General features: G+C 42.0%; 2 protein-coding genes across 6 annotated transcripts in view; both read left to right on the plus strand.

The window, feature by feature from the left end:
* Positions 1-1,786: 1,786 nt before the first annotated feature.
* Positions 1,787-22,220, plus strand: BDNF (brain derived neurotrophic factor). Of its 3 annotated transcripts, none has more exons than XM_067295531.1 (2): positions 1,787-1,835; positions 20,382-22,220. In XM_067295531.1, the coding sequence occupies exon 2, from the start codon at positions 20,403-20,405 to the stop codon at positions 21,141-21,143; it is 741 nt and encodes a 246-aa protein (XP_067151632.1). In that variant the 5' UTR covers positions 1,787-1,835; positions 20,382-20,402; the 3' UTR covers positions 21,144-22,220. The 3 variants fall into 3 exon arrangements, with proteins under 3 accessions (XP_067151632.1, XP_067151631.1, XP_013814753.1); XM_067295530.1 differs by lacking the exon at positions 1,787-1,835 and adding an exon at positions 1,850-1,963; XM_013959299.1 differs by lacking the exon at positions 1,787-1,835 and adding an exon at positions 3,668-3,685.
* Positions 22,221-60,317: 38,097 nt separating this feature from the next.
* The window catches only part of LIN7C (lin-7 homolog C, crumbs cell polarity complex component), a 13,639-nt gene continuing 2,155 nt past the window's right edge, over positions 60,318-71,801 (plus strand). Inside the window, exons 1-7 of one of the 3 annotated variants that reach the window (XM_067296227.1) lie at positions 60,326-60,371; positions 64,687-64,770; positions 65,969-66,087; positions 67,228-67,299; positions 67,641-67,850; positions 70,260-70,419; positions 71,717-71,801. The exon at positions 71,717-71,801 is cut by the window's right edge and continues 2,155 nt beyond it. In XM_067296227.1, coding sequence (XP_067152328.1) covers positions 60,335-60,371; positions 64,687-64,770; positions 65,969-66,087; positions 67,228-67,299; positions 67,641-67,850; positions 70,260-70,415 — 678 coding nt within the window. In that variant the 5' untranslated portion in view covers positions 60,326-60,334 and the 3' untranslated portion in view covers positions 70,416-70,419; positions 71,717-71,801. Of the gene's footprint in view, positions 60,372-64,686; positions 64,771-65,968; positions 66,088-67,227; positions 67,300-67,640; positions 67,851-70,259 lie in introns of all 3 variants that reach the window. The other 2 variants (XM_067296226.1, XM_067296228.1) reach the window with 2 other exon arrangements.

A 71,801-nucleotide genomic window follows, 5' to 3' on the forward strand; every position in this document is an offset into this window, starting at 1 on the left:
TTAAAATGATGCTGTCTTGTTCTCATCGCTATGCCAAAAAAGCTGCTTAAAACATGGCTATCCCCAGCAAAATCAGGCGCCATAGTAAAACAGCTATGCCTGGAAAGCTGAATGGCATCACGGATGTAAGTCCAAAATTGCAAGATGAAATGCACAATTTAAGTCAGCCAGTTACAGTCCCCTTGTTCGAAATCCCATTCGCATGTCCACCTTGCGGTATCACTGAAAGATATAAGGTTATACAGCTATATTATGGACAAAAGAAGGCCGATACATCTCTAATGGCAGAATATGAATGTTACAGAAATTACTGAGCAGGGCTTGGCCTGAAGAGTTGCCATTATCAGTGACTATGTGTCAGAGACCAAGAGCTGAGTGTGATTTCTCCAGCCCAGGCCACTAGCAGAGACTTTGAAAAAACATCTCTTTTCTTGCAAATTGAGTTGATTTGGGCTGGGAGTCCCTGGGACAAAAAATGTGGAAGTGGCTCCACAGCTCAGTGGCACTTTTAGTTCAAACACGCTCGGCCGAGCCCCCAAGTCCAAGAAGGACGGCGACGTGCTACTTAAACGTGATTTTTAAAAAAGTTCTTAAAGCTGCAAAGGATATTAACCACCAGGACTGTTTCCGTTAATATATATTAAAAGCTGTTTTATATGGAAGGCCTCAGGTATACTCAAATTTCAAATGCCTGGGATATTTTATTACTTTACTGATCTAATAAACGCAGGTGTTTCACAGCAAGGGCGCACAGGCAGTCAGACTGTCTGAAGGCAGCAATGAGTTGAACACATTTCTCGCCTTACAAATAAGCGGGTGCGAGCCTCCATGTGCCGAGGCGGACGGGCCGTTCGTCAGCAATGGCAACCAGCTTGCGGCCGGGCTTGCAAGCGTGAGAAGGGCACTCGCTTAGAAAGAGAGGCCAGGTAGGTTCTCCTGAAAGACCACCCGGGTGCGGGGAAGCGGGGCAGGAGCGCGGCGGTGGCACGGGAGGGCTGGGACGAAGGCCAGCGGTGGTGTGGGATGTGGCGGGACACAGTGGGGCGGCCTTGCCACGCGGGTGTTACCGAGATCAAACGGGGCTACTCAATCAGGGGATGCCATTATTGCCTCCGCCGTGCAATTTCCACTATCAATAATTTACTCCCTTTGCTGCATGCGCAGAAGGGGAGAACAGCAGGACAGATTTTTGAAGGGGGAAGAAGGGAAACCCGACCAACCAACCCCCCGCCCCGAGGCGAGGGGCTCGGGGCGCCTGGCCAGCGGTGCCCCACGCGGCGTGCCGGGCTCGCAGCTCTCCCAGCGGGCGCCACAGCAGCGCCGCGCCGCGCCGCGCCGGGCGGGCGGGACGCGAGGCCCGCGGCTGCCCGCGTTGCGCGGCCGCGCCCGCTGCGCCCGCCGGCGGGGCGGCGGCGAAACGTTAGCCGGGGCGCTCATCAATAAACAATGCCCGTTATTATCTTGATTGCATTCTCGGGAGGCGCGCCGCGACCGGGTCAGCGCGGGAGCGATGTTTAAGTGGATCCGGTTTGTTTAATGCACTGACAAGTAAACTAATACCCCCGCCCACCCGGAGCCGGTGCCGGTGCCGGTGCCGGTACCGGCACCGGCGGCGGCGCGGTGCGGGGCCGGGCCGGTGCGGGCCGGGCGGGGCGGGGCGGCCGGCGGGCGGGGGCGGCGCGGCGGCGGCGGCGGCCCGACGGAGCCGCTGGCCGGAGGCGCGGCGGCGGCGGGCGCCCGAGCGAGGGGCGCAGCGCGGGGCGGCGGCGGCGGCGGCGGGGGGGACGCGGCGGGGCTCGGCGCGGCGCGGCGCTGCCCTCCCGCCCCTCATAAAGGTTTGATGAGACACTTGAGCCGTCTCCTGTGTTGCCGGGGCGGCAGGAGGCGGCGGCGGCGGGACTGGGCGCCCCGGTGAGGATGTGACTTCCCGGAGGGTCCGGCCAGGCTTTGTGTGGACGACGAGGTACGCGGCGCCCCGACGGCGAAGTTGAGAGCGGGGGGCGCGGGGGCCGCCCGGGCGAGTCGGGCCGGGGCGCGGAGCGGGGCGGCGGCTCCGGCCCGGTCCCGGCCCCGGCCCCTTTGTGCCCGGCCGGGGCGGCCCGCACCTGCCGGCCCGGTGGGCGCCCGGCGGCCCCGGGGGGCTTTTGTTCGGGCGGCGGCAGGAGCGCTCGGCGCGGGGAGCCGCGGGCGGGCGCGGGGCAGCAGGGGCGCGATGGCCGGCGAACGGGAAGCAGCGGGCGCCGCCGGCCGCGGGGCAGAGCCGCCGGGCCGCGCCGGGCTCCGCAGCCTGCCCGCGTGGCGGTGGCGGTGGCGGCGCGGGCGCGCGCCCTGCGCGGGGCTCGGCGGCCGTTGGGCGGCCGTTGGGCGGCGGGGGCCGCCCCCTGGCGGCGGGCGCGCGGCGGCGGGGCGGAGGGCGCGCGCGGCCTCGGCGGGCGTCCTGCGGGCGGCGGCGGCGGCGCCCGGCGGGGCAGCTCCGGCCGCGGGGAGCGCTGCGAAGCGGGGCTGTGAGTTCACGTGTCGCCGGCTGCTGGGCTTGAGCGGTCGCGCGGCCGCGCCGCTGGGCTGCCCCGCGGGCGGGTGATGTTTTGCTTTGCCTCGTTTCCTTCCCCGGCGCTTAATGGGACCGCGATGGCGCAGAGCCGCAGGCGAAGTTGGCGGCGCGGTGCGGGGCGGTGCGGGGTGGCCGGGGCGGGCGGAGCGGCGCGGCGCGGGCGCGGGGGGGCGGCGGAGGCACCGCGCTGCCGGGGAGGTGCGAGACGTGCATGGAAAGATACACTTGTTGAAACGTAACCTTTCCTGGAATCTAAAACATGCTGGTTACCATAACTGGAATTCCTGTGCCATAAAGTCTTTGTCCTCCGCATCTACTGTCTTCAGCTGAAGCCCGAAATGAGAGCGGGACACTTCCTAAAGAGGAAGTTTTTTTGTTTTTGAGCAAGTCAAAGTGATATATTTGCGTTCCCTAATGTACGAGGGAGAAGGAAAGAGAGAGGGAAAAGCTTAGGTGTTTGCGGTTTGTTTTACTTTTGTACTGATATGGAAAACATTTATCCTCCAGCCAAAAAGAAATTGGCATTAGACAGGGAATTTTGCTGGCTGGCCAAAGATTTAATTACTGTTTTGAAAGCCTTGCACTATCCCACTGACTTTTTTTCTTGTATTACTTTTATAAGATTAAAAGCATGAGGTGTTACGGTTGTGGGTCACACTCTTTTTCTTTATTTCTATAAGAGATGCTATTAGTGTCTTGATTTGTGCATTACAGTTAAAATATGTACTTTTCAGTTTATTATAGTTTGCTGTTCTGAGGTTATTACTATTTGTGAGATCAATAGTCATTACTTATTCATGTTTCTAGTAACACAGTTCTAATGAATGCAAAGAATCTATCCTGGTGATACATTTTCTTGAGCAAGTATTTATGTAATCTTTAATTCATGGTGTGATAAGTACATAAAATGAATTTCCTTGGTTGTCTTTATATATATTCAGATACAAGCAAAGGGCCGGACAACGAATCCCTTGCTCATAGACATAAGCAGCTTTCACCTAACTAAGTTAGCCTGAGTAGCTGTTGGCTAGCAGAAGCGGAGAGTTTGCTTTGTTTATGTATAATCCGCCATCTCAAACTGAAAGGTCATCGTATCGATTCAGCGCCCGCTTCTCTTCCCTGCATCTGTGTCAGGTAGTGCCTTACCCTTTGGCCAGTCTAACATAAATCAATGGCTGTACTTGTGGAGGAAGAGTACCGCCTGCGAGCGCTTGTATGAAAATCTGACTCCAGTGATGACTATAGGCCTGACTGTAGCCTGGGTGCGAAAGACTGTGAGGGTGCAGAAAGGGTGCTCTTGCCTTTATCCAGGCTGCATACGGCATGGTTTGGCATGCGAGAAGAGGTAGCAGCTGTCCCAGGTGTGACAGCAGTACGTGTGTGGGGTGGCAGGACGCTAGCTGGGTAAGCAAACCTGGTGTGCAGGAGAGGGGGAGGCAAACGGTGCCGTTCTTTGCCCTGCTCCCACAGCGCAGGACAGGGTACTGCCCCTTGCGTAGGTCTCGGGGCAAGCCACAGCTTCCCTTCAAGTAGAAAATAGCTTGAAGGAGCTGGTAGCTGTTTCAGTTATTTACGTAATGAAAATTGAAACAAGAGGAGCCTTTCTACAGGGCTCTGTAACTCAAAACAATTTTCTGCTGTAGTACTACCACTTAATGTTCAACTTTGCTGAACCACAGCTGGGAAAACCCATTTGTAAGTAGTGCGCCTTCTGTTCAAATAGCAAGTGTTCTTTGCTTTCTAGAACTGCAGAGTAGATCCTGGCATTTTATGGCTCTGAAGTCAGGGTAAAGCAGGTCAGAAGGATCAAGAATACTTTATCTGAATAATCCAGATATAATAAGGGAAATAGTGGAGTAAAACAGGCAATGATTTTTATCTTGGGAGAGGCTAAACTGAAAAAGTTCAATTTTAGCAATGTTCTTTTAAAAATTAAGGCATTATGTTGTAGTGCTACAGGAGTACTACAGTACGCAGGAATACTACAAAACATAGTGCAGAGATGCACAGGATTGTAAAGATTCATTAAAATGTGACAGAATGTAGAGGAAAACAAGGATCAGTGCATTTGCTTTAAAGCTATGCTTATGGTGACAGTGCCAAACTGAAAGTAGCTGCAATTAAAACTCCTTGCAATATCTATAGTACTTTCTTTAACTGTTACTCCATTGTTACAGTGAGAAAACATAAGGAGCTGCATGTTTAGCTCCGTTCGTGGCTTTCTTCCAGGGTACAAATATAAAAGCAGGTCACAAAAAGTTGTAAGCAGAAGACTCTAATCGCTTCTGTGTGGAAGCCTGAATGAAGATGAGAAACAATTTAGTCTGCTGGAACAAGTGTGGTGCTCCTATTAAAAATAAATAAATATTTCACATATTTGCCTTCCTGGTTTGTGTAAAAGACTGAAATGTTGTTCTAAGAATGTGTCTTCTGCCCACACGAGAAATCTCACGTTAGGCATTGTGTGAATTGGTGGAGGTGCCACAAGAAGAGGGTATGTGCTTTTAATAGGTTAATTACTAACTTGTCTTGACCTGCTTTCAAGCATATGTTGTGAGTGCTTGGTTCCTCCTAAATAGCTGAATTGCTACTTAATTAGGAAACTCTCAATCATTTCTGAGATCAGTTCATACACTGGCATTCTTGGTAATGCTTAGCTGTGAACAGTCTTTAAAAGGAAGCTTTTAAAGCACTGACACTGGGCTCTTTTTGCATATTGCTTAAATGAAGCAGTAGCTCAATAACCTGCTGTCTTCAGTCCCACCTGGGAAGGTGCTGCCAGTAATAATGCTTTTGTTCCCAGCAGTAGGGAGCAGTACAGATGTGCGCTAAGCAAGCTGCCCCGTGTGCAAGCTGGAATGGGGCTGGTCACTGGCAAGCTGTGCCCGCTGTCCATCAGCTCACAGATCTTATTTTTGCCCATATCCTTTATCCTCCTCTTGTCTTTTCTCTTATGGTTGTTTGTAAGCTGCTTGGGGTAGAGACTGTCTTGTCTGTTGTCTGCTAGTGCAGTCTTCGTCCCTAACAAGGACTCCTCAGCACTGTTGTAATGCAAATAATAAATAACAGGTCTTCCTGTACCAGCAAGTCCGGTCCAGTGCCTAAGCTTGTATCTTATCAGAATAAATCCTTATGCTACTTGATTTTGAAATATTAACATATACAATGATGGAAGAAAACACTTTAATTTTATAGTCATTATTTTATGGCTGGTGTGCTGTAGCATAACTTTAGGCTGTCCCTGTTGCTTACAAGTCTAAGCTCTGATCAGTCAAATGAGGAACACTGTTTGTATGAGTATTGCATCTATGATGACAGGGCAAATAGTCATATGCATAAAGTGTAGGTGATCTGTAGGGCCAGGATCATATTTGCCTTTTCTTTTTAGCCTTCAGGACCTAATTATCAGATGACTATAGACTGGTGGAGTTGAACTGCTGTACCCAAATGTAATAGCCAACATGTAGTTGAAAGTCGGAAATACGGAAGGTGTTAAGGATTTAACTGACTCACAGTTTCTACCCTTTATTAGTTGTAAACATAGGATTGGCTAGAATGATCCTGACTAGACATGATTGTCATCCTCTAGTAACACTTGCACTAATGGTGGCACAGCGTCCCGTTACGGCATAGTTTAGGCATCATCACTAATGGATACAGCTGTCTGAAGATGAGTACTGTGGACAACTAGAAAAAGCAAAAGGAGACTTCATACAGTAAATTTTCATGCCCTGGTGACAGCTGCCATAAAGCTGTAGCAGTTGTATACTTTCCACGTTAAGAACACTGCATCTTTCGGAGAAGTCATTTTTTCTGAAACCGGTTAATTGGGACAGTTATTTCTGGCCGTGGCATTTGTACAGAACAGAAGGCATGATTGTTCTTATATTTGTTTCTCCGAGTCCTTTGATCGACTTGAAGCTTTCAGTGCTCTACACTATAAATTACCTCAATGCTTTGGCAGTTCATTTCTTTTCTTGTGTACTTGATTAGGAAAATGGAGAAATCCTTGTGACTCAGCTTCAGACTACTATAAATTATGAAGAGATGGGGGAGGGGGGATCACATTTCAAATTAGGAAAGGAGGCTGGGAGGAAAGCTCGTTGCTAAATTTGAGATAAGCATCTCCTGCTATCTCAAAATCTGAGTGGCTACTGCCACCTAGAGATGCACGATACAAATATGCTGCTATGGCTGTCTTGCATGTGACTTGCCAATTAAAATGAGGGAGGCTGCTAATCCCAACTGTTTTTATTAGGCAGCAGCAAGTTTAGTGGGTGTGAGCAGGTGTGTGGTTGTGCTTTTTTTTTTTTCTTCTTCTTTTTGTAGCTCTGTGTAACTAAGGTGGTACCTGTGAATCCTATTCTGGTGATGCAGGTAACTAATCTTTGCACAATTTTCCTTGTGTGGCTTAAATAGGTAAACAAGAAGGATCATGTTCAGTAAGTCATGTGCTGACTGAACTTTAGGCTATATCTAAGGAAATACTTGCAAGTTAGATTTATCCTGGTTTGTTACAGGTGTTGGTGAGACTTGATAGTGTGTCCAAAGCTTGCACCAAATAAGTGCAATGTAAAACCAGTCCCTTAAGGATTTGATTTTTAACTCATTGAAATCTACTTGGTAGGGGGCATCCTTTCATAGATGCTTGGTGGATCAGAAGAAATTCTGATTTTCTTCATGTATTGACTCAAACAACAGCATTTAGTGTGGTTTCACTAGATCCAGGGTTTTCCCAATTTCAAAATTCAGTACTGAAGTTAAATTGCGTGTGTAGGTATTTTGTTGCTGCCCCAGATCTAACAACATGGAATACACTTTTTTTAATCTGCCTCTCACTTTTTAGGATATAATTTCCTGTTTTGTTTTGAACCTGCAACTTCTCATTTATACATTTTGTATATCATTTTTTGGCTATAGCAAAGGAAAACTTGCACTTGGGAGAGTAGAATAAGCAGTGTTCCCTAATTAATTTATCAGGAACAGCTTATAAAGAGTATCGATGTGCCGTCTTTAAGCACTGAATGCAAAATCTTATGTCCAATTATTTCTGTCTGACCTTTACAGAAACAGTACATTTTGGGGCTCTTAGAATAACTGGTAGTTTATGGCTTTCAAAATGCCCAATGAATAAGAAACACAATACAACTAAAACCCAGCAGAGGTTGCAAACTCATATCTCATCGAACCTTTAAAGTACCAAGTCACTAGTCTACTGCATGTACTGGTTATCTTTTTAGGTGATGATACTTGATAATTTCTTAAAGTATTTTAAATCTCTTAGTGCAAAGTATATCAGGATAAGTGCTTAATTTATAGCTTCTGAGGGACCTGAGTTTTCCTGTAGGAAATTGAGGAGCTGTGACACAGAGGCATTTACTATTCAAGTGAAGAGGCAACTGCAGGCTGTTTGTGCCATATTATGTTGACCAGGGAGAGCAGTTGTTGTACCAAAGCAGTGTTTGAAAAGCTACCCTTGGTTCACCTGGAGTTCCCCATCCATTCTCTGCCCCTCCGGCATACGCACTGGGCTGCAGGTAGGCTTGTAGTCCTTTATAGGCATGTAGCATAGCAAGAAGATTCTGGCAAAAGAACCAGTTAGGAGAAGTCTTTAGTAAAGTGTTGCTAGATGCTCTTTATTAACTCTGCATGCAAAAGACTGAGCACGTTGCTGCATCTAAAGATAAAATTTTAAGAACAGGACTAGAGTCCTTTTTCTTGCTGACTGCCGTAGTACATATATCTATAAAAGAGTGTTAAACATAATCTTCTCCCAACTCTAGCACATATTGTGCCTTATCTAACATGATCAAAACATTGCCTTCTTTAAACATAACAGCTCCTGGAGAAATGCAGTTTTGCCTAGATCAGGGAATTAAAGGTTATGATCTCTGGATCCTCTAGTCAGTTATGCCATTTACTTTCTGAACTTGGTACAACATTGAGTATCCATATGGTTTAGTTTGCCCTTCTTTACAGTGGACATGGCTATCTGACTGAGTGTTCAGTACTTGATATCTAGAGATGAAAAGAAACGAAATCTAAACTTTATTCAAGGGCTGGATTAGTAAGTAAACTAACCTCCCCTTAGTCATAGATGTCACCAAACTACAGAAGTGCCAGTATGGGCACTGTTGAGATGAGCGACAGGACTTGTTTCGTGGTATTTCTCGATAATTGTGCCTGCTGGCTGCCTGCGTTAAGACTTGGATCTTCACTTGCTATTTACATTCCTTTTTCAGTTGATAATCCAGTTTGGCCGAGCCATAAATGCCAAGAAATAAATGCTATTTGATAGAATTTGTACTGAAAACCAATATGAGCCCAAAGGAGAAGCAAAACCACTGACAAGTTCAAGCTGGCAAAGGAAACTTCACCAGAACTGGTGCCAGGAAACTGTGGTGCAGTAAGGGTTTGCTGCTGAACATCAAGACAGCCCTTCATCTTTATAATGGGTTGAACCAAAACTAGAAATAAACACATATGAACTTCTCCATTTTTGTTTTTCCGGGTATAACCATTATGGTTTATGTCACAATTATTTTTTTTGTTGGCAGCTGGTGTCCTGCAGACAGGTGAAGAAGGATTGTTTTTGTTTTATGGGAGGCAAAGAGGCATGTTTCACATGTCACTACAGCAGCAGGGTGCTGGTATGGTGTATGCAGGTTGCTGCCAATGAAATGGTGCGAGAAGATAAGCAGGTGCTTCTTAATGTCCTCTCAATAAACTTTGTGTAACACCTAGCATAAGTCTGAAAATCAGCTTTAGCCTTTAAAAATTATTGATTGGCATCTGAATTTAAAACAAAGAGAATGAAACAAAGCTGGCTTTCTTGGAACACTCATTTTAAGCCCTTTTCTCTCTTTTTATTTTGTATCAATGATTAATTCCTGCTGGCCCTGATGGCAACCTTACTTTTCTGCCGTTGCAACTGCAGAAATAACAGGAACACTAATGATGAGCAAGGATGTTGAACAAGAATCAGTGAGTCAATTCCATGTGCCTCCATTAAAACATACTGAAAATAAGATTAAAAAAGAGTTAGAGGTCCAAGTCTCCAAAGAGGTCTGCCTCTGAGTGTGACAAACCTAGATGGGGCATCATGAATTCTGTAACCGTAGAGCATGAAGTCAGATCACCTGGTTCTTCATTAGCTTGTTCAACACAGATATTTTTGTAGGTTTTTTTCTTATGAAAGTTACAAAATTCTGTGCTTGGAAATACCAGAAATCAGTTCCCCTGCCTCTAGTTAATGGAACAACAGCCAGGCAATGAGATCTAGAAAATGCAATAAATAACTTTGTCTACTCTAAATGAAATGTTTTGGAGCAAATCTTTAGTTGCAGAGTGCCACCAGGCCTGTTAGTATTCAAGCTGTACCTGCTAGAAAATGACTGAATTTCATAGCAAATTTGCTCTGGGAGAAAGCAGTCTGTGGATGAGACAGGAAGTTGTGTTGCATTTCCAGTGAAACCTCTTGGAGGTTTCGACAGTGAAGAATGTTCTTATTTTAACACTAGTTTTCCTTTTTGTGTTGTTCTTTGTTATATAATGGTTGAGCCCACAAATTAGAAGCATGAGGTTAAAAACTGAAGAATGAAGGAAGAAACAGAAAGCCATATGGCAATAGCAGGAGGTCCTGCCACCCCACCTTAGGCTTGTGACAACATGCCCTACATTTAACCTACAGTCAGGAACTAATTAACGACACAGATGGAAGTGAGCTAGCATGTGTATTCAAAATAATACCCCCAAGGTTTTAATCAGCTGCCCTGCCTCTTTCTGGGTTAGACATCTAAGTTACCATAGAGAGATTTACAAAATATGTGAATGATACATATGGTTAAGGCAGCTTTGTGTAGTGGCTAAAGCAAGGGCCTGGGAGGGGGTCTTTTCCTGGTTCAGCAGTGACTTGCTGTGCAATCTTAGGTAAGTTATTTAAACCTCTTAATGTGCTCCAGCCTACCCATCAGGAAAATGGAGTTTCTGATACAGTTCCTCCTTCACCTAAGTATGCTGAGTTTGAATGTTTGCAAAGCTCTTTGCAAAGCTTTGATGGTATATTCTGTAAGAAGTGTTCTACACGTGGAGAGACACAGCAATATAAGTACCAGGTCTGCGCTCTCTTGTGACTCTTTTTAAGTCCCCCACTCCCCCTAGAGCTACAGGACCTCATTACCACTGAAAAGACAGCTCTGCTTTTGATTTCTGATAGGACATTGACTTTAGATAATCTGTAATCCATCATACTGTGCAGAGGTTTGGGATAGGGAGAACGGTTAGTTATTTTCAATAGAGTAATGTTATGTTTTTTACTCAACTTTCTTCTCTTTTTTTTCCCCCCTTTTTTCCCCTCCCCTTCTCTCAGCTATTTGAAGAGAGGCTCTCCTTCCCTGCAGGGCAGTAGAATCTGCTTATGGGAAGGGACAGGTATTGAAGTTAAAGAAATGTTTATTTAATGACTGAAATTGCATATATGAACCTTCCATTTGGAGCTCAAGGGCTCTTGCAGTGAGAGCTGTACATTGGCAGCAAAGCCACTTTCTGCTGTTGGGGGTGTGCGTGTGTGTAGTTCTCTGAAACAAAACACCTTTAAGTTCAGAGCAGAGGAGAGTTAGATTGTTTGGGGCTGGATTTTGCATACTTCTGTTTATAGGCATGTCTGGGCTACTTGTGCTTATGTAGTTGGGGGAAGGGAGGGGCCAGTCTGCACACCTAGCAAACCTTTTTCTGTTTTGGGGTTGGTTTTTTTCCTTCCTCTCAAGAGTATAATTACTGCCAAATATGCATATATCCCAAAGGAGTCTCAAGTGTGAGGAAGCTGTTTCACTGAAACCTGCCACAGTTTGTTCTGATACAGCTATTAGCTTGACAGTTCATGCGTTGGCCCCATCTCATTTCACGACCACACAAATATTGGGCCACCTGCCCAGCTGGTATAAATGTGAATAGCATGCTATGGTTTTAAACCAGCCAGTGACTGTGTCCGCTTGAATGTGCTATGGCAACAAACCCCAGTGGTCCTGGTGGAAGCTGTGTCCTGTGATGCCACATGTGGTCGCTGCAGCTAGTGAAAAGGTTGAGATTTACCTGGCTCATGACTTTGCATTTTTAGTTTTTGGGGTGTGTGGAGGGGAAGCTAATGTGCTGTGTTCACAGAAATCACAGTGTAATGTTCCTCCGTAAAAGAAATCGTGCCGTTGCACATCTGGGGGAAGGCAGGAGTTTGATAAAGGACTTCTTCCTGCAGGGTTGCAGGCTCTTCTCTTTCTTTATGTTCTGTTAAAATGTTTGTCCCTTGGGTGGTGCAGCTAATGAAGCTTGTTTTCCTACACTTGCACCTTTGCCAGATACACCTCCTGGTTCTCTATGAAACTCCTAAAATTGGAGCAACGACACACCACGTGGTAAGTGGGTAAGCCCTGATGCTTACAGGCTTGGCAGCTGCTGCCAAAGGGCTGAGGTTTGCCTGCTGCACTGCATTGGGGGTGGGGTAAGGGGTGCTGATTTGGGGAGGTGTCTGCTGCCTGTGTGCCTGTTCTCACGCAACTGTGGAAATAGCGTTGTCTGAGAAACTTGTATCCCTCTGAGTCTGGTAGAAGTTGGCCCCCAAATTTTTAAAAGAGGTATGGGACAGAGAAGCAAGCAGAGCAATCACCAAAGCTTTGTTTCAGCATGAAACCATGTTGAAAAGATAGCTGAAAATGATACTGCTTTCAAATCTGTGGTCTGCTGTGTTGTTGTCATAGTAAAGTATCAGTGGTGAAAGGAGAGTGTTTCTTGCCAAAGTGTTTTCAATACAGTTATATTAATGTATTAACATAATTTTCCAACAACAATGTTATCTCCAGAGATATAAAGCAGCTGTTAGGGCAGGGCACACACAACAACCTTCTGCAGGCAGCAGTGACAGAGATGGGTTCGGTTCCTAATGAGTGTTTATATCCTTGTTTAATAGAAATTTTTCATTATTCCATTAATGTAGATTGTGGTGGCTTTGCAGACTTACCGATTTCTGTTTCTGATCTGGTTGTTCCCGCGTAGCTTTGGAGTTTAATACTCCCAGAAGCCGTTCCGGTACCTCAGTGTAAGCTTTTATCCCTTGCCCTTGTATGGAAAGTACTTCCACAGAGATGGCGTGCTGGCAACTGGACTGAGCACGTGTTGAGAGAAAGCCGCGCCTGAGGGCCGGCAACCAAAAGATTACTGATAACACCACTGGCAAATGCAAGCATATTGTTACTACCTGTCAGGGCTGTAACAACAGGCATTTCCAGTTTCTGGTTCACGCACATCATGGTGCACTGTTGATCTGGTTCCTTTCGAGGACTGACTGTGGCTAAAAGCAAGGTATTCCCTCACAGCATTACCACCCACAGTCAGGGTCTCAGCCAAGGTAAGTATCTGGCACCAAATGGGCTGCCCTCGCCCTTTACTCTAGGGAAAGCCCTGCCTGCCCGACCCACAGGTAAGAGATCCATGTGATACGTGCCTCTTTTAACCATTAGTTCTCCTTGGCTAAGCTTCACTTAGGTTCCTGTTGAGTGCATAATGTTCTATAGGTCCTAGGAAACTTGCCACTAGCAGAACTGATGGGCGCGTGGGTTGTTTTACATGCTGTTCAATAATTTATAGGCACTCTTCAGATCCAAGCTCAAGTGGTACAGCAGCTTCTGGGTTGTTACAGGGCTGCTGGACACATGTCACTCTGCTAAGGATCCAACTCGCGCTAGTTTGTGCGCAACACGCTCCGTTCTGTTCCTGCTCGTGATGCCAATTATCCCTGCCTTCAGTGGGAGCTTCATGTGTGTACTTGGCAGAACAGCTTAGTCCTGTGACGATGCAGCGCAGTATTTCGTACCGCAGAGCAGGAGCAAAATGGAAGACAAACCGCAGATGCCGCTCGGAGGTCTGAGATTCCGCACTAATGTTTGGTGCTCAGGCTGAATTAGCGTTATATAAGGCTGCAGTGGCTATTGAAGTGGATGATTTCAGAGAATTGTAATTATCTACTCTCATGGAGGACCCAGATAATATCTTGGCATGGAGTAACTATTTCATGGAATGATTTTGTGGTTGTTTTTTTTCAGATAACCTATTCTGTAGGTGAATTTCCTTTTCACAGAAGGGTCATAAAATATTACTTCTGAATGAACGTAGTAATGGCATGAATTTGTCATGAGGAATATTCTAAAATGGCTGCATGCAGTTTTCTAAACCTGAAAGCTATTCAGAAATTGGAATTTGCTAATGCTTAGGACTTGGTCTTGGAATTCACGTCTCCCCAGGACAGTGTTTCTGGCATGGCTTTAGGAGTATGGCATGTTACCCTACCCGTGATACTCCTGAGAAGCAAAATTAAACCTGCTGGTAGTTCTTTGATTTGAGAGGGACTTACACTATATAGCTTGATATTTCAACATGAAACTAGTTGTGGCAAAAAATGTTACAGTAAAGCATATTGTGTTTGATATGTGCAGTGACGTGTATATATATATGGGTGTGTGTGTGTGTGTGTGTACCTTTTTGAGCTGAGTTTCTTTTCCCTTTTTTACGGTAGTGATCACAGACCCCAGTGCAGTTTGAGTACCCCTTGTGCAGGACACTGCATAAACAGCTGGAAAAGCAGTATGTGTGTCACTGGCACAGTAATCAATTCCCATTATAAAAGTATAAAAATAGTGCACATCTGTTCTCTTCTATGGGTGTTGTCTCTCTGAAAGCTCTGATACCATCTGTGAGTCTGGCCTGCTATTCCCTCACTTGTACATACTGCCAAAACTGATCCTGCCTGTTTTCTCATATGGGCAGAATGGGTCTGAGATCCATCCGACAGAAATCTGACTGGGAACCCCTTGTAGTCTGGTACTTGGCAAATTCAAGTACAAATGTGCTTGTAATGAAGGGACTGTCTGGTCTGTACACATTAGAGCAGCTGAATTCTTTCCCAGAGCTTTGGAGCAGCAATGTGCCCTTTCTGTGGCTTTTTGAATCTCCAGAAAAGTATAAAGAAAGTTTCTAGGAGACTATCTGATCCATAATTCAGTGAAAGATCAGCATGGCCTTTTTATTTTGCTGTTATTTTCTTTGTTTCCCCCCGGCCAATGGGAGTGGTTGTGATTTTTGTACGCTTTTTTGGAGACTGTCCAGTGAAACCTAGGAACCCCCCAAAAACTGCTTGTAGTGCATAAACAGATGCATATTTCTTCAGAGTCAATAATAAGTATTGCTGGAGTTTCTTTGCTTTTCTCAGAGGCTGTACCACAGGCAACAGTCAACAGCATAAGATGAAAGAAAATTTCTCATGTTAAATGTTGTAGTTTACAAACTGCTTGTAAATTTGCTTGCAATTTATCTTAGTCTTTAAAATGGTTCTGACTTGGTCTCTGCCATCTCTGGCATTATGGCTAGATAGATTTTTATTACCTGAGGGAAAACCAACATGAGAGAATAAAAATAAAATGTGTTTCTTCTTCCTGATATGAAGCAGGAAATTATAAGAATACAAATTGGGTGTGGGTGTGCATGTGTATGTATGGGGGGGGGAGGTTGCTTTATTTTCAGTAATAAAAATTAATTATATACTTTGCTGCATAAATAGCCCTAAGGATAACCAGAGTGCGTCAGACATCCAGTTATGCATGTGTTAAAGGTTAATACTATTTGTTCTCAGTACATTTAGTCTTCGCAAATCATGTGCTGACATGCATCCCATTTTGTATCTGTTCACACGCTCCGGTAATGATGTGTAGAGCAGAAACTCATGCCTGTGCCATTCAGTAGTATTTAGTGAATTGAACTTTTGTATAAAGGTCTTAGAAAATGGCAAGGCAGAAAAGAATGTCTTCTTGCTTCTAATTTTATCTTCCACTGCACACTCCTTTCTGGAGATTAAAGCATTATGAACCTATTCACTACTGAAAGAAAGTTATTTCAACTTTCATAACCATATCACTTGAATATCAGGATGCAGAGCAGCAAGTTCATGTTCACAGCTATTCCTCAGGTCTCCCTGCTGGAAATACAACCTGTTAAGCTGTTATATTTCTGCTGAAAATAACTAAAAATAATGAACTAAAACAATTAACTAGTGAATTCTCATTAAATACAAATATTGAAGTAAATAGTACAGATAGGTAATTGACTGCATATGTAAACTAGCTGTGGATAATTGACATGACCTTCATTTAACAAGCCTTCTTCCTATTAATGGAGACTACTGCCACAATTATGTGGCCTTATTCTGGCTGTAATTCTATGGACTTCATTGAAGTACAAACTAGGTCATGTCTTCCTGAGATCTGGTCCATGATGGGTGACCTCTTTTTCATAGCTTCAGCTTTGCTGCGCTGCAATAGAGAAGGAAGGATGTTCTTGCTGCCATGAGAATGGACTGCATTCAGGACTCAAATGTTTTTTCTGCCGGACGCATCTTGTATGACCTGATGGAGTTGTGTGAGGCTAGCATGTATTTATTTTAAATAGCATATATCTATTTTAAAGAAGGCAGTCATTGTATGCAACTATCCATGGGACAGCGACAGAACCAGTATTCCCTTTCCTAGAGAAGTGTCTTACTAATTTTAGATCCTGTATGCACAGTGACATAGTTGAACAGAAGGACTGCAGAAGAACTACAGCCTTCAGTAGTCTTTGTGGAATGTGGGAATTAGAAATCTGAATCTCCTACAGCTGAGAAGTGAGTGGATACCTTACAGAATTACAGAGTAAGGCTATATCAATCAGTGACTTTTTTTTTTTTCTTTTTTCCTCTAGTCGTGCATCTGACTAAAAGTGGCTGTGGTTACTCCTTGCTGTCTGGCGTTCAGTTGTGTTGATGTGTTCAGAACAGGCTTTCTCGGGCAGGTCACTTTGGCTAAAGTTTGAGAGTTGTGGTGAGCCTCCATGGGAGATGGTTGCTCTGTGTACTGGGTTGGTGTCAGTTGTGGGTGTACACAGAAATGCTGAGGCATCTCTGTGCAAGGCCTCATCGTGGTGGGTATTTTCTGTATGAAAAGGGAAAGTAGCTCGTCCAGCAGCGTGCTGGGAAAATGGAGAAATACAGCTTTCTGCCATTCCATTTCCACTCTGGGTCCCAGTGACTGGCTCATAATCGGAAGGGTGTACACTGTCTGTTAGTGCCTGGGGTTTACAAGACATTTATTGTAACAGAGCAGGCAGTATTTCTAATCTTTACCATATAATGAAGGTTTGATAGTTGGGAAGGAGGAGGGAGAGGACTGGAAGCTGCTATCCAGTGTTTCCGTTGACCTTTTTGGCACTGCATTGGAATATTAGTCCTGCCTCATTAAGTGAGATACGAACCATGCATTCATGAGTCAATTCAAAATTAGCTGAAAGGTTGTGGGTTTTTAGCCATGAAGTGAGATTTAAGTCTTACTCCACTATAACATATTAAGACTAGCAGATTTTGAACAACTACTTCTACGATGAAGTTGTTGTGGCCTCTAAGATGAAGAGGCTTCCTAGATATTAAAATACTATTTCCTCGTATTAACTCACTTGATATCATTTTGCTGCCAATGACAAGAGCTGTGTATATTGCTGAAGTTATTGTCAACATACGGAGAAGAATCTTTTCACATCCTGCTTATACAGTTGTGCTTTATCTGGGACTCATTTACAGAGAAGTAGATGTTTTCTCTCCGTTCACTTGCTAGCAATCTGCACTGCTAAAACTTAATTTGACATACTCTTATGTTGATACAAATGGGAGGAAGAGGGGTGGCCTTTAGAGGAACACATTTTTGGGGGGTATTGTCAGCATGTTATTGCTGTCATAGTGTTGTTGGTTTTCATAGTCTCTGTTCTGTTTCTGGCTAACCCGGATAATAGTGGCGGTCAGATGTCATAGGATGGGATATAAATGGATCAGATTTAGGAAGGCACTTCCCCTTCTAAATGGAGGGTAAAGCTCATCAAGGAAGGGTTAACTTAACATGAGATATGAAATACTATGAGATATGGTGACCAGCCACAATTTGGCAGAGGATACTTAGGGATTATTGGAGTCAAGTGGTGAGTTTCTTTGCACATCTCTGCTTCTCCTCAGTCTTTGTCAACACAAATTAAGTTGCAGAGCTGCTATTCTACTAACTTCAATTCCCTTCAAGTTCCTTGCTACCATGATAAATAAACAACCCAGTGATAAGGATGTGGCCTGTTCCAGTAACTGTTCTATCCTTTGTTAACCTGCCTAATTTGAGAAGCAAATGTTAAGTGTCCAAGTGGTGTGCTTAGCTGATGGGTGCAAGCTCCTCTTTCTCTTGTGCTTGTTCTGGTGCCTCTTGTGTTGCATCGTACCTTTTTTGGACTGGCCCTTTTGGGTACTATGTGCTCAGACAGAATCTGTCCCCTGGAGTCAAGATATTGGCTGGGACTGCTGGGCACGACTCTAATAAAAATAATGGGAACCTGATTAGGAGCCAGAAGATCTGTGTTTTGTTCATTGCTCACAGCAAGCATGTGGTTTATTTGAAGTTGTATGTAAAATAATTTTCAGAAGAGTGCATGAATATGAATATATATATATATATTTTTTTTTTGCATGCTCCACTGGCTCAGTCTTTGTATATCAGCTGAACAGCCCCTTCTCCCTCTTGTCTTGTCTCTCCTTGTTTGGTAAAGGAAGAGTGATATCTTTCTTCCTTGTTGTGGTGTTCAGCATCTCTAGTGTCTCTGTTTCTCCCCTCTGAGGAAGAAATCTGATATTATTCTCTGCAAAATGTTTCAAAAATCCTAGGATGAAAGAAATCTGCAAAATATTAATGTTCTGCATGGTTAGAGCAAACACTATGTTCCTGTGAGTCACAGATGTCAGGTTTGTTTAATCTTAATAAATCTATGCCACAATAAACTTTTAAACAGGAAGAAAGAGGGAGGCATGAAGGAATAGTTGTGCTAGTGGGGAGCGATTTCTTAGCCAAAATGTGGTTTAGCAAAAAAAAAAAGGGGAGGGAGGGGGCAAAACCTCAACCCTGCTCCCCCAAACAATCCCTTCTTCCATGAACCCTTCATTGAGTAAATTTTCAGACCTAAATTTTGGGTAGTGCCTTTTGAGTACATGCTGCTTTTTCTTTTTATGTTTTATGATAGATTGTCTTTTCAAGTTCAAATCTTAAGAGTACTAGTTTCCCATAGCATATTTGCAGGAGATGAAGTAAGGCTTTTTACATAGCACCCTGTTGGCAAACAGAAATAGCATTTACTCCAATGAGTTCTGCCAAGTATGAGGTACTTCCGAATGAACTTCAAAAGCTCAGAAACAAGCATTAGCTGCTGCTTCAAAAATGTGAACAATGCCATTGCTTTCTAGCAAGCAGAACTGGTGAGAGCCAGGATCGAAGGGGGGAAAAAATAACAACTGGACTTGCTGGATGTCATAGTAGCACACAGGGATCAGCCAGAAAGTATAGCTCTTGGTTACAGCAGGATTTGGGGGTTTCTTGTTACAGTAGTACCTAACGTATGTACTCTACGCTTCAGGAGGAAACAATTTCTGCCCTCAGGAACTTGCAATGCTTAAAGACCAAGCAAAGCACATGGGAGGAAACAGTCCTACAAGTTAAACTGATTTGAGTGCTGATAGGAGTGAGTTTTGCTAATTCCAAGGTTGGTGAGGGGTTTTCTTAATGCCATTTTTTTTCCACTCTTCCTGGTTGCTATCTCTCCATGTTCAATGGGGACAGAGCTGAAAATGTTATGAGCCTTGAAGCGTGGCTGGTAACATGCTCCAGACTTTGGGCAGGATGAGAGAAGCAAAGGCAAACCACTCCTGTATGAAATATGGCACAGGACTGCTGGCTGGTTTGGCTCCTGGCATTCATGCTGGGCCCTGTGCTTCAGGCAGGAACCTCTGTGGAGATCTAATTTGATTTAAACAGATGTTTTGTCTACATGAGAACAGGCAGTGTGTGGCCTTGGGAAAACATGGTACAGTGGTTCTGTCATTTCAGCCTTGCTGTTTATCACGGCTGTAATCTAGAAGTCCTTTCCCTGGCATTCATGTAGTGCAAGCTATCTTTTCAGCTTAAATTTAGTATGGTTAAAAGTGTACTGTCCTGCGACCTTTTCTTTCTTCATCTGTATTTATGTGTACATACCTTCTACTTTTAGACAAGAAATTGACCTGCTGGGACCTGAGAATTGTATGGCCTCTTCCTGTGTTTTCAAGGTTGCTTTCAAAAATACAAATGCAATTTATCCCAGCACTGCTCAGTTTCATGAGGATAGAACTATGAAATATTTCTGGCATAGAGATTTTCAAAATCAATTATTTGCATTTGCGCTGGAAAGGGAAGTCTCGCCTGATCGGTGGCAGATGAGGCCACGGGGAGCTGACCAGGAGAGCGGCTGCTGGCAGCCCTTCAGGAAAGGCAGTGCTCCTGGTCTTCATAGCACAACAGACGTGTGAAACTGCCTCTTATCACTGAAATGCTGCATTGCTAAATAGCAACATTTACTATTACTGCTTTTGCTATTACTTGAAATAGGTATAATCAGTCAATAAATGGGGAGTGTATAGAGTATTTAGTGTAATACTTACTGCGGAAGGATTTTGGCACATGAGAACTCTGAATCGCCATTATCAGTGTTGCTAATTTTTGGCATATGCTTTATCTGAAACTCGAAATCAAAAAACACCTTTGTACATGCAGGACTGTGCTTTATCACTGATAATGGGTTGTGGCTGCATGAAGCAGCTCTCTGCAGAAAATGCATTATGTTTCATGACAACTTAGGTGGATTTGCTGTTGCTTTGTCCCTTGTAAGTTAAATATTTTTTTTCTCTTGTTCTTCTCCCTAACAGTTCCACCAAGTGAGAAGAGTGATGACCATCCTTTTCCTTACTATGGTTATCTCATACTTCAGTTGCATGAAAGCTGCCCCAATGAAAGAAGCTGGTGTAAGAGGACAAGGCAGCTTGGCTTACCCAGGTCTGCGGACCCATGGGACTCTTGAGAGCCTAAACGGGCCCAATGCTGGTTCAAGAGGACTGACGTCGCTGGCAGACACTTTTGAACATGTCATAGAGGAGCTTCTAGATGAGGATCAGGACATGCAGCCCAGCGAGGAAAACAAGGATGCGGACTTGTACACGTCGCGAGTCATGCTGAGCAGTCAAGTGCCTTTGGAACCCCCCCTGCTCTTCCTGCTCGAGGAGTACAAAAACTACTTGGATGCTGCAAATATGTCCATGAGGGTCCGGCGCCACTCTGACCCAGCTCGCCGTGGGGAACTGAGTGTATGTGACAGTACGAGTGAGTGGGTAACGGCAGCAGAGAAAAAGACTGCAGTGGACATGTCCGGTGCAACTGTGACAGTCCTTGAAAAAGTCCCAGTATCCAAAGGCCAACTGAAGCAATACTTCTATGAGACCAAATGCAACCCCAAGGGGTACACAAAAGAGGGTTGCAGGGGCATAGACAAGAGGCACTGGAACTCCCAGTGCCGAACTACCCAGTCTTACGTGCGAGCTCTCACCATGGATAATAAAAAGAGAGTTGGCTGGCGGTTTATAAGAATAGACACTTCCTGTGTATGTACATTAACCATTAAAAGGGGAAGATAGTGGATTCATGTTGTATAGATTATATGGAGACAAAAATATCTATTTGTATATATACATAACAGGGTAAATTATTCAGTAAAAAATAATTTTATGGACTGCATGTATAACTGAAGTTTATACAGTACAGTGGTTCCACAATCTATTTATTGAAAACATACCCATGATCTGAAGGGGAACAAAAGTCATTTGCGCACAACTTAAAAAAACAAAAGTCTGCATTACATTCCTTGATAACATTGTGGTTTGTCGCCGTTGCCAAGAATTGAAAATATAAAAAATTAAAAAAAATAAATAAAATTGCATGCTGCTTCAATTGTGAATTGATGATAAACTGTCCTCTTTCAGAAAAAAAAATTGAACCAAAACATTCCGTTTACATTTTAGACAGTAAGTATCTTTATTCCTGTTAGTATTATATCTGTTTACTGCTTTTAACTTCTTCTGATAGCGTTGGAATTAAAACAATGTCAAGGTGCTGTTGTCATAGTTTTACTGTTCTCTTTTGCTTTTAAACTCCCATGAGATTGAAAAAAGGAAAAAAAAAAATCCTTACCTTATACATTCTGGATAAAAAATTTGTTTTTTGTATGTTGTGAAGGTGTTTGCAATAGCAATCCAACTACTGACAAAAATAATAATAATAATAAAAAAGAGGCAACTGAAAAAGAATGGTGATGTTCCACTTCACATTGTTGAACTTCAGGCTTAAAGACAGCACTTAGTTAACTGTCGTGCAACATGCTTTTTTTTTTGCTTTTTTTTTTTTTCCTTCCTGTTTTATTTTGCTGTCTTTGGAGACCTACATTTGCTTATACCATGTTTGTGTTTGGGGTTTCCCCCCTCCCTTTGGAAGGAAACTGATTGCAATTTATAAAATATTTCACTTCTTACCATACAATTGGACCTTGTCATATTGGAAATATCCTAAAGAATGTTGAAAGCAATGACTTTAATGTAATAAAAGACTGTCTGCTTTGATCAAATGTCTTGTTGAAGCACAACAGAAATCCCGCCAGAAAATGGTCTTCAGAGATTATTGTGGACCGGGGAAGTCATGAGAGTAGATAGCTTAGCCAGTTCAGGGGTAGGTAACAATGTTTTAGCTTGACTAGGGCTATCGGTGATAGTCAGCACTGAATTTGGTCCTGTGCAGCCTGTGAGAGAGTGGAGGCTTTTGCACACGTAGCACAGGAGTGTGCTCTACAGAGGAGTAGATTTAGCAGTCTCAGGCCTTGAAGTGCCTGAGCAAAGCATGGTACTCAAGAAACTGAGAAAGCGCCCTTGCTATGTGTAGCAGCTATGGAGTGAGGTGGAAAGAGGCTCTGTCTCTAGTTGAAAGTGATTAGCATACTTGCATTCATGTGGTTCTTCCTCTGCTATCAGCCTTATTTTATTTAAAAAAAAAAAATAGTGGCATGAAAAATACTCATGAAGAAGAAGCGTAAAAGCAAGTGCAGGAATAGCTGGCTTAACAGCTACTGAGGTTTTGATGCACATGTCCAGCCCCATGCTACCAGTGGAGCTAGCCTGACAGGAGTATTTCTACGGAGCAGAGTTGTAAGCCAAAGAGCTATGTGTAGCACTTCCACTGACTGCAGTGGGTGGAGAGGCTGCAATTGCTCATTAGTGAGTTCACTAAAGACAGATGCTACATTTGTAATGTCTGTAGATGAAGTAAAATAGCTGAACAGAGAGAAAATGCTGCAAAATGTAACTACTTCTGATTGCTGCAGAATTTGTGCATTAGTCTGCCTTTCTGTTGATTAAAAATTAGACTGGGCAAGGCTTGTTTTGAAATATGATTCCCACCCAATAATTCTGTTTGCAGGATATATTTAATATTGAATTTGTATCAATATTAGTGGAAACCCATCCTTTAAGCTAACATAGACACTTTTAAAATAAGTGATTTCTCATACTTAAGGTAGAAGGATTTTTGCTTCACTAGGAAAACTGTCAAAGTAGAGCTATCCCAACTGTAAAATGAAAACTTTCTGCATCAGCCACATGTTCACTGGACTATGAACAAGAAGTATTCCAGCAAATTTCTACTACCCTGCAGACTCATAATAAGAGGAAGTTATGTATACCTCTTGAAAAGGCATTCCTGACCAATTTGCAGGTATTCAGGCTCCTACATAGACATCAGAAATGAAAAAAATCCATAATGAAACATCTCGAAACTTCAACTGCAATCTCCTTTGTGCATACTGAAACTTGGTGTAGTGGAGGATTTCATTTCACCTCAACCACTAGTTTTAGATTTATTATAATCCTGCGCATTTAGTGACCCACACCTTGCACAGGAATTATTCTCAGTAGTATTGAGAATACTCAATACTCTCAACTGCTGCAGAGAGATGGAAATTTTGGAACCACTGAAGACAACTGTAGTTATATTTTGAACTTAATAAGATTAAGGCTTAACCGAATTGATCAACCAATTCCATTCCAGTTAAACTTTAGGTGTAATGATGGCTGTTTTCAAAATTAGAGTTGGTGGCCTAGGAAAGGGAAAGGATGATGCTAATGAGTGAACAACAAACAGATCAGTCATGTAGACTTTCAGAAGAAATGATAGCTGTAACATAACAGTAGTTAATTTAGAGGCAGGAATAAAATAATTCCCAGCTGACATAATGAATTTCTATAAGAGAAGTGTTGAAACATAATTTGTACTAGAAAGAAAGTTCCTGATTTCCAAAGTTAATTATGGATATATCCTTAACTCAGAATTCCTCACCTGGAATAAGTAAGGGTGGCACTGTTCCAGAATTAAAATGGTTGAATGGTAGGACCAAGTTGGGCTATTAACTTTCTAGATGAGTAATTAAAAAAAAAAAAAAGGCACTACTTATAGAATGCCTTTTACTTAAAGAAGCTGAAAAAGATGGCTTCCATTTCTTACCTTTTTTAATGAATACCTAAAAAAACCCAAAACCACAGATTATTTTTGGAACAGAAAATGTAAATTAAGTATATTAAAACCTAAACTAGTAGTTTTTATTTTGCCCTGGCTTTTGCAGCAAAGTTATCTGATGAGGTTTCTAGTCCCATCCCATTGCCAATAGTGTTGGGGAAGTTGCTACCCTTCTGAGCGCGGTCAGGACAGTGGTTTGTTGCACTGCTGCCTACCAGACTGTTGAAATAATTCCATTAGAAATACATCCGAAGAGGTGAAGTGCAACCCGTGTGTGTGTGGAGAACTAGGAGATAGAGTTACCGTATCCTGTAACTACATCTAGAGTGCGTTCCTCATAATACACCAGTTATAAACTGATGCTTTCAACCTATATAATACAACACTGGGAATTAAACTGCAGTCCCACAGCTCTTTTGCCTGCCCTAATGCATACATGATCACAGGCTTGGCAGTTTTAGTTAAACAGAGTTTGGGAGGGGTGGGGGTTTGGTTTTCTTTCATGTCACTTGAGTAAAATCTTGCTGTGGTCTGTTTGTGACAAAGGTATATCATGCATGTCAGCAGGCCTAGTGCTGTGTTAAAGTAAAGACTTGCAAATGTAAGTTTATGTCTGTGGCCTTGTTCTCTATTTTCACCTTGTGTAACATAAATATTTATTGTATATTTATATAATTTTATGTTTTGGGGGAAAAAATGAAATTGGCATTAAAATTTAAAAGCAACTGCGTCATATTGTAAATATAATTAAGCTATATTTAAGTGTACTAATTAATATATGTTTAACTATAGAGTTTTTTATGTTTTTAAATATATTTTCAAAAAATATATATAAATTTTGGGGTTTTTGGGGGGACCATGTGACTCTTTTCTCTAATTGTAAAACAAATGAGTTTTACTATAAAGATGTGTGTTCTTTGTTTTAAAACAATTTTTACTTTATTTTAGCAATAAAATCTCACTTGGAGGGCAGATAGCCACCTGTTTCATAGCTGGACAGTTAGCACTGGGAGGGGAGGGGGGCAAGAATTTGCTTTCCACAAAATTTGGGGATACTTAACAGAATGATGTATTTCCATTTAATTCTAGCCCATAAGTCCTCAGAAGACTAAAACCCCACAAATAACATATATATATATGGTTTTATTCAGCTATAAAATAATGAGAGAAATGGAAGCGTGTGTGTGGGGGGGGTTACTAATGTTAATAAATAATGGATAAATGAGACATAAATTCAATTGCTATAGTCTAGTCATGTACCTGATTTTTAAATGGTGTCAGGTATATTTATATCCACTACATTGAACTTATTTATGACCCCATAGAGTACTAAGAGTAGAATTCCTTGGATTTAACGTATTGTTAGCATTTCTAAAAGAATATGCTCTGCTATAACTGCCAAGTCTTTGTATATTTAATTATCCCATGGTCCTAGAACAATCAATATATCTTCATGATGAATAGAAAACTTTCAAATAACTTATGAATAAAAGCACAGACCCGAACTCTTTTTTAAAATTCCATTGCTGTGAATTTCCCAAGAGATCAGTGCCAGTAATGTCTCCACAGAACCTAGTAAATTGTACTTCTGCAGATTATCATTTATATTAAACACACATGCATGCACATTACTTCCTTTATTGTTGTCTTAAAATGAGCTAACGGAAGCAGTAACAAATACTAAAATTGTCAGTGTATGGAACAATAGGGCTATTTTATGCCTGAGCCTCGATGCTGCTCCTAGCGCAGCACTCCTCATGAGCTGAGCTTCGTTTGGAACTTGCTTCCTCTTCTGCATTTTCCAGGGCAAATACACATTAGCTTTTCAAAGGCTCCCCAATGCCCAACTCCTTTCTCTCAAGACAACTATTGAGAAAGATGGATTTGATTCTTTTAGCTTTATTTTATAGGTAAATATATGGCACAGGCACCTAGGGAACAAAATAGACACCCTCAAAATATGTATTTGAAATATAGAGGAAGATACAGAAGCTAACAGTCCATGCATAAGAACTCTGCTGAATTCTAGCTTTGTAACCATGAACCATTTTGGGGAAAAGAAATAAATATCTCCATAGCTTTTATCACTTGGAGCAGAAATAAAGGCATATAGCTAGAATTTAAAATTACTCAGCCAGAGAGTAACAGCAAACAGTAAAAGATTTTTGAACAGAATGTAACAGCAACATTAAAGTGCAATGAGAGGGCAAAGACATTTATTTCAATTTGTCCCAGGTGGATGCAATACCCTGCTTCCACAGGCTACTTCTCCTAATTAGGTTCTCATTGGGAAGATACCTTCTGGCAGGGCAATTAAAATGAAAAATGAATGAATGCTCTTGTTTGGATTAAATACGAAGAGCACCAAAGTCTCACTCACATCATGAGGCAATTTTAAAATTAGGAAAGTTCTGCAGTTGGGTATTTTAGAAGAGGAGAGGGTTTTTTGAAGCTTTTTGGGGGATGGGGAGGCATGCTGCATTTTTTTTTAAACATTCACTCATGCATTCACACACTCCACCTGCTACCACTTTGGGTAGCCAAAGATTGAGGTATTGACATAAATCAGTGGGGCTGAATTAATAGTTTTCTTAGATTCCTCTGAAAGAGGAAAGCCTGGAAATCTCATGAATTCATCCAACTCTGCTAGGCAGTAAAAGAAAGAGATTTGGATTCATCTGCAGATTTTGAGCTGCTTCTGGAAATCAAGCCTTCTAAATCTCATTCTGATGGATGGAGGCAGAAAACTTTCAAAGGTAAGCTTTTATTTGCAATATCAGCACTTGCTGTTGAGGGTAACAATAGATAGCTGCTGTGGTTTTTGCTTTACTATACAAATGCAGGGTGAGTCACTAAACCTGTCTGCAACCTGATCGGTTGTCTCAGGAGTCCATACCAAAGTCATAAATGTATATATATTTATCTGTATGTAACCTATCTGGTGGCACTGCTGGTTTTTCTCTGTGAAGCAGGCTTGTGTTGTACTGTTGACTCCGCGTGTGACTGCAGCAGGGCTGAGACGTGGTGCCCAGGGTGGAGAGCGGGCACAGAGGCAGTCCAACTGCTTAAAACCCTTCATGGATGGGTGCCAGCAATGTCTGAACGCAGCTTGTGTTACATGGCCTAGTTGGAAGCCTACTGGAGTTAAAGCAATATCTTCAATGGATTTTTTGGGAAGGGTGTGTAGTAGCAGGTATAAACCAGTCCATCTGTTGCTGCTGCTCCCTCTTTCCATGGGAATACCCTGCAGAGGGAAGTCGGAGACTGGCAATCCCTGGTAGTTCCCCAGCGCCTGGGAGGGCGGTGGCTCCTCCGCGATGGCAGCGAGGGCTTCCCTGCCGCCGCCAGCTGTCGTTGGCGCTTGCTCGCAGCAAACGCTGCCGATCTAATCGGTGCGGCTCATGCCAGTTTGCTCATGCAGGGATTTGGGAGATGAGGAGGAGAGCTGGCACAGAGCTGCAAGGCCGCTTGCCTCCAGCTCCGCTTGCTGCTCGGGCAGCCGCGCAAAGCCGCCAGGACGAGCGCCGCGGCGGTGGGATGCGGCAGCTGGCTGCAGGGCCAGCGCCGGCCCTCCTGGCCAGGAACCGTGCGGGCAGGTCGGCCTTCCCGTGCAATGTTTGAAAAAGAAAGTTACTTGTATGTAGTGATAGCAGCTAGGAGAAACCTGAGTTCTCTATGCAGGTGCTGTTCTAGTACATTAAGAGGAAATCATCTTGCACAAGTCGGACTAATTCTGTTTCTTATCTTTTGAAATTAAATCAACTCCCTCGATATCAAAGTTTTTTAAAAAAAAAAGAGCAGAAATTTCAGAAGCATTTGATTTATTTAATAGTAATAATCTCTCAGGTGATATGCAAAGTGATTAGCTACAAGGCTGGAGTTACTACAAGGAGGGAAAGTATCTTGTTAGAAGTGCAGAGTTTTGCAGTTTGGGGAATGGCATCTCATGTGTCTGGACTCAAAAAATTTTCTCCTTGCTAAAATAATCCTTTCCTTATACCAACCTCTCCCTGCCCACTTCTATTTAAAAAAAAAAAAAAAAGACCCTGAGCAAAAAATCTGGTCTAACTTAAGTCTATAAAGTACTGGAATTTCAAAGCTGTAGTTCATGTACACAAACTCAGCTATATTCTCCTACTGTGTTATATTTGTTATAATAGCCTTTTAAACTACACAGACTTTCAATAATAACTTGGGTACTTACTGCACTAAATATTCCTTCACCTGGCATCTACACTGAATATTTTAAATTACCCTAATAAGTTTTCCAATTATAATTTTTTTTGACCTTTAGTTAAAGACCACCTCTGCTGGGAAACTCATTTTTGCTCTAAGCCCAGCATGTTCTTTAATAGAAGTTTCGCTATATTTGGACTGCGATCTTGGGAATCTGTTATTTAAAGACAAATATAAAGTATGTGTGGCCATTTTTGTATTACAGAAAATAGTGCCACAAAGTTTGCCTTTTAAATTTACAAAATAGTCCAATGAAACTATTCTACTTTCCATTCTTATTGGGACACGCATAATACATGCACAAACTGGTACAGCTGTAAAACTGATGTAAGACCCTACGAGAAAGAGCTTTGAGAAACATGCAAAGAACAATTCTAGCGAGTGTTAGCAAAAGCACCGAGGATGTGAGGCAGAACAGTAATACTATATGTACTACTGCCCCTTTTCGTAGCAGGACGAACATCTGGGCCAGTCAATTCTCTTTTGGAGCAGAACTAAGCAACAAGAAAAGTGTCCTTAAAATACTGTTTAGTCACAAAAAGTACATGTATATTGTTTGAACAAACAGCACATGGACAACTCTTTTCTCACCAAAATTGCATAGCATTTCTTTTTGTGTATGTGTGTGTGCCAAGAATAAAGCAGGCAAGAGGGACAAGCAGTTGGGCAGGTGACCTGCGGCACAGCTTGCTGCGAGGGTGCAAGGCACCCTTGGCCTCTCTTTGCAGCGAGGTTCACCTTGACTGTTTTCGTGGCGCCGACTCCTGATTGCCAAATGTGAGACTTTCATCCTTGAGTCGAGGAGTTGAGGAATTTCCACCCCGTGTGACAGAGGCAAACACCAGTTGGGACCACGCGAGGGTTTTTCTCTTTCTGGGAGCAGCCCTGGCGACGGCTGAGCTGGTCCCCCCCTTTGCCCTCACCTGGGGAAGCTGCTGTGCTTCTCCCCTCCGCGTCAGCCGCGGTTTGGCCGGAGGCACCAGGCTTTGCACGGGAGCAGGCGAGCAGCTAGCTGCCTGCGAGGCTCACCTCCGCGCTGCAGTGGTATCGGTTCAGACACGCTCGTACCGTCGCTCTAGCAGCTGCTGCTCCCTAACAGGGAGCAGCGCGGGTCTTTGTCGAGGAGCTCTCGCTGGAGCGGAGAGGGTGCCCATGGGGTGCCCAAAACCACAGGCGACTCTGTTTCGGGAGGCGGGAGAGCGGCAGCTGGCAACAGCCTCCTCTTCCCTTGTTACATAATGGCCGAGTAGTATTTTTAAGTTAGAAGTTCTTGTTAGTTTACTGCAAAGTACAACACTATCGAGATGACCCTGTGGTTAAATTCTACTGAAAGCTTTCTCTATTAGCTGTGGGATGACAAAGCCGCATTTATATTTTTAGAAGCTTTGTTATGAACTACTTGTTCAATGAAATGGAAATTCATAACTGGAAGTGCTAAGCAAAATCTTACTTTGTTTTCCATGGGGAAACTAGGACAAATGCTCAGAAAAGACTCTTAGAAGAAAATACTGTTTTGTGTATTCTCTTAGTGTATTCATTAATGTTAACTTCCAAATGAGCTGAAAATCTTGGTGTGACTTTATGAAAAGAGGCTTTAAGAGCGAGGTATTTTATTCCAGTGAATTTAGTGAGCACAAAGACCATGGGATAGGCTCCACATTTACCAGCTGTTACGATTCAGCTTTCACAGCATGCAGTACCAGCGGAAAGGCAGATAAGCACACGAAATCCCTTCATAAATCTGTCAGGTAGGCATCTCTGGTTCGTAGTAGTGGTATTGTTCTTGTGTGTGCCTCTTCTAAGTTAAAACAGATTCCAGACATAACTCTGCATGTCCTTACGGCTTTATAATTATTGCCTGCATGGCAAATCTGAGAAATAATGAGGATAAAGTAGTGCAAACAATAGCCAAACAAGCTAATTACACCTGCCTGTCACTGGGAATAATACCAGGGATAGGCTGACAGTCTAAAGCCTTGCCTGATCTTTCAAGGCAGGAAGTTAGTATGAGGGCATATTAAAATAAAGAGTTCCTACAGCCCTAGATGGCTTTAGGGGTCTGCAGTCCATTAGTTAATCAATGGTCACATCATAAATTACCCTTTATTGCCATAATATTCTGTCAGTTATGTGCATCATAGTATAGTAGATATCTATGGTTTCTGACTTGGTGCAGCACCCCAAATAGAGTACGTCTCAGGTATTATGGCACTATTACAGAATAAGTTGCAGTTCATGGCAAGACTACCCAGGTGACCAGCTACACACTGATATGCTTGAGACTGGTTTAGAACAAAGTTGCAAGGCTGGAAACCTCTGAAAGTCTTCTTTCTTGGAGCATTCACTTTTCTCTCCTTTGAATAGGACAATTTTCCTTAATCATAGAGCCGAACTCTGTCCTGGAAAAGGACTCTGTCTACTGAATTTAGTGGGAGGACTGAAGAGCAACTCAATAAATCAATAGAGCATAAACCTGGCAGAAACTATTCATCACAATATCAATTTTAGCTCCAGAGGTCCCCAAGATGAAAGTTATTGGAGGCTGAAAGAGCGTTTGGGGAACGATCACTATGAAACTGCTCTGTTTCTGCACCCTTCCCAGGCTTTGGCTGTTGGCCGCTGCTGGATATTGAACGTGAGGGCAGATGGGCCTTTGGTCTGATCAGTTCCGTCTTTCTTAAGCTATGGTCTCATCCTTTGCCTTTTCTACACCAAGCCCTGAGCCACCCCGGGGCGTGCGCGTGCCCAATTTCTAGCCTAGTGACTACCAACACTGAAAAAGGACTGGGACTTTGCCCCGTTTTTAAGGCTACTCTAAGTGTACTGGGAGATGAGCCGTTTTTGTAGCTTTTAGCGGGGGCCTGAAGACAACCATATGTACAGCTTATGCCCGCTGGTTTGATCTTTACGTTCCTACATTGTGCAAGTTTGACTTTCTGGTAAATTAAAATCAAGCCAGCTATCTGTTTCAGATTTACGTATATGTTTGCAATAAAGCTAGTGTAGTGAGTTGAGCAAGGGGTGAGGAGCCAGCCGTGTCTTGCTTGTGCCACAGACCTGAGTGGCACTTGAGCTCTGCTTTCCCGTCAGCTTTTGTCTAGACGTTTTTGCTGAGTTTTGTTTATTTTGAGCAGGTTGCTAAAACGTGCAGCTTTGCACTAGAGTGCCAGGCAGATGTTGCACAGCTGTTAGGTTGGTTGGGAGTTTCCAGCTTGCTTTGAAGCAAATGAGTGTGCTCCATCCAGCAGTTTTAATTCCCCACCAAACAGAGCACAGATCCTCCGCTGTGATTTTGTAGCGGAGAAGTGGCTGTGAGTAACTGAAACTACTGCCGTCTATTACCGCCTCTGCATTTGTTGGAGACCCTATTTGGAGGTTTCGGATGTGTCTGGCCTTAAGCATTGCCCAGTGCCAGTAAGGCTGTACTTAAGGGTACGTCTTTGGGGTTCTGCAGTGTTTTGAAAGCATGTGTGATGTGTATGTGGTAGAGTGATTATTTGCTAGCTGATATACTGTTTGTTTTGCAGTAGGGGAGGTGGCGTTTTTTCAGTCTCGTGGGAGACCTAAAGCTTCAGGGAAATGCGTGCGGTTTCAGGGTAGGGGAGACCCAGCTTCTAGTCCCTTCGGTGACTGCAGCGGGACCCGCCTCGCAGGCGTGAGGCGCGGGGGCAGAGGGCAGGTTACCTGGGCGCGATAGCGCAGGGGCTGCCGCGACGCCGCTGGCAGTGCAGGGCTCAACCCGCCGGCCATCTGCCCCGGCAGAAACGCAACCGCCGCGGGGGCCGACCGGCCGCCTGAGGCAGGGGCACGTGACACTGGGTTCAGACCTGCCTTCACACAGAGGGTTTTCTAATATGGGGTTTTTTTTTGTTTTAATCCTGTATCATCAAATCTAGACAAACCCTACCGAGCCCATAAAACCCGCGTAGGCGTGTGGGATGTGTCTGCAGGGTTTGTGGATAGCGGGTTTCACAGGGAATCGCGCAGCTGCGTGACGGCGATGGGGCGGGAGGCAGCAGGCGGGACCCCGTGGGCTGCGACGCCGGAGCAGGTGTCCTGCAGAGCCTTGCTCGGCCCACCCGAAGCGCTGCGGCCGTCCCGTGGGCGATACCCGGCGAGCCGGGGCGCTGGGACGCGTCGGGCGCCAGCGAGGCGAGTGCCAGCGTACGGGTGAAGGGGGCGTTTCGGTACTTGTGAGCCAAATGAATGAGGAAGTTTGGCATGCAATCCAAACGATTAGACACTAATCATATTTCAAAGAACCAGGCGAAGAAATAGCGTCTTTCCGAGGCACTGAAAGAGTGGCTTAACAAGATTAAAACCACAAAATGATTAGTGTGCTGATTGAACTGGTGAATCTTGGTCATCAGGTAAGCTTAATTGTCCATCATTCTTAAATCCCAGGGGGGAAAAAATCAGAAGGATGTTTTAAGGAACTTTTTTTCTTCTAGTGGCTACCAAATGTTTCAAAGCAATTTGTGGCTTGGCTTCCCTACAAGGAATATACCCCGTAAGTTCAAATAACAGACATTCTGGTGTCTGCACAGATAGATTAAAATCAACTCTGTCTTACGTCTGTATTTTAAAAAAAAAAAAAAAAAAAGACTTTCTGGCAAAGCTGTGATTAGCTGTGAGTAGTGACTAGTGAATTACAAGAATTTATACTCAAAATATGATATTTTGAACTATAGAGATAAAATTCTGCCTCCCCTCCTCACATAGGCAGACACACTATAGTCTGTTTTCATGGGCCAGCTTTATCTACAGAGGTGCAAACTGAAACTTATTACTTAATGAATTTATTCTAGACATATCAAGAGTATCTGGGAGAAGAATTTGGCCCAGTACTCCATTTGGGTAAGGAAGTATGACAGGATTTGACTAAACATTAATATGGTTAGGAAAAGTGTTCCTCTTAACTGCTACCAACTACTGCCACTATTTGCATAGAGATGCTTCTGACCTTTTATAATACTTTAAATAGTAACAAAGCATACGCTCTTGTATTTGGATGTGGCATTACTTTTTCAGACCAAGGGTCCATTTAGACCAAGATGAAATGTGCAAATTCACACTATTTACTACTTATAATATTTTCTGCAGGAACTTCGGAAGAAGAGTGTGCAAAGAGTTCAGTAGTACTTTTTGCACTACAGTTTTGTCTTCTGAGAAGAGCCACAGAATGTCGCTTTAGTTTTTAAAAATATATTTACAAAGATTTCAGCATGTTACTGCATGCAAATTCCATCCTTTCTGAAAATATATATTACAAACTATTTGTTAATTGATATAAAAATCTACAATATAAATATTTTGTAACGTGTATATATAGCTACACATTAAATAACAGAAATATAGCAGACTGTGTGAGTCATCAGTGCTGATATATGCTGTATTGATTGTCAATCCAAAGGTCCCCTTTGTAGGCTGATTTTATTTATCAGAAAACACACACCAGACCTAAACTAGAAATACTCCTACCCATGGAGTATTTAAGGGATGTTCAAAATAAAATCCCCTTCTGCAAGGATAAAACTCTGTCAAAGATTGCAGACTGTTCAAGTATATCAGAGGGTTGAAATGAAGGAAAATATGGGCTCCAGATTTTTTTTGGCCTGGCAAACAACTGCTGCAACATCTCCCAGTGAGGTCCCTTGATCCAGTCCTCCTTCTGCGCAGAGCTGGGCATATACTGCAAAAAAGCTTTCCCATACTGAGTGTTTGGATGAATTCACCTCAGCACTGTTCCAGCACTTTCTGCATTCATTTCCTGCAGATATTCAGTTCTAATTCAAAGCCAGACATATAAATACCAGCAGGAAACAAATCTGAAATGTGCACTTAACAATGGTCTGAGTGTCTGACTGTCATGAGCGCGTGGTAATCAGGGACTGGAAATAACACCAGGGACTGGTATTATCTGTCAAAAACATCTGTGTGAATGATTAACTAGTGTTACTTTGTGATCTCCCTGCCTTTGGTCTCCTCCTCCCTGTCCCACTTCCTTCCTGTCATCTCTTAAGCTCCTGTGTTGGGTATCACCTGAGCTAGAGTCCCAGGTCCTGGGGCAAGCGCAGGCTTCCTTCAAGCCTGGAGCCATCGCGCAAAACTGTCTTTTGGAGACAGTGATAGAGCCACTTTCTGACCTGATTAAAGATTTCTGGCGCCTCCAGTTTCCATGAATGAAATGGCTGTGGGTCTGCTTGCAGGAGACTCGGGGAAAGGTGACTGCATAAGTCTCCTCTTCACCAAGGGAGTAAGACCTATGAATGGCTTCCCTGCAAGGGGAAAAATGGCCATTTCTGACCGACAGAATAGGATTCATCATAGAAAGGAGCAGCCCGAGGGATCTCGGCAGTCTGGGAAATGGATGGGAAATTGTATATTCTGCTTTTCAAGGCCTTCAGGAAAAAAAGGCTGAGACAGAGTGCTTGAAGGCAACTAGATGGAACAACTAGAAATAAAATTTTATGCAAAATTTGGTCCAGAATCTGCAGGAACACCAAACTGGTGCTATCAGTATGAGTTGCGTTCTGGAATATCCTGATAAAAGGTAGAGAAATTAAGCCTGAGGGAAAAGCACTGAAAGCTGGGTGTCAGACCTGGCTGCAGCTTCCCTGTGTGGGGCCAGCAGTAGAGGAGGGCAGAGAAGTTCCCAGGGGCCCTGAGGCTGAAGATGTGGGAAAGGGAGAAGACTGAGCTAGTCTGCATCTGGGATGAGCCTGGATGAAGACACAAGTAGTAGGAAAACCGAATGGGGGACTGAAATGTTTTCATCCTCTCTCTTAGACTCTTGTTAATTTATCATCCTTGGAAATTTGGTTCCCTAGCAGCTCACCTGTTCTAGCTGAGGGGAGCAAAGCACAGGTCACAGCGGCATGAGGAGGTCTGGGAGGGTGATGCTGATGTATCTTCCCGTGTGGTTGCCTGGTAGAAGTGACCGCACGGGGGTATTCGCTTCCTTCCTCCCTTTTTGACTGGATAAAGGAAACATGATGGTCTCTTCTCCGAGACTGTCAGACTACAGGATTTGCAGGTCCCTGCCTGCGGAGGACAAACTGTGGTCTTCTCAAAAGTGCATTGTTATGGACTGAAACCAGGAAGCCCCTGGTTCAGGAACCTGGAGGAAACCTGTGAACGAGATGTTGGGTCTTAAGCTGAAGGGCAGTGTTGAGGGAAGTGGGTTAGCGAGAGGCCAGACTCAACACCATCCGGATCTTGAGAAACTTGTGATGGGTCACACTGGGCCAGGGGTGCTCCAGACCCCCCCAGAGGGATGAACAGAGAGGCCACCAGCTTGGCAGGGGAATTTAGACATGAGCAGCCTCCATTCAGGGCTTGTTCTTGCTTGTACTGTCTTCCTCTGTCTCTCAAATGAAGCCGCTTCACTAATGAGCAGATGTTTTTTCCCTGTAGTTATTACAACATCCTTTAGGGTTCCTGCTAGATGTGTAACCAGTCTTTCCCCACCCACGCCCTTATTTTTAATGCGATCAGTAATACACAGTTGTGCAACGGTATTCACTTCATACTGCTCCTGAAAGTCTAAGATATCTATAGAAAATGGAGCTTAAAAAAAAAAAAAAAAAAAGCTTGCTACTGCTATAAAAGACTTGACACTTCTGGTTCTTTAGGTACTTAACAATCTGCGTTACTCAGTCAAAAATCCAAACCTGAAATTCCCAATTTGCTGACTACCTTAGCTATCTGTTTGCAGTTTCTTCTTACTTGGCTTTGGAGATGCTTAGTACGATGAGCCTCAGTTCATGCGCAGATGTAGTGTAGTATAAACGGGGCCGCAGCGCAGTGTCACCCCCCCCCCCTTCCTCCAGGCTGACCAGCTGTGCAGCATGAGAAGGCAGCTCAGCCATAGGGCCACTATGGGTGTAAAAACATTGGGGTAGCGTCGAGTGACAGCTAGGATGGTACTCACGCAAGCCGCAAGTGCTTCTTGCTTTCAGGAACGTTTTATTCAAATATCAAAAACTTTTTGGAGAAAACCCCCATGCATGCACCTAATCAATATAGCAATCAATTAAAACCAATGGCGGAGACATTGTACGAAGGACTTTATTTATGCTGCATCCAGCTGTAAAGGGAAAAACAACCCTGTGGGTTTTAGATAGTGCATACTATAATTGATAGCTTAATTATAGTGTACCAGAGGCATAAGCCTGATGTCTTCCATTTTGCTGGAAAAGTCTGCTTCAGTTTCTCATTTATCACCTTAGAATTAAAGTCTTGCGCAGACACCACAAAATGTGGCTAAAAACACTTCCATAAAAATGGAACAAATAATTGTAAAAACTTGTTTGTTTTTTCCTAATAGTATAAGCTTGTTTGATCCTCCTAATAGATTAGTTGGCTTTCTAAAAGAGCTTATTTCTCTTTACTAATCTTATCTTATTTAAATGTGCAGTTGTATGAGGATCACTACAACTGCTCATATTTTGCTTTGTGTGTTTGAGTAGTATTTCTAAACCCTTCTAATTGCTATCATTATTTGTGTCTGAACAGGAATTAGTGAGGAGTAAAACTCTATTCTGATTTAAGCAAATGTGTTTGCATATCACCTAGGTTACCATTTGCATGGAAGGGAAAAGATCACAACTGCTGCATCCCCTGTCTTTCCCGGCTGAATGATGGTCTGTGGAAAACACTAAATGCTGAAGAAACTATCAATAAATAATAATGCTCTTCCCTGTTTGAGCAGTTTATCCCTGAGAACCTTAAATTACAGTTATTCTCCGCATGCTGCTGCGAGGGTGGCAGGCGTGCTACGGTTGAGGAGGCTCAGCACTGAGTGTTTAAGTGATTTGCTCAGGATTTCACAGCAAAGTCACGGCAGAGCTTACCCTGTCCGCTTTCTTTTTCAAACGAGCCCACAATCTTTTGTTTAAAACAAAATGGGAAAACCCTTCCACCTCCCTGCCCGGCTTGAAGGCAGGGAGCGGCTGGGGGGCCGGGATGGCCCCACGCCGGGTTGCCTCCGTGTCCTCGTGCTCGCCGGGCGCCTGCAGGCGCAGCTCCCGTAATGGTTTGGAGGTTGCCATTTACGCCAGCGTGGGAGCAGGCAGACTTGTGCTGCTTGCTGTTTGCCCCCATGCCAGAAAAACCGGGGAGAGCGCGTGCGTGATAGCAGACGTCTGCGAGTGGCTCCCGTCCCCGCAGAGGAGCGCCCGTGGGTCACGGCCCGATTACCAGGGTGACGAATGGTGCCTAACCCGTGCATGCGCTGCTCGCTGCAACACTTTATTTGTATTACTCCTGGTGCAGAATTAAGGTTCCCACACAAAATGTTCGACTGAGCTTATCTTCTACGCAAAGTGACAATATCCTATGTGCAAAGCTTGCTTCTGCAGTGATTGCTTTTGACATTATCTTTCAAGCAGCTAAAGTTCAAATGAGCGGCAAACTGTCTTGGGAACCAGGTGGAGGAGGAGGAGGAGTGCAATTCAGCAAGAGAGCGATAAACAGCGTTGATTCGGGTGGGGAAGGGAGCCAACGTAACATAGCAAGGTTACAGCCTTGCCGCCGATGTTTGGATTAAAAAGCTATCAGATGCTCAAATAACACTGTTGCTGTTAAATTAATCCTAGCTTGACAGAGTTAAGTGTCTTCCACAGACTTCAGCATCGTTATTAAATGGTGGTATAGCCTGGATATATGATGATACCTAGAAATACGCATCAGCAGGTTTGGGCAGGGATCCCAGTGAGGCAGCTGCTCAGGTAAAGTGGGGAACTGGACCATCCATCCGCCCAGTGTACAACAGTGTGCTCTCCCACACAGCTGCACTGTCCATAACAGTCGTGGTTATGGATGCCCAAAGTGTTGAAGTTTGTTGTTGTTGTTGTTGTTTTTTTAATAGTAGATATTCAGGTACCTCTCATTTGCTTTAGGAGCCTTTGGAATTGACATTTTCTCTGTAGCCATCAGACCTGGAAACCTTTATTCCCCTAATACAAGCTGAGATTTTCACATAATAACATGATTCTGGTAACCAGAGCTTTAAGAAAAAGGTCAGATAATGTGACACTTGCAATAAAAGCTCAAGATTTGACAAAGCTGTATTTAGCGCAGTTCCCAGCTGAATGTGGAATTGCCATTATGTGTTCAGTTTAAAGTACACTTACATTTATTCCAGGAAAGCTCTAATGCAACCTTTTCGTATTAGCTAAATAAAAGATTAAGTTAATGCTGCCACTTATTTTAAAATTTACTGAAAGTATCAGGGAGAAAAAAAAAAGGCTAAGACAGCTGTAGGTGAGTTGCTATAGAAATGCACAATATTAGGAAAACTTTGCTGTTTAGCATTATTCATTAATATTCACAGTAGGTTTCACTAATTACAGTCTTAATCCACACTTCCTCATTTTCTTGTCCCCTTTTTACTAATCTGCAGAATTTCTATTGTTGTTTTACTGGCCAGCGTGCATGTGTGCGTCTCTTCTTGAAAGCAGCTCACTGGACGCACCGCGAGGGAATGAATTTTAACTTTTGGGTCTCGAGTGGCACGGGGCCTGAGGCCAGCGGGCACCTTGCAGGCAGCGCCGGGCACCTCCGCTGGTGCTGCCTGGGCAGGGACCGGCACCGTGGGAGGAGGCGGCGTTTTGGCTGTTGTCCCCCAGTGTCGTCCTGCAGCGCCTTTGCAAAATGTCCCAGTTAAGGGGGCGAGAGCTGTGACTGGGGAAGTCTGTGAGCAGATGTTGTTGCTTTTTATGCTACTGACCGTTTAATATCGGTGCAAAGCTCTAATGGAAATGAAGTGTTCTCTCTCTTTTCATCTGGAGCAGTGCTTCGGGCTTGCTCTTTGTGGGACACCTGGCCTCAGGTCTTTCTCCGATGAATATTTCTAGTACGAGCATGCAAAAAGCATGACCATGAATAACATGAATGCAGATTTTGGCAAGGAGCTTACCTTTTCTTTCCAGTGTGGTCAGACTTGCGTGAGGAGATTTTCCATACTTTTTAATGGATGACAGGCCTCTGTGTCCACAGCATATAGCATTCAAGGGACATACGGATTAAAATGGCTAAGAAATGATCTTTTTATACTTATACTATGTCCCTTGTCCCAAAGGATTTTGCAAGGATACCTACAAATCTTTTTTTGATGAAAAGGGTTCACAAAGATGACACACTACTTTCTGTGAAAAGCAGAGAAATATGTCAAACTCAGTTAAAAATAAGCTGTGCAGATAATATTAAATATTGCAAATGAGAACATGAAATCACATGTGGCCAAATTTGCACCACTTTTGTGTGGACTGTGTTTGTAAAGACTCTTCCAGAAAATAAGTTTCCTTCTGTTTACCAAAAAGTCTTTAATTTATTGAATCCACTCCTGTATTAGCTTTTCAACATGGGCTTCATTAGGCAGGAAGTATTGCAGGATCTGGTTCATACTCCTCCTCCTTCCTTTTGGCTTGTTAATTAATCAGTTTCATACCATTGATCAAATTTTGACTGTTAAAAACTATTTTCCTGTATTCTGAAAATACACAAAGAAAAATCGCTGTAAAGGTCCGGTGTTCAGGGAAGACGTGATTACTGGCTATGGTGAGCATCTAGAGTAGAGTAGCATCTACTGGAAATTAAATGAAATGACAGCTTAGAAATGAAAAATACAACAAAATCTTGGAAATACAAAGGAGATGTCTGCTTCTGCTCCTCAAATGTGAGTTTCTTCTGGTCCATAGGACAGTGTGATTAGGAGAAAACCAACCTGGATAAATTCGGGTGGCAGCCCTGTCTGGCATATTACTAAGTCATGTTTTAAAAATTGAGGCTTTCGAATGGAGAAGTCCTCTCACCGGCCAAGCCAGCACCTAGCCCCAAGGCCTGCGTTTCTCCCTCGCGCTTTCTGCAGCTTTGCAGAGGACGGTGTCCCGGGATGGGCTGTGTGCGACGGTGGCACTTGGTCATGTTATCCCTGGGGACCACAACCGTGGCCACTGCTGCCCTCCTGGCCCCACGCGTGGCCCTGAGTCAGGAGCCTCTGTGGGAAAGGAGGAGGGTTTTTTCCCAGGGTCAAAACCAAAACCCTTCTGGATTTTGGCCTGTATAGGGCTTGCACCCACAGAGGTAACATGCAGGAGTTTCTCCGTTAGGGCCCTTTCATCAAGGTAGCTTCACCCATACATCCTGAGCAAAAGAGGGAAGGTACTTTCACTAAGTGGGCTGCCATTGATTTTCATATGTTCATAGGTATTAGAAAGGAAAAAGACCTATTAAATCATCTGGTCAGTGTAATCGGTGCAGAACTATTCCCTGCTGGACATTTACTGGTGGTTTGTCAACTCTAGTTCAGGAAATTGAGTTGTAGTGTTCAATATAATGGATTTTAAATTTCCATTTAATATCAGTTTTCTTTGGTTTCTGCTTTTACATTAATGCATTGATGTGCTTTATATTGATTGACTTTTCTTAGTGTAATGAGAACAAAATGCCACTTATCATTTAAGTCATTTAACTCAAACTAGCAAGCTATCAAGCTAGCTCCTCCCAGGGGAAAATCATAATGGCTATAGCACAGAGCCATGTCAGTACAGAAGTGTTGGTAAGATAGATAATTCTACAAATGTTTTAATTTATTTTAAAACAATGGTACAGAATTATATAGCTGAATACAACATCAAAAACTACTCAAACAATGAATTAAATCCTCAATACTAATCTTGCCAGTCCTACTTGTTTCCCAACTTCCTAACAATTTCATACATCTTGTGCACTGTGCTGCCTTTTTAAAAACACAGAAATTCTTCAAAATCATGTGGAACAAAGAAAATGTAGAATTTACTTGTGAGCCAAATTCCTGCTCAGTTTTAATTGCTATAATATGGAGATCTGCTAGAAGACTGAATGAAAAAGAGTAGACCCATTGCCCTCCCTCCCTCTCCTCATTTAATAAAATCTGATACTGCTAGTAACAGATTATTCATGGATTTCAATGTAGCAGGATACGTAGCGTGAGAATAGGTGACAGAAATAGGGTTTAGCCCTTATAAATAGGTTGCTGAAAAGATGCTCTGATTTTGTGAATACAACATGACAGTAAATATATATTGTTACTAAATACGAAAAATATTGCATCCATCTAGTACCGGATGGTATATAAACGTGTTCTGAATTTTAACACCCCAAATGTTCCACAAATGCTGCCAAACTGTTACCCACTGGAAAAAACCTCTGTGCTTAAACATCTGTACAGTGCAGATGCAATGCAACATGAAATGTAATCTAAAACTGCCAAAAGGCAATTAAAATCTTACTGTTCTTAGTTACACAACACTGGAATTACTTATAATATTAATTTTGAATATTGGATAACAGCCTTCCCCCTCTGTTGAGTAAGACATGATCAAATTGAAAATACTATATTCCTGTGATATAACCTTTGCCCTAGATTATTATCAATTTTAATAACTTTCAGGTAAAGAAATAATGTGGATGATACACTATTTTCTCTCTTTGCAGAAAGATGCAGTCATTTTTAATTATGAATTCATGGGAAGATATGAAGAGGAAATAACATCCAGATCCTCTCTTCCTCTCTTTCTTGTGTTGTCTACCATCATTTATACTATATTGTAGCGGTCTGGATCTTGCCTGGAGCATGCAATTATTGGCAGAAGTTTAGTTTTACCCAGTATTTCTCTGAGGTGCTCAAACCCAGTTGAATGTCAACAGATCTGTTTTCATTCTGTGCCAAAAAAAGTTAATTATGGATAGACCATTTCAAGAGATTCTGAAGTGCACCAGGCAAAACAGACTGCTGTCATTGATTCCCCACAGAAGGTGAAAAATCAGAAAATTTCCCATGACTTCAGGCTATTTCCCTGGAAAGATGTCAAAGACTGAACTAAGGGGAAGGTGGCTGGGAGCACGGCTAAGTCGCAGTCCTCACTTCCAGAACTAATTGTACTATTCACATATGGCTGCTCTCCAAGGAAAACAAATCTATCCATGCTTTCTCCATCCATCTTCATTCAGAAGCTGGTTTTGAATCACTCCCAAAATTTTATTAACAAAATAGGAAGGGAACATAAGAAGAGCCAGACTGAAGGTTCCTCCAGCCCAATAGCCTGTGTCCAGCAATGGGCATGAGCAGACCCATTGGAGACACTATGCAGAAAAAAGAACAGAGCAAGTAAATATCATACTTCCCCTAACACTTTCCCCCAAAACAACTTTCTTCCGCTTAAGAGACAAAAGCTGAACAAGTCATACTGGGATAGTTCAAGATGAAATGGTCGCTAATCACTAAAGCCAAAGGTATCTCTATTAATCGAGATCCATGTGGCTCAAGCAATCGTCTTACTGGCGCTGTTGCCATATCTTCCTTCTGATCAAATAGAAACACAATAATCATGTTTAGTATGCAACATTTAAGTCACAACAAACACATATAAAAAGAGCTTGAACGAAACTAATCGACAGATTTGGATAAGTCCCTTAGCCCCTTCGTGTCACATGGGCGTAGAAGTCTTTCCCAAAACATCTGGTTCCACTTTGTGAGAGGGCGGTAAATCCATTAGCTATGGTTGTGGTAAGGATTTGATCTAAGTTACTTCACCTGTCATGATTATTACCACCAGTGGGTCACAACCTACCATGTGACGTTACTAGATGAGCTATGCAATGTCTTGTCGAAATAGCTCTCATAAATGCAATCACTTGGGCATGTTTTATATCCCTTGGAGAGGCTATCTTGGGGGAATGAGGATGTAAGTCTTGGAAAATTCAGAGGACATTTCCTTTCAAACATTGCAAAGAAATATTTCCCAGTTTTATTCCAGAGACCAGTCTCTCTCCTGTTTGGATATGGATTCTTCTGTTTCTCTTGTCCTATATCATAACCATGTACACAACGTCTTAGTATGTTTTTTACTCTTCCAACACTTCTTAATCCGTTCCAACACTCTTTTTAGTCAGACTGGTTTATCTAGTATAGTTCTGGATTTTGTTCTGCTGGCTGGTCAAATCTTTAGAAAGTGTCTGCAGGCAGGAAATCATTTCCAAGTCTGTGTACAATTTGCATAGTGTTATATCTTTGTTTCTGAAAAAAAGCATCTCTCCTCGTAGATGCGTCATGTGTCTTTTTCCATTGGCAGTAACAGGAGTTTCAGCTATAGCGATCTTCTCAAATGATACAACTTCTTACACCCGTGAGCAAAAGCCAAAGTTGCCTCTTCCAAGCATACTTGCATTCAATATTTTTTAGTATACAAAATCCTCTGGCCTGTAATTTAGGTAATAGTGCTGTTATTCCAATATTCATCTTGAACGTGTCCACGAAGAAAGCGAATTTCACCTCTAATCAGAGGCAGCCAGACAGCTTCAGGCCTAGGGCCCATTCAGTTAAAAACAACTCCCTTAAGATTTGCGTCGGGTGATGAAGGGACATCTCTTCCCCAGCGCCTCTGGTTCGCTACGTTTGCTGGTTTGCTGCTTTCTCGTCTCGTGGGGCTGGCCTTTCAGCGGGACAGTCTGCTCGGCCAGCTCCGTGTTTCCTCTCGGCGGTCGACTCCCTTTGGATTTTACCGCCTAGGTGTTTATCACCCCGCAGCGCTCCGAGCAGCTGCTGCCTTGGCGAGCGCCGCAGGGACATGGGGAGCCCCCGGCCGCGCGGCGCCCGCGCACCCGCTGTCGGCACCGCAGCCCGCCCAGGAGCGCCGGGGATGCTGCGGGCTTGTTGCAGTCCGCACCTGCGTCGTTCGGCCTACAGACCGCTTTTCATAGACCGTTTTCCCTTTGCCAGGGACTAGCAAAGAATATTCATTACTTAAAGGACTTTGTTGCTTCTGGAGGCTGTTTGGTTGAGCAATGTTTATCATACTGCACAAGACGTTCTCCATGAAGCAACCGTGAAGGTGTAAGTCTGAAATCTGTAAAATACAGGGGAAGCCTTTGACTGGTGGAACTTAACAGAAGAAATAAACAGATTATTTTTAAACTAAAAATCTTAACCACCTTAGAAAAAAATCCAGTAGGTGTTTATGGTCTCTCCTAAGCAATTTTCTCTGCTTATTTTAAATCCAGATGCAGCACGGACACGTCTGCCAGCACTATAAATCAGAGTGGCGTGTCTCTGCCAGGACGAGACGGATGCCTGCTTGGCATTAATGAGCATCTGAGTTGCAGTCAGGATCTGAAAAGCAGCGTTCAAGCGCAGGACTGTCGCACAGCAGCGCTGTGGGTGCAGCGTGCGTATCACCCGCTTGCCCCTGTCCCACCAGCGGCCACCCGGCTGTGGTGAGGCTCCCAGGCCGGCTCCGCAGCGGCTCTACTGCTCGTTTCATGCTTCTTGTCGAGCATCTGCTCGTTACTGTCCCAGTAACTATTCCTTAGTGCTTTCCCTCCAATTATCTCCCTTTCCTGGATCCTGTACGATTTCTCACATAAATGCTGGTGTTGTTACTTATGTAGCCTGGGCAATTTATGCAACTCCCCCGTGTAACCGCTGTGCCCCCACTCCGCAAGCGAGTGAAAAATTCGGGTAGCTCTTTAGAGCTGCCAAGCTGGTGCCCAGCTGCCAGAGGACAGGAAGAGCCCAGGCAAAAAGAGCACACGAGCAAAACCCTCTTTTCCCCCAACGGAGCATTTACTGAAACGTCAGGTACGTGCGCTAAGCTTTTCCTCGGGCGGTGAGAGCTCCCCGCGAAGCTCCTGCAAGATGCGCCGGGGGCACAGTTACACGGGGCAGGCCTATTCGTTACCTCGCGGAAGGCAATGAAATTAGTGAAGGTTTCACAATGTATCCAATAAGGCAGAAAACATGCTAGTGGGTGGCAGAGAACGGCGCTTAGTCACTGGCTATTAAGTAACGCAGGGCAAGATAAACAAAGATTACAAACCCGCTGGGGATGCCACGCTAAATAACCACTTTGAGGCATGTGCTGTCTTTGGCACGGGAGCCCTCTGCTGCAGGCCCACGCGTTTGCCACGGCATGATCCCACGGCCGAGCGCCGAGACGCAAGGACCGACCACTCCCGAAACCCCACGCGGCAGCTGGCCTCTGAGCAGCTCACCGGCAGCCACCAAAGACTGGGAAAGTTTGTCTTAAAAAAGAGATGGACATGCAGCTGGCTATTCCAACAGATCCTTTTTTTTAACTGTGCTTTCTTAAATAAAGACATATGTCTTTTATTAAGCAAATGTTAATGTGACCCTGATTCCCATGAATGTAGAGCTTGTATGTGTTTTTCAAGATTGATAATGGATGCTATATTGCTAAATTTCAACTCAGGTATTTAAATACAATCTTTAGTATACCTTCAGCTACAAATGCTATTTCTTTTATAATCCCTTCCAAAATATTAATATATTCAGGTATGGACATAGGAAGATGTCCCCATCAAAAAATACTAAATGCTAATAGTATGTGAAAATTAACTTGTGCGTAGCAAGCTTCCTATAAAGCTGTTGCATAAAACCAAAATTACAGGAGCCAGAATTACTACAGAGCTCATTTATTATATAAATATGCATCACCAGATCCAGATTTTCTACTCTAGTGGACAGAAAGAGTCTGAGTTTCACCCAGTATGGGTAAAACTTACCTGTGGTTTTGGAAAATCATAAGGTTAGAGCTGCTGGAAACAAACCAGAGTTGCTAGGTACCGCACAAGGCAGGTAGTAAAGGGGTTGGGTGAAAATAGTCCAAGAAATCAGCTTGCAACAGTGTCAGACTTGCTGTCAGTCTTATGTGGAGAAATGCACAGACAAGGCTTCTGAAAATACGTTTGAGGAAATTTTAGTACAAATTTCTTCAGCCTCACAGAGCTGAGTAAGAAATTGCACCTCACTGTGTTATCAGTGCTAAAAATGGTATGTGCAGAGCAAACAGCCATGTTTCCTTTACGTGAAAGATCCATTTGCATTTACTGAGGCATATGAGAGACTTCAACTGTTGCTCTAAGTGTAAATGCAACTGAATTATGAAAACCCTCTCTGAGAATAAAATATAGCCTATTGATGCTTAGGGCACAGCAGCATTTTCAGGCCGTAAAACATTATGAATTGAGTTAAAAAATACCATCACTGCAGCTCTAGCGTGGCAGCCGTGGATTTTTCTGCGATTTGTGTTCCACAGGAATCCACATTTGCGAGCACATCACAATTCATTTGAACTTGCAGGCAACTAAATTCCACACATACCACTCTCAGTTTTCAAAGATTTGCCAGAGCCTTCCATTTAAAGAAACATTAACGGTCAGCAGAAATACAAGGAATAGAGTTGTACGGTTGACCCATAAAAACAGTAATGCATAAATAACAACAAGAAATGATATTATAATAATAAATTCTCAGCAGTCTCAGAATATTACATCTTCCTCATCTGTAAGAAATCACTTTTTTAAGCCCACAGCAATGAACACCACATACTTTTAAAATGGCTTAGTCTTTTTGCCACAATTTAATCCATCAGCTTTTTGCCAGTACCACATACATAACTGAACTTCTTTCTCTACTTCTGCCAATCTGTTTTGATTTTGCATCTTCACACTGTGCTAGACTATTTTAACTCCTTTATAGGCTCACTGAATTAATTTTTCTTTTAAAAAAGAAATAGTTCTGAAAACATATTTAGTAGTCATGTTTCTGGGGTCTAGACAGAAATGGTGAATAAGTGGGTAAATTAATCTTTTTATATAAACGGGAAGAGAATAAAGGCCCTATTGACCAAATTTGGAGTGAGTTCCTTAGACATATTGCTGTTTACCACTGAATATGTTGCTGGGTTCAGGGTAGAATTTCTGGTCAAAACAAGAGGTTTGAGAAAGAAGGGAATTGAGAGAGCAACTGCAGAACTGGCAATATCCTGCTAATTATGTTATTCGCCTGGAAATAGGTAGCTTAAGACCCTAATTTGGAACTAAAACTAGTTGGGGGCCACAGATCATTTATATGATCTATATAACTGGTGATATATTTACCTCTTTCTTTGGATAGAGCTGTTTAATTTTGCTATTGAGCCAGAGACTGCAAATGATTCTATCCTGGTTAGCTGTATTCACCAAAAAAAAAGAAACCTGAGATTCTTGTACTTGGTTTCATTCTGCACTGAAACAAAAACAAGCATTTAAAGAGGAATGTTAAGGAAACACTGCAAAAAATAGCAGATGAAAGAAAAGCCTTAGTCACTATTGGCTAGGCGGTCAGTGCGTTTTGCTCAGATGTGGCATGCGCAGGTCCAGCTCCCTGCTTGGTACCACACGCAGCGGGGATGTGACCCTGTGTCTCCCGGGGGGTTTCCTAGTCACCAAACTCTTGGATATTCGGGAGTCTCTTTCTCTCAGTCTGGCTTTTCATTAAAAATTCTAAATGTCTTGGTTTGATGCAATTGAAACATAGAGCCAAGCCTCAATTTTTGCTTTAAATTAAATTCTGATTTTTTCTGACCAAGCCTGCTGCTTTGCATTGGCTTCCAAACATCTGAGGCTCTTGCTGGAGTGATAGAGACAGGTTCCGTTTTTTCTAGTTTTTCTTCTTAACCTAGAAATTCCTTTAAATGTGAAGTACCACAAAATCTTGTAATCCCTCTCTTGGCACATGAAACACCTTATGTAACCTTTAATAAAAGCATGGCTATAGAAATCTGCATGATAGTACTTCTAAGACTTATGGGTGGTAGCTTGGACTAGGACTTCTTGGGGTTCTCATCTACAGCAATACACATGTGGGTGCAAATTTTGTATGTGGCATGATGTTGGAGCTGACACCAACTTGGTGGAAGAAGAAATTTGTTTTGAAGGGGAAATTGTTAACACAGTAAACGTGGAAAGCTCAGGAGAAAAATCTAGAAATCATACAAAGAGGAAGTTAGTTTGCCAGAGGACAGAAAGGTGCATTCCTCAGCGTCTTTGACATTTTTACACACCATGGAGAAACTGAGGCTCAAGCAGCTGGTTGATGTGCCTGAACCAATGCACCACGCTCCAGCATGAGGAGGAGGACCTCAGACTCTGGTCTCTATTGCGGTGTCCTTCGCAGTTCCTGGAGCAGAAGGGATTTTCCCCTGGTTATTTTGGGAATAGAGGCACACACAAGATAACATATATCACTGATGCTTTTGGAGCTGAGCCAGGCTCCTGACTGCATGCCAGAAAGTTAGTATTTCCAGTCATTGGTGGACACTTACCCCACTCCGATTTATGCATCATCCATCTGAAAACAAGCTTGTGTTGTTAATGCACAAGAATACTTCTTCACCCTAAGGATACCATAGAATAACACACAGGAACCTGTTTGGGATGATGATTTTGAGGTCCATTTCACCTGCAGAGATGGGATGTTTTACTAGGTCTTAGAGCATTCTGTAAGTTTTAACACTAGGTAAGATTTAATGATAAAAGTATTCATTCACTTAAAAAAATATGGATTTTTCAGTATGAGAAGAAAGATAAAACAATAAATCTCATTATTATGTTTATGCTTAACGTTAACATTTCTTTCCTGCTTCAGCTAATTCAACTTCTCTTTCTTCTTGTTAAGCTAGCATCTCCCTAGCACCAGACATCTAATCCATAATCCAAAGCACAATGCCACTGAATATTTTTGAAAAATTTTTAATTAAACTCCTTTTTCTGAGGAGTTCTCTTCTTCTCAGAAGGAGACATGCTTTTGAAAGAGGTATCTTTGGGCAAGTGTCTATTTCTGCACTGCGTGCATGCAACCTGCAAAAAAGTAGGACTTCTCACATCCACTCCACTGGAGTTCCTGGGAGCTTTTGAAGCATTTTAAGATGAGTGTAACATAAATAGGAAGCAGGTTATTGCCTCTGTGAGATTCACACCTGGAAAAATTCAATGGATAAATAAAATGCGCCTGAATTCAAAGATCACTGCCAACTTGGCAAGAAGGTTCATTGGCCTACTCAACCTCAGTGACTAGGTTATATTATAAAATGAGACAAACTGAATGAGTCTAAATTGTCTCCAGCTGAACATATCATGTCAAAAATTGTTCTCTAAAATCCATGCTGTCCGTTCAAGACTGATAGCATGCATTATCTCTCGCAATGCAGTCCTTTTAGCTGTGGAGGAATAGTAGCAGCAATTGGACAAGCTTAGCTGGCCAAAATCTTCTCTATTTTTCCTGTGTGGCTCAATGCAAAATCCTTCTTTATTTCTTGCTAAAGAGAAATGCAGAAGAGGTGGTGTGGCTGTACTTCATTTGAACAACCATAAATTACAAGGAGCACAGGAAAGAGATGAAACCTATTTATAGCCCTCCCTGAATAGTTAGAGATACACTTCTGATGTTTCTTCTTTATTTTATTTTATTGAGATATCAGGGGCCACAGTTTGTCAACATAAAACTCACAGCACTTGAGTAAATGGGGAAAGGCCTGGATCTTGTCAGGGTGTCTAAACCTAAATTCATCCTGTGTGCTTGCAAAGACAATTTCAGGGATGTCTTTTAGTCCTGGATCCTTTCAGGGGCTCAAATCAGTTCATCTGCTAATTTTTTTTGCATTTTTTTCATTACATTTTAAATGAAACACTATACTATCATTTGCCTTCTAGCTTTTTACTCAGTATTTACTCAGTAGACAAAGACTTTCTAGATATTTTCATAAAGTTCGTAAACTTTCATAAAATTTAGTTTCCAAGCATGTGAGCCAAAACCAGACAACATAACAAGTTTGAAAGTTAAGTCCCCATAGGTTTTTCTGAAGAAGGAAAAAGCAGCATTAATTTCAATGTACTCTGATATTTCAAGATCACCTGAAAAAGGAAAGGGATGAAATACTACTTTAATGGGTGTTTATATTATATTGGTTTATATTAATGAGACTAAATGGAGAAATGAGAATTGTCAGATTATTGAAACAGTCATATAATTTGCCATAGAAAGTTATACTGTTCTCTGTAGAGTTTTACATCTAGGATTAGATAAAGGTAGAACAAGTACTGTGTGAATTACTTCCTGTTTGATGAAAGCATAAGATTAAGTAAACTGGTGTCCATTCCCTTGCAGATGTCTCTGCCTAATTACCAGCTGCCTTGATGGGTATACCCTTTCCTGCTCTGCTACATTTGTTTTAGTAGAGCTGAAGTTCTTGTGGATGAAGCTAATTCTTGGTTGTCGGAAAGCTTCTAGAGTAGCTTCTTGGAAGAGTGATGGAAACTTTCTTGATGGAACTTGAGTGCTGTCATGGCAGCATAAAAGGCTCTAAAATCATAAAAAGTAGAGTTAAAATGCAGACCCCAGTCCTGAGGATCTACCTGTTGGATGATTCTGTAGCTTAAAAAGCAGGTATATTCAATAGAAAGCAAAAAGTGCAAGGCAGAATATGGTCTTCTGAGGAGAACAACTGACAATTTTATTTACTGTCCTACAAGGAGAAAGGGAAACTAAGACTAAAAGTAAGACTGGTGTTTATGAACCTTGGAAGTGTTGGGTCTGATGCCTTCTGTCAGCAGGATAAGCTGCTCAGGGGTTAGCTGGCAACATGCTTTCTTTCGGAAGTACAAAGAGGCTGCAGAAAGTGCCTGCACAGAGCTGCAAGCACTCTGCTGCTTTACCTGGGAAGAGGTTTGTCCACCAAGTTACCTCTAGCACCTGAGGCGGGTGGGCACAAAATAATTCATCCTGCAGAAAACCGGCTAGCACACTCAGTCTAGCTTTATTTGCTAGAATTGAGCTTAACACCAAAGGAGGAAGGCAGGTGTGTTATTTACCATTATGGATGCTTTACGTCCTGCAGAGGGGCGGGGGAAGTGCTGGGCAGTGATTCGCCTGTCAGTGGCACTGGCTTTGGGACCGCTGCTTCTGAGAGCCCAGCTGTCACGCTGCATTACCCTCAACAGCTAAAAAGAGGCAAAAATGATACAGAACACAGCTTGCCTCAAAAGCACAGTGGTCCTGCACCTAGATTATAAAATCCAGCTTCTTGCTATTACCAAAACCATGTCATAACCCCTTTAATAAATGACCTTCCTTCTAAAGACACGTTTTGGGTTTCTAACCGGTTTCAACTGCAAGTCTTTTTCAGAACCAGATTTCATTAATGGGAAGAAGTTTGTTCTTAATGGGTGAATTTATATGTATTTGTTCTTAAGTTAAAGTTGTCCTTTTGAAGCTTATTAATGTCAGAATTCCTCAAATGGGTGTTCCTCAGAAAGCCAGTGATGGCTTTCAGAAATATTCTTACTAAATTACAAAGCTAAGACCTATGGGGCATGCATCACTGAAACTATAGAACAAATAGGACTCAGTGAAAGCAATCCCAGTCTGCAAACATTAATGCACCGCTCAAAGTATTTAAGTTCAGAAACTTATGTTAAAATGTTTCTGAAGTGCCTAAGTCACCAAATCTCACTGCCTTGCAGCTAGACTTAGATTTGTCCACCATTTTTGCTTTCGGTATTACCTGATATTTGCTTTTGGTATTACATGACGCATGAATTAAACAACTCTTGAATTTACAAGCTGTCATGGAAATTTACTTTGTCATAGGCAGAAAATAAGTAGCAGTTGAATGTACTCATAAAACCTTTTTATTGTTTTCCTACACAAATTTAATTTCAGTCCTTAGGCTGAAATGTAAAACACAAGGAAGCACACTTTAAATGAACTAAAAATCCTGTTCTTAAAATGTTCAAATGCAAACAAATGCATTTGAAATTTTATTTTGTACTTATCACTAAAATACAGCTTGACAAATCATATTACAAATTGGATTGCTGCTTCCATTTTTTAGCCCCCCCCAAAACTAAAATGTCAAATCTGTTGAAATCCTTTATTCTTTGAGCACAGAGAACACTTTTATGACCAAATTACCAAATATTTTCCCCTGTGCATCATGTGCCCCATATGTGTATCTACAAAACAGAAGCAAACAGGAAAAGATAAAATCAGATGAATAAGACATATTTCTCCTTTCAAGTTGTAATCCTAAATGCAGAATCTGGAATAATTAGCAGCCTTTTACACTCAGAAAAATTTTTAATATAAATTATATTGTAATTTGGGGCCCAAGCCTGCAAACATTAAAGAATATGAGGTTATTTTATGCATGTGAGTAATTTCCCTTGAGAATATTTGTAAGATTAGAAATCAGAGCAATGCGATAGAATAGTATGGCAGAAGATTGTATTACATCTGTACATCCTGTACCAATTAGATACTACTAATGCAGTCTGTCTAATATTAGTCAAACCACTCATTTCGTAAAGATTACAACATCAGATATTTTAACAAAATAAAGTCTATTTCCAGCACTATCAGGTTGGCACCTTTGCTGGGGAGAGGAAAGTCTAGCTAAAAACTATCCATTTTGGAAAATGATCATCATGTAACTTTTAATATATAGAAAGTAATCTCTGTAATTCCTTATTAATACGGAGAAAATAAAGTAATGGCATATACTACACTGCACACACAAACAGCTAGCATATCTACTTGTTATCTACTTGTTCAGACTGGTCCAGTCCTGCTACTACTGCAGTTAACGGCAAAACTCTTGGGAGCAGAGGGGCCAGTCCCTGCCTATCCTGCTATTGCAGCTGTAAGAAGTTCAGTGAGCCAGATACTTATCTCGTCTATGCTATCTAGAGCCATGCAGATATATAGCAGCAAATGATCTGACCCCAAATAATTCTACAAGAAGATAATTTTAATGTTTTATTACTCAAATATTTTATAGAGATAGTTTTACATATACACTTTAGATTTTAAAGTTTTAAAAACTCAGTGATGCATTAGAACACTTCTTGGAACTCATTAAACTTCTGTGCTATTACCAAAACCATAGTCAATGTCTTTGAAACTTCCATTCCTTTCTGTACAAAAGGACCTCATTATCTGCAGAGAGAGAATCTGCTGGGGACTCTAAATGGTAAGCATAAACAGTTTGAGAGTAATTTCATTTTAATGTTACATTAGCTGTTTGTATCCATTTTGTTACAATCAGACAATTGAGAAATAGTATTTACAAATCATTTTTTGGTCAAAAACTCTGGGGAAAAAAAATCTCTTCACAAAGCCAGAAATGTGTTACCTATCATAGAGCCAAGTCCATCTGCTCTTCAGTCCTGAATCCTAAATATATATCTTACTTGTATTCAGATTTTCTCACTTGCATCAGAGGAGAGCAAGAACTACCTTGTTGAACTTGACGGTTCTTCAGGGGTCTGGTCCAACTCCCACTTAGGTCAGTGGATATATTTAATGACTTAAGCAGAGCTGTAGTGAAAGCCTGTAGTACACAGGATGTAACAGTACAGTTTCAGATCTTAGGAGTCAAACCAGCGTTTTCTAGAGACTTTTCTGATCCCAGTGAGATTTCTTCTGACCTAGTTCATCTAAAGGTACATAAAAAAAATGGTGCATGGCAGAGTAGAAGCCAAAGATCACTGGAGTCAGTGAATGACTCAAATGCAGCTTGAGAGAGCAAAGAAAATTACCATGATGCAGGGAAAAAAGCCAAATCATGAAATTAAATTCCAGTCCAAACACTTACAAGGTCCTGAACTGCACAGAGACTTATTCTTTACTGTGACCTTGCTGATCATCATAACAGTTCATCTGCTCAGGACAGCTATTCTCAAAAGATGAGAAATAGCAAACTTTGTGTTGCCTAATAACACAATGTAAGATTTTATATAACTCTAATGAGCTTCAGTTTCCTCTCAGTTGTTTTATTCTGTAAAGAATAGCATCTTTCTACAGGAACCAAAATGTGGCTGACTAAGTCTACCCTGTGTTATAAAACACTGGAATTATTACATATTGCTGTTGGTTGACTAATATGTAATAAAAAATCGTATCATGATGATATTTTTATGAATTATTTATTTTTGTGATAATTGAGATCTGGAAAGTTTTTCTTAAGTCTCTTTCCTAAGGGTTTAGCCAATATTTTAATTATATTTTAGGGTCAACATTCTTTCCTTATCGATTACTCCCTTACAGTGAAGTCTAAATTCAGTAAAAGCTTATCCTTGGAAGTCACTGCTAATTCATGACTGTATCTGAGCAGGACTCGCACTGAATGTGCAAGTGTCCTCAAATCTGTTCTGATCTTTGGAGAAAATGGAAGAGGAAGATGGACAGGCAGAGGTGAGATAGTAACTTTCTGGGCTTTGTGGGCTTTTCTGCAGAGGATCCTGCTACCAGATCTCTAGCTTCCAGGGCTTCCTAAGGAGCTCAGCTTTCCCAGCCGTCCTGGCCCCCGCGACATCTGTCTTAATTACTCCAAGGACATGTAGTAAGAATGAAGAAAGAATGGAGAAGCAGTAAGCATAGAGAGAGAAAGTCTGCTCTAATTTGCACGCTTTCTGACCTTGTAGGAGATGCACAAAACCTCCTTCCTATTTGGAAAGCCCTGCCAAGTGAAGAGGGAGGAGCACATACTGCACAGGCTGAATTTCTTCTTCTGAGGAAAGCAGTGGGAGCCTCAGCATGTTTATATTCCTATATCAAAAAGCTCTTCTGCCAAATCTATTTTGGGAAACTTCAGTTCAAGGCTAGTTCTTTTTTAAAGTAAATGCAAATCTTTAAGGGTTCAAATAACTTTTGATGAAGTAAAACGAGATTTTCAATGCTGTCGTCTGATTTGCCCATCGCTTTGTCTCGTAAGCTACTTTAAAAGGACGCTAAGCAAAGCATTTGAAAGGCAGGCAAATGCTGCTAATGCAATCTTATCTCTGTGACTGCACACAAAGGCACAATTTCATAGCAGTCTTTCAGAAAGATACCTGCCCTGTTCAAGGTGAAATCAAACACCCCGTGCTGCTTCTGAAATTCACTGGTTAACAACATTTCATTCCCTGAACAATTTTCACTGTGTACTGAGGAAAATGTGCCTGTGAGTGAGAATTGCGCCAGCTTAAATATTATACCATCGCCATTCACATACGGGAAGTGGTCAATTCTGTCATATTGAAGTAGTGTTTGAAAAGAGGTTTGGGTTTTGTGTAGACTGCTAAAGAAAAGGGAAAACAAGAAAAAGACAGAGATTTGTTGTTGTTTCTCTGTCATGGAGGACTATTTTGTAGACAGAAGACTGTTGTCCTTAAAAATTGAATGATGAAGGGGTTCCTGTGAAGCTGTGCAACAGAGTGTATGCTTACTACATCATGCATTAAGGTGCATTTGCCTCATTTGTATGAGGCCTTTCATAGATATTTTATTAGATATTTATGATTTCTACATATTTTATAAGTTTCTAAAAAGGAACACGTATAAGTATTTTTCTCTCCAAAAAAGTAGTTTAATTATTTCTGAGAATTAATTGTAATTAAGATTTGGATGCTTTGTTGATGTTCTTGTCTGACTTTACTTCCCCTGTCAGCAGTATCATCAGTAAACAGCATTTTCATCTATGCAGGAGGGGGGAAAAAACAGATAATGACAAGATTTCCAAAAAGCAGAATAACAAGCAGGGGTTTCTGTATGTCTGCTACACGCTCCCACACTTGCCAGGAGTGACTGGAAAAATTCTTAAACAACTCAAATAGTCAAATTTTGTGTGGAAAAAATAATCGGCATGAAGATCAGGTGGCACATACCAAAATGTTGGACTCTTTCTACACGTTAATCAAGCAGTGTGTGAGATTAATCAGAAAGCATATTCCATGACATGTAACAAAGTAAAAATCTGTTCTGTCACATGAAGATAGAAAAATTGCAAGTATGTGCACAACAAAGCAGGAACCAAGTTCTCTGGTATGTATAAAACCCTGGACTCTGACAGGGACATCAGCAATCAATCACAGCATTGTGGCAGACCATGAAACTCACTCTGGGCTAGGCCAATGAATCAAGGTATTGCTGAAACTGAGAATGCTAATGCAACTGTCAAAGATTTAAAGTGATTAAATTCAGTGGTATTAAAGCAATAAAATTCTACCAACATGGTAGTCCTGAGGCAAAGAGATATCTTAATAACCTAAAAATTGAATTTGGACTCTCTTCACTGCCCTGAATCATAAATAAAAGTCCTATCACAGTTAATTTGGCCTTTCAGGTTTCCAAGGCAGACATTGTTCTTTGTAGACAGCAAAGATTCCCACTGCAATTTTTGTAAGTGTATACTGTGTCCCGATATCCATTTCTGGCCAAAATTTTTTTCTCCTCAGTGGTGTATTGTGTTATGCAATTGTCTTCTCCCCCTTACAGTAACAGGCCACAAACTTACTTTTGACAGCAATTAGTTATATAACTATTTAAGTATAATTCCTTTCAGTTTTGACTTAACATTTGCCTAATAACGTTGAAAGTGCTTTGAGACCATTCTTGGCCATGTGCATGTGAAAATAAATACATCTATACTGTACGTGTGATTTGCACTATCTGCACATTAAAACAATGCACCAATTAGCATGGTTACACTTATAAAGATATTATTGGGACTATAAAATTTTAGAATACCATGTTCCAATGTTTTCTATAGCATCTAAAGATTCTTACAGTCCCTCCTTGTGACTAATGCATATCATCAGGATGAGAAGGAAAATACTCTCTACCAGACCCCTACAGACTGGTCCTGTCAGCACAAGAACATAGGCCTATACACATGAAAAATAATTTTCCAGTATAACTAAGACAGACAGATAGAATTGTGCTGGGAAAAATTCATGTGCACTTTCTTATTCTTGTGTTGGTGGCCTTTTTGGTTTAGCACATATTCAGTAAAAAAGTATTTAAGCTAAACCAAACCAAGCTACTCTTGAATAAGAATATCCACGAGAGGCGTGTGTGAGAATATCTGGTTGCACTGCTGTAAATAGTGCCTCTTTCTCCTGAGAAGCTTGAGCCTGAACTTTGCACCCAAGATAAAGCCTGAATGAAAGTGAGAAAGTTCTTGAAGCACTCTTCCTTCTGCATTTTTCCTAGCTAATTCTGGAGCATGGCCTTTAATATTTGTAGTCCCTGTGTCAGTCTGACAGTCCCTGCCTGTGTCTAACACCTAGAATAAAACAGCCCCATGTTTGGTTGGCTGCTAGACACTGTCATAAAAATATTATTAAGAACTTATTAATTAAGTAATTTATAAAGAAAGCTCATCCTCTTACTCAGTTATTGATTAACCTCTTACTCATACACTAAAACCTCTCACCTAAAATAAACTGTGCTTTCATTCCAAACTAGCTCACACTAGAGACTGATTCCCATTTTTTCTTGGACTGGTAATGCAGCTGTTTTCCAATAAAGACATAGACTAAATCACTTGAGTATTGATACTCCTTCAACGACAATTCTAGAGTGTCACTGCATCCACAAAAGACCTGCAGGATGTGCTTGCTCCCAGAAGTCTTATGACATACTACAGAGCACAGCGCCAACGTTTCATATGGCTTTAAAGCTGCTAACACCCTGGTTCATTCAGCAATGAAGATATAAGTACAGTAACTCTGATAAAAGATTTCACAAGCTAGAATGACGCAGCCAATGGAGTCTAAAGTAGTAATTTCATTATACTTACAGTTAGGAAAATACATAAAGTGAAGTTTATAGCTAGCAAAATACATAAAGTGAAATTTAATGTTTACATCTTATGTGCTTCTCAGTCATTCCCATGCAAATACATTTTCTTAGTCATTCAGGAGGAGTACCCCCCACTCTTTGGGAATCACTTCTGAGACCTGTAGTTATCTCAGAATAAGAGTCTGACATGGAAATTTTCATTTGCTGTTCTGTATTGTTTGATTATACGCTTTTTTAAAAATTTTCTTCCAAATTCTTGCCAGAATAGGGATTTCAAGACTAGAATGGCACAAATATTTTGTCACATAAATTTTGAAGCTGTCAGTATCCACCTATGCTTTTTTTTTTTTTTTGAGCAAAACATAGCATGTTATAGACTCAGCAGTTAAACTCATTCCCTTCTTTTGGGACAGGATCAGACTTATGACTTATACAGTAGTTATTTCCTTGATGCACTAAAATAACTCTGCCATAGCAATGCCTAGGTTTTTAACTTGGATCCCATTGCAAAAATCTGGAAGTCAGGAACGAATGTGCTGAATGTTATCTCAGAAAGAAAACAGTAAATGGGTATGTATACTTTTTTCTTTTTCTATATAGTCTGTTCCTTTATTTTCCTTCCCTCCATTGTGGTCGTCCATTTCTTTTTCCATTGGAATAGCAAGTCTATCACTCTTTGGTTCACCTGTAGGACATGGAAAAGGTGTACAAGCCAACTTTTAGTCTTTTTATTAAAAGGGACAGCAATGTCAAATTTTATATCAAAGTTTTATTTGTCTTATATTGTTTTCAGTTGGTTGAGCTCCACAAGCGTTATGAAAAAGCAAACACTCAAAAGAATAAGCAGTTGCTTCCATTGCTTCTTTTCGATTATTTTGTAAGGTTGTAACTCTGTTAGTTTTCCTGCTATCCACAGAGCTTCTAGTGTAAAGAAGACCTAACCTTCTCAAGTAAAAGATATTCAGAGACATTAACTTCTCTTTGGGGAACAAAGAACAAACAAAAACAAGCAACTATTTAATTAACAACACTGTTCACAGGTCATAAACCAGAAACCCAAACCACTTTTTTTTCTTCCTCTAGCTCACCAGTGCGCAGCTATAACTCAGTGCAGATTCCTGGAGCAAAATGTTTGATGGTGCTGTTACATAGACAGTGGACTTTGCTTAGAAACAGAATTTGCTTTCAGATTTTATTATTCTCATAACTTTGTATTTTAGAGCAGAGAGGTCTGAATGACAGTCCGTTGTTCAATTCAGTGGGCCTGGAGGAAAGCAGGCCAGATGCTTCAACTTTTGAACTTTAGTCTTTACTGAAGTCAAAATAATGCTGCTCCAAAGACATGTATTCTCATCACGTGCCTTTTGGATAAACCTTAGATTACAGAAAATACTGCCTAAAACTCATTTTTCTCCATGGGCTCATCTGTCCAAAGTCAGAATAGGCTATTGAAAATTTCAGTCACTTGGAACAGAATGGTAGATCCTACACCACTGTGATACGAACATCTGGATTTCATTCCAGAAACACTCTATAGCTTTTACATTTCCAGCTGCTAAAACATTTTTTCTCGCTGGAAGCAGGTCTGTGAGGATTTAGTGTTGTTCACCTGTGGAATTCCATTTGCGTGACCTTTTCACTGAAATGCACACGCAGCATCCTTCATGCAGAGGGGAACTGGCATTCAAATCAATCACAGAAAGGGGAGAGTACATCACTGTCACATTAGCTGACACTTTAAGGCCTGTTGCCGACTGAACAGAACTGTTCCCTTTCAAAGCAGGAGATACAAAATGCTGCCCAACTTGAAGCCAAACGCGCAGAGTTCTGCCCTTAGGATGAATTTAGGACACACACACACCCGTCCTGATGTACTCGCTTCCGTAAAAGACAGCATTGCACAAGTGCTTCACACCTTGTCCCTACAGCAATTTAATACAGGACTCAAAAGTAATACGTTAGCCCCACACATGGGTAAACCGCTGCCGAACAATAAGTGTGAAGCACATGCCTCACGCTCCACGTAAACTGAACAGTATTTACGTATATTCCACCCCCGGAGCCACTCAAGGTGCACAGGAAGACACATGCTGCCTGTGCGGTGTTTTCACAGCATACCGAGCCCTCGGTAATGCTACAGGTTAAGAAATGCAGGGGGGGCAGAGGACACGTTTGAGGAATTTGCCGTTACTCTGGCTGGTATGTGCTAAGGCACTGCGAAGAGGAACCGTTTGCCATTACACGAGGCCACAGGCGCCGCGCAGCCCACCTCCGCGGGGACTGACGCCTGCTCGCGGCACCTCCCGTGGCGAGTCCCCCAGCACCATGCCACTCCACGCTCTAAGCAGCGTGCGGGGAGCGACGGTTACTCCGCCTTTCTGAGCAGCGAGCTGCGCTGCGGGCAAGCGCCCACTGCCCCAACATGCCGGCCGGCGGCGCCTCGCGCCTGCTGGTGGGTCACGCTCCGGGGCGGGGCGGGGCGGGGCGGGGCCAGGGCGCCCCCTGCGGGCTGGCGGGGGGCGGCGCCCCGCCCCTCTCTCGCACCTTCCCGCGGCTCTGCGTCACTTCCCGGGGGGCCGGCGCGAGAAGAAGATGGCGGCGCTGGGCGAGCCGGTGCGGCTGGAGCGAGGTGAGCGCGGCCCCGGCCCCGCGGCGCCGCTGCCTCCACGGGCGAGCCGGGCCGCGGCAACCCCCTCCGCTCTCGCCCCGCCGCTACCCAGGCCCGGCGCCGCCGCGGCGGAGCTGGAGGGGCCGGGCCCGGACCCCCAGGCCTCGGCGCGGTGCTGGGCCGGGCCGGGCCGGGCCGCCGCCGCGGGCCGAGAGTCGGCGCCGAGCGGGGCCGCCGCCCTCCGCGGGGTGGCGGTGGCGGAGCGGCTCTCCGCCGCCCTGGGGAGGGCGAGGGGCCGCCGGGCAGCGGATGCTCCGGAAAGTCTTTTCTCTCGCTCCCGATCCCGTGCCCGCGGTGTTTGGTCTCGCTTCTTTGGCTGCTCTTTCGGCAGCCCCCGCGGGTTTCCTCTTGCTGGGTTTCTGCTCGTGAGTGGGCGGCCGAGGGCGCGCTCCCCCCTAGCCAGACCGGCTGTAGGTGTCTGCGCGCTTCCCTCGCTGCTGTCAAAGCTTCTGCCTGCTCTTTACTCGACCTGCTGACTCCTTGTTTCTCTCCCTTCCATTGGAATATTTACTCTTGATCGGTGCTAAATTCATAAGTTCAATTTGTTGGACTGTGTTTTAGTAATGGTCATTGCTTTTTTTTTTCCTTTGGGTTTTTTTGTTTTGTTTTTTGTTTAAGTGGACAGCTTACTCATGCAGGGCTCCCTCTACGCTTCTTCCTGAATTTTGCTTAACTCTCTTATACTTTCACACTTCTGTTCTCGTCCTGATCTCATTTTCAGTCTTAAGTTGTACTGCTAATACTGTGCAGTATGTAAGTAGAATTATTATGGAATTGGATAAAATACAAAACCTAGTCGTCTGTTTCTTCTGTAGTGTGCCTCTGTGTCTCTTGTCCAGCAGTCGTATGAAACAGTAATAAATTCCCTTCAGTGTGGTTCTTCAGAGCTGTGCTAAATACACAGCAGTTCTGTGAGGACATCCGTATATAAACAGCATGTATCATTGGTATATTAGGATGTGTGTGTTTAGGAAAATAGTGAATGGAAAATGGAATTCGAATGTGAAAAGAATAATGAGAATCAAGAATCCTATTCTTGAAAAGCAAAATAATTATGTGAAATGTAGGTGATGTGGATGAATTGATTATTTTCCCATTGCCATTCCCTTTGGGTGCACCGTCTTGGCTCACATGCTAGATGCTTCCGTGTAGATGTGTAACTACATATTTTATGTGCCTGCTTTTTGTGTTTGATACCATTATATGTTATGTATCACAGAACTCAGTTCTGTTTGTCTCCCCTCCTTCCCATTCTGTGAGTTAAATCACTTGTAATGTGTGAGAGAAGGTCTGTAAATAGTGACTTATGTAAGAACTTTGCTTCCCACTCCACAGCTCATCTACCCTCCTTACTCCAAAGCTTGTTAATTAGAGCACTGCTTTGGCAGTGGATTAGTTGCTTTTGGTAGTTCTGCTGAGTTAAACCTCAGGCAGCATCCTTGTCCACCTCATTACCCTGCCACTATGATCTATCCATGAAAACAAACAAATCTGCGGAGTTACTTAGGGATCAGTGGAACAAAGGAGCTATTTAAAGTCTTCTGGCATATTGGTCTTTTTGAGAAAAGAAAAAGGGAGTACAGTATAATGTCTGTATAATGAAGCTACAGAAGCAAGTGCTTTATTTACAGAAATAAACAACCTCTGTTAATTGTATGGGGTTGACTGCAGATAACCTTATGAATCATTGCTGGCATGAAAATGAACATCACTAATGTTGGCATATAGCATAAGAAAAGAGGGAATACTGTAGAAAATAAGCTGATTTAAAGTAGGTTACCATATGCTTACCATCAGGGCAAAAGAAAATTCTCCCCTTCTGTTCTTTCCTCCAAGCTGTATCACAGCCACCACCACCAAGATTCACAGGAGTGCAGTGATGAAACAACATTTAACATTTTGAAGTTATTCTTTTAGTTTGGTGATATGTGATAAATCTACACACACCTTAGGAATCCAGACTATTTGAACAGAAGCAGCAGAAGTGGCTGTTTAGGAGTGTCTTTGAGGACACTGCATTTTTCCTCATTTCTATGTTTTGTTCACACATATGCATGCACAGAGTGGTGGCATTTTGCTGTTTTTCTGCCTTCTTTCTCAGTTTAAGTGTATTTTCCTTTCATAACTTCAATATGGTATTCTGTGGTCACTAAACTTGTGAAGAACAGACAATTTAAAAAAGACAAAAAGATTCAAAGAAAATCCATTTTTTCAGTGATATGTGAATTCAGTTTTACAATGAGTTTTATGTTTTTTATCACCTACGTCTGGAGTTATTTTTGCATCATTTCTTGTTGAAATCCATCAAACACAGAAATCTGTAGTGTTCATTTTGGTCTGTGGTTCTGAACAGTTGGCCAAACTATAGTGTTAATACAATGAGGAAGAAAGCTATCAGCTGATCGTATCCCAAGCAGTATTCAGGAAGGAAGCAGCCTAGATCAACAGAGCTCTCAGCATCCCTTTCTTTTCTTGCACAGCTGTAAGAAGAAGGTGTGTTTTACCACCTGTTCCCAGCCACTTTAGTTCTCTTCCAAAGCCATAGAGCTGGGTTAGAGTGAGCCTTCAGCTTTTGATTAACATTGCCTTGCTGCATTAGTTTGGTATGAGAAAGTTATGCTCATTTCACTTTCAGACTAGTATAACGGTCTTGTCAAGGTGGTAAAACAAAATAACTGTCAGGGGAAAAAAAGTGCTGCTAATGGGATCCCTTGCCTATATCTACCTCACCAAGAGGTGCAGTGTGATTAAAAGCCAATTTGTTGAGTGCTGAGGACCCAACTTTCACATTCTGTGTGTCTGCTTTGGGTTTTTACTTTTCAGCAGTGTTCTGGTCCTTTGATCTGAATGCACGTTAATGGTGAAAGTGCATCTTCTGGTTTAGTTTCATCCAAAAGGCATCCAATTCTTGCGCACTGTGTGTGTATCACAGTCACTTTTTGGCAAGCCAGGTTGTCTGCCATCTCTTAGTCTATACTTTATGAAAGACATAGCTGGTTCCCAAACTACCAAATTCTACCTCAGGGGGAAAAAAACACTATGTAATTAAATGTTGCAGCTCTTATTAGATCCAAGTAGAAATTATATCTAGTTTATTGATGGAACATTGAAGTCATGTAGCAAGTAGAGTTCTGGAGTCTTGATTTCTGGTATTTTGCTAGTCTTTGGATCAGTCACTGGCAACCTTTACAATTTCTTGCTGGTTACGTGTATCCTAATCAAACTCTTAGATAATGAGTTCACTCATCTTACTGCTTAATTTGGTTCATGGACCACACTTCTCAGACTTGAGAACCGCTGTGTAGAATGGTACTCTTTTCTCTGGGTGCATGAAGTAGTTGTTTGTCTGCAAGAATTTAAATTATGGTTATATTGTAATTAACATACTTCTAGGCTTTTTTCATGAATATATGAAGTGTTGCAGGAATTGGAAGTGCTAATGGTGCCAAGGGAGGTGAATAACTTCCTTCCATTTGTTGATCATTTTGCTTCAAGCAAATGTTTGGTGTGAGGCTTCATGAAGTTAAGAGAATTTATACTCCTATTGCTGAACATAGAGATTACTAAGAATTTTCATGAATTTGCATCATAAAAGATTGAAAGATTAATAAATGGTCATGACTAAAATCTGTTCAGTTTCATCAACTTTTGTGTATTAAAATACAAAATGCGTATTAGGAAATTAAAGCTTTAGTAGCATTTTTTTATCTTGTAATCTTTGTACATGCAGTAAATATGCATGCTTATGTGAAATGAGTTCTCAGAAGACTTGGGATTAGTACGAGCTGAAATCTTGTTTTTGATGTTTGTTAGCTTTAGATACCTGATGCTTTTAAAGCATGAATAATACTTGCCAAAAATGCTTAGTTCTCATGGCGTGTAGAAACCTTAACTCTCATCAAGTTTTCCAAAACAATGTGTCTCTCAGTGCTGTAGCAATACTGTTTTGGTATTCTTCCTTAATGACGATGAGGGATTTGTTCCCTGACTGATGCAGGCAGAGCTTTAACTGTGCTGGTGACCAACCAGTGTATGGAGTTAAGTCATACCTGATTCAAATGTGACCTGTACCTGACTGTGCCACCTGATCTCGGTGTAGTACTCTATAAGATGTTGCTGATTGATACCTTACAAAAGTGGACAGAACATAACTGTGTATTGTCTTCTGCCAGTGCTCTCCACCTTAATTTCAGAACATAACAACCAGTGTCTTTCCATCCTCTTATGTGAATTCTCAAACTTGTCTCCTCTTTCTTTAAGCTTTTTTGGCCCTTAGGAGTTCATGGCTGTTCCATGTCGTCTTTGCTGACAGAATGCCATCAAGTAGACATGCATTCACATGAAAAATGGTTGCCTAAAGGTTAGCTACTGAAAAAAGAAAGTAAAATGTTTGAGACATAACCGTCTACCGCACCATCCTTTTCTAAAATTATCTATGCCTTACTGGTTATAGTAGAATGTATTATTAGATTAATCACTGCTTCTTTATACCTACTTGGTAATGAAAGTAATCCTCTCTATCTGCTTTTTGGAGAGACTGTTCTACTTATGTTCAAGGACGTAATGTGATTCGGAATCATCGCTATTGTAACACTTTGGAAATAAAAGCAAGATAAATGTGTGGTGTTTACTCTTGTAGAGCTGCCAAGAACATGTCACATAGTGTTTGATGCATTTGATGCCCTTCTTGACTTGACTGGGCTGGAATCAAATCCTTCAGAGGGAGTTCAGTTTCACAGGAAAAAAAAAAAAAGGCATTTATGAGAATATGGATGGTTCTGTTTTTTAAGAACAAATTTCTAGGAACTAGAAAAAATGGTTTTGGTTCTGGATTCTAGACTACAGAATTCTCAACCAAGAATATCAAAAGGAATTGGGTTGTTTTCTGAGCACTTTGAAAAATCAGCCACATTACAGATAGTATCTTTCTTTTAAGAAACTGATACTGTTGAAGTAGCAAGGGGAAATAAGAAATTATATTCACATGCAAGAGTTTTAATCCAACTTCTGTGATTCCAACTGCTCTATTTAGCGTCTAGTTAATATAGTTGTAGGCTACTGTTGCCTCAATAGGCCATACAATTTTCAGCCCATTTATAGGGAAAGCATTGAGTGTATTTTGTTGAACTAGTTTTTGAATGAAAAGGGAATGTAAGCATGTGTAAGGTATTTTATGTGTTTGGAACAAAATTGTATTGATGCAGTGGCTAAATTGTGAAGTTATGTATACAAAAGTGATAGTGTATATGATATATCAGGAAAATTTTCAGCCTGATTTAAACTTAAAATTAGATTGTATCTTCAAAAATATACATAGCAGTGGTGCTTCTGGGTATTTTACAAGGTCAGACTGTAGTAATTGACTAAAAAAGATAGTCTAGAGGTAAGATTTATTGTAATGTTTTGTAGGTACATACCTGTATGGAAGAAATGAAGCTTTAGTATATTGTTTTAAGGATGTTATGTGTTATATGCATAAGCACACACAGACTGTTCTGTTAACTTTGTTTAAAACAAAATAGCCATTCCTCATTACTAGTACTGTATTTTTTTTGAAGATATCTGCAGAGCAATTGAGTTGCTGGAAAAATTACAGAGAAGTGGAGAAGTGCCACCACAAAAACTACAGGCTTTGCAAAGGGTCCTTCAAAGTGAATTCTGTAATGCTGTAAGGGAGGTAAGTTAACTTGACGTAAGCAGTTACCTTGAGTTAAAAAAAATAGTATGTTATGCTTTTTTTCCTCTTTGCATGCAGTACAATAATCTGGTTCTGTTCTTATTTAAAACTGAGTGACTTATGAAGCTTAATAGAACATGACTTACATTAAAAAGGTCAAAAGAAAACAAATGGGGATAGTGCAGGTGTATTAAATAATGGATTAGAAAGAGATTGCTTTTTTGATGTTATTTTGAGAGTCTCCCCTTATTAGCAACTAGCAGACTGTTATCCTGTTGGCATGTAAGAACGGACAAAGCATGAATTGCCTCTGCTCCTTTAAATCTTATCAGGAATCAGCATCATGGTAACTTTGCACCTCCTCATCTTCATTCTAGATATTCTTTCAGAGATTTTAGGTGGTGGAACATGCCCTGTGATAGTTTTCATTGATGGTACTACCACTGATGATAACAGGAATGCTTTAGACGATCTATATGTAGACATAGAAGTTGTCTTAATGTTTCCATCCTATCGAACAGTATATGTTTATTGCCTAGCAAATCCAAATGATTGGCAGGGAGATGTGGGGATGTGAGTTAGCTCTCAGTGCAAGCACCTCCTTAGCATTAGTATTCTTCCTGTCACTGTATTTTTATACAGTGTTTTGTTTTGTTTTTGTTTTCCATAAGGTGTTTGGTCAGTTGCATCAGTTGAAAGAATGAGTTTTTGGGGGAGGGCTGGATTGTGGAAAGAGCTTTGAAGGGCTGTCCTCAAGTGATTTTGCATGTGTCCTTATTGAAGAGTTCCAGCTTGAATCAGACGAGAGAAGGCAGTCATCCATATCCCCAGTCAAGTTTGTTACACTAGCCGTAAGCACTTCTCCGTTCATGACAGAATCTGAATGCTGTGGAAGGAGGGAGTGCTTGGGCTAAGACCTAGATATGCCTCGATTATATACTTAGCAATAAAGACATTGAGAGAGTTGTTTTGTTTAGGTATGGTAGGTTGTCACTTGACACCTTGTAGCAGATTGGGAGTAATTTTTTTATTAGAGGTCTAGGCTTTTTATTTTACATGTTTAAGTTATAACTGGTAGTTTGCCATATGATCTAAGCAGAAGATCTGTTTTTCTCATGCTTAAGTTTTTTGTTCCTAAAGGTGTATGAACACGTATATGAAACGGTGGACATCAGCAGTAGCCCAGAAGTTAGAGCTAATGCAACAGCAAAGGTAAAAGCCAAATTATAACTTGAGAAAACACAGTAGTTTAATACCCTTCTTTCTGCTTCTAATGTGACAAAATGCAGAAGGGCATTATCTAGTTGTCTGGTAAAATGGATAAGTGTAATGGGTCATTACAAGGTATAACAAAAGACTTGTTATTTTTAAAGTCTTTCATTTTAATTTTATCCTTGGGTTTTTAATTTTTTCATGCTGATGTTAGATTAATCTCATTTGTCTTAATATTTAAATACTTTGAAATAGAAATACTTTTTTTTACCTGCTTCCTGTCTCTAGCCAAGGGGTCTATATTTAATTTCTTATAAATAGGAAAAACTTGTTTCTTACAGGCCACCGTAGCTGCATTTGCTGCCAGTGAAGGTCATTCCCATCCCAGAGTGGTTGAGCTGCCAAAAACCGAAGAAGGTCTTGGATTCAACATTATGGGAGGCAAAGAACAAAATTCTCCAATCTATATCTCTCGAATTATCCCAGGCGGTATAGCTGATAGACATGGGGGCCTGAAACGTGGAGACCAGCTTCTTTCTGTAAACGGAGTGGTAGGAATTGGTTTTCACTTCATGTAGCAGTAACTGTTTGTTTCCACTTGAGGGCATACGGAGAATATATATGCTACCAGCTCAATGTCGTCTTTTACTATGGGCAAAATTGCTGCTGCCGTTTTTTTTTTTTTTTTTTTTTTTCCTTCTCTTTCTTGTAAGAACAGCCTTAGGTTTCTAAAGAGTTGTGTGCCGTAAGAGTTCTTGGGTTATTCTGTGGTTATCTATCTAAACTGGGAGATGTGCTATTTAGGTGAATATTTCAGATTCTGAGAGGTTATATAAATCTCATCAAAGTATTGTTATGTGAAATAGCATTAAAATGCCCTTATGGCTTTCTCTTTCATCCAAGTTTGAAGATTTAATATAGTTTTCTGCACCTTCTAAGGTAAGTAGTAAATTATGCTATGTTGCTTTAGACGTTATTTTTAATAATGATCTTCTGAAGAGTTACAATACAAAAAGAAAAACTTGAGGTGACTAGAAAGAGGAGGCTGTAGATGGGCTTTGATTTAAGACAGCTGTTTGTCAAATACACATGAATAGCTCTCAAACTTTTGGTTTTATTTTCAGAAGCTTCTATGATATGTTAGCATAAAATTCATCTTCTCTACATATATAAACCCAATTTTATTTTAAAACTGAGGGTCAAACTAAGTCCTGTGCTCTTTAGCGAGAGCAATATTTTTGACATGTGAGAGAAATGCGTACTTGCTGGGTGTCTGTACTCTGGAAAGTCCCTTCTAGCACAGATTGTGGCTTCTGGGCTTCTGACTATTACCTGGTCCTACTGTCTTTTTCAGGAGAGATAGGAGAAATCGTGGCCACAGTGATGCAACTGTCCTTGGCCTCTCCTGCCTGTTACTTTGGAGTATCAAGGGGCAGGTAGAACTGTCCTCAGATGAGGCATTACACACACAGACAGACATGCACAGGCACACACACAGCTGACCATGAGTATCAGACAGTTGATACAGCTGACAGTGACTGTATGTGTGTGCATGCACATCCATGCCATTGTAAGAATATGGTAAGGGAGTGCTTAAAATACTCTTGAGAATGCGAAAGTGGTCTCAGAGGAAGAATCTTCCTTCTGATGTTTGCAGATGGATTCCTATCAATTTCCTGCACATGTGGGGCAGGTATTGTCTTTTAATAATTGTAAATGCTAATATAATTCTTAAAAACAATTTTTACTGTACTGCTGCCAAGACTACAACTCATGTCTCTTAAAACAAGTATTTTTTTCCACTGGGAGATTTTAAGTATACTCCAGAACTTTAGGTATTTTGATATAACTAAATATAGAATCTTACAAACTTTTCATCCCCAGTTTTATACAGAACAGTTTCCATGTCCCCTTGAATAACAAAAATGAAATCAAACTTATGTGTTGTCTGAAGAAGAAAATAGAAGAGAAGTAACTTGTACGTGTTTGTTTTAACTGTTGTCTTTCTTTCTGTAAGTAACTTTATAGTAACGGGGAAACCCTCCAGACAACAGGTACATCACCTCCCTTCTAGCTTTAATAGCTCTGGTGGGAGGTAGGCTTGGGATAGTCCCATCATTGTGTTTAATAAGTTTGGGAGAAATAAATTTTGCCCATAAAGTGTATGATATCCAGGAATTTATATTTGGATGCTGTAGTTGACAATTGTTGCTCAAATATCGTAATTAGATTAATGTAATAACCCTAACAAATTTCTCAGAGTTGGTTTAGGAAAGTATTAATCTGTTCTTGTTTAGTTGGGTTTAGGTTGTTTTTCATCAGCTTGGGGCAAATTAACTTGAATACCTTGCATTTATCATGGGGCAAGAATATGTACGCAGCCAGAAGATTAACAACATACTGCATGTTAGCTGCTCTGTTGCAGGTGCACCTGGTATGCGCTCTCTTGCCTTGCCGTAACACAGGATAATATCAAGAAGGCAGCTGTCTTGCAGTTCTTTGTGGGTTCTGTCCTTAGCTAAATGCAAAATAATTTGAGGTAGCTTATTAGGCAAATTGAAGATGACCATCATGAATTTTAAATTCATGATGAAAGAAGAAAAATAATCAGTGTTCTGAAGTCACTGATTCTTAAGTGTAATTTTTTAGACATCTTGCCTCATGTTGTCCTTATTTCACTTAGTGTGTAAATACAGAATCTAATAATTCAGCATTAGGCTGACCCAAAAGATTTGCACTACTCTTATTAGTACTTTTTTAATCAGTATGTTTGTCATCACCTCTTGCTTAGTGATTTACCAAAGGATAAATCCTGAACCTGAATGACATTACCCTTGTGCAGCCTTGAAACTAATGTACTTTTAGATTATACAGAAGTTTTACGGAAAAAAAAGATGAAACTCTGTTTTCAGTGTGTATATTCTTTACTAATATGATGCTTAATGGTTTATGCTTTGCAGAGTGTTGAAGGTGAACACCATGAAAAAGCAGTAGAACTGCTGAAAGCGGCTCAAGGAAAGGTTAAATTAGTTGTACGATACACACCAAAGGTTCTGGAAGAAATGGAGTCAAGATTTGAAAAAATGAGATCAGCAAAACGCAGGCAGCAAAACTAACTTTGTATGAATAATTTAAAGAGAAAATATATTCCAGTGTACATTTTATAATTTGCTTTGTGACTTTGTGATCTACTGTCTGGGCTACAAAAGACACTGTTCTTTTCATAGAATTGCAGAATTGTTGAGGTTGGAAGGGACCTCTGGAGATCATCTGGTCCAACCCCCTGCTCAAAGGAGGGTCAGCTAGAGCAGGTTGCTCAGGGCTGTGTTCAGTCAGGTTTTGAACATCTCCAAGGATGGAGACTCCACAGCCTCTTTGGGCAACCTGGTCCAGTGTTCAGCTACCCTCACAGTAAAACAAACAAACAAAAAACAAAAACAAAACAAAAAAAACCAACAAAAAAAGTCTTTATGTTTAAACAGAATTTCCTGTATTTCAGTTTGTGTCCGTTGCCTTTTATTCTTTCACTGAGCACCACTGAGAAGAGTCTTGCTCCATCTTCTTTATGCCCTCCCCTAAGATTTATGCACGCTGATAAGATCCCCCAGAGCCTTTTCTTCTCTGGGCTGAAAGGTCCCAGCTCTCTCAGCCTTTCCTCATATGTCAGATGCTCCAATTGCTTAATCATCTTTGTGGCCCTTTGCTGGACTTGCTCTAGTAAGCCCTTGTCTCTTGTCCTGGGGATCCCAGAATTGGACACAGCACTCCAGATGTGGTCCCACCAGTACTGAGTACAGGGGAAGGATCACTTCCGTTGACCTGCTGGCAGTGCTTTGCCTAATGCAGTCCAAGAGGCTGTTGGCTGCCTTTGCCGCCAGGGCATGTTGCTGGCTCGTGGTCAGGTTGTCCACCAGGACCCACTGGTCCTTCTCGGCCAAGCTGCTCTCTAGCCAGTCAGTTGCCAGCCTGTACTAGTTCATAGGGTTATTCCTCCCCAGGGGCAGGACTTTGCACTTCCCTTTGAACTTCATAAGGTTCTTTTCTGCCCATTTCTCCAGCCTGTCAAGGTCCCTCTGAACAGCAGCCCAGTCACTCCTCCCAGTTTGGTATCATCTGCAAAGTTGCTGGGGGTGCACTCTGTCCCATCATCCAGGTCACTAATGAAGATGTCGAGCAATGTTGGCCCCAGTATCAACCCCTGGGACACACCACTAGAGACCAGCTTCTGGCTGGACTTTGTTTGGCTGATCATAACCCTTTAAGCCTGGCAGTTCAACCTTTTTCAAAATGTTTTGTTTTCAGTTTCCATGTGGTTTTCACTGTTTAAAAATGTGTACTTTTAAAATGGCCTAAGATAACCTTAAAAAGCATGTATGTTGATATTTCTATTGAGTTGATTTTTATAAATCTTTTTCAGGTCAGAACCTTTAAACATGAAGCAAGTTTACAGATTTTTTCAAAGGCATTTACTAAGAGATTTCTACAGTTGACATCCTTTTTTT

This window comes from Apteryx mantelli, chromosome 4 (assembly GCF_036417845.1).
Source record: "Apteryx mantelli isolate bAptMan1 chromosome 4, bAptMan1.hap1, whole genome shotgun sequence".
Lineage (NCBI taxonomy): Eukaryota > Metazoa > Chordata > Aves > Apterygiformes > Apterygidae > Apteryx > Apteryx mantelli.

Excerpts from the sequence above, each read along its gene's own strand:
- BDNF (XM_067295531.1), top strand. The coding sequence starts at position 20,403 with ATGACCATCCTTTTCCTTACTATGGTTATCTCATACTTCAGTTGCATG.